Here is a 72,089-nt window from a genome sequence, read left to right as displayed (position 1 = left end):
CAGACACTTTCTGCTTATGGGCTGACTCTATATGGAGAGATTAACCACCTGACATCTGCTTGGGAAGATCTATAAAGAGATCTATGAAACCCATAGCAGGAGAATAACAAACAAAAGGATATATGGCAAAAATGCAATATGAATATCTGAATGTTTTATGATTATGCATGAATATGCGTGATTTATGTTTGATGAATGCTGACAAAACAGACATATCTAACACAACAGGTCCAGGAATCAAACGCCCGGTACTATACTTCCAGGGGAAAAACCAACTGGAAGCCAATCTGCTAGAGATCCACGTGCTGTAAAGCAAAGATCTGCGGACACTGCTGGGGAAGCAGAGGCAAGAGAATCAGCAAAACAACCCAGACAGGGTACAGAAAGTCACAACAGGCAAAACTGCCACCAAGACCAATCTGTAGGGGATCAGGAGAATCCTGAGGATATCTGCAGGGGATCTCAACATCAACTGAGAAACAAGAATTCATGGCTCAACCAAGAACTACTGAAAAAGCAACTCCAAACAACTTCGGGGAACAACCCACTGAAGGAGAATCATCCAAGTAGAATCTAACTGCACAAGCAACTCTACTGGGGAAAGCTGTTAGCTATCCTCTTGGGGAACAACCCACTGAAGGAGAAAGCACCGCACAAGTAGATTTTGCAACAAACCACTCTACTCGGGGAGAACATACATCCGACGGATCACCCAAGTAGATTCTGCAAATAGCCACTCTACTGAGGATCAAAAGTAGTCAGGAAATCAATCCAATCTTCGAGATGCTAGAGCCATCAACCGACCTTACTGGGGATTGAGGTAACTTTCAACAGGCAGAAACTGCCACAACAACCATTCTGCAGACTAAGCTGGGAAAATGGAAAGCAACCATACTGAGGAGAGACACAACAACTCCGCTGGCAACTGCACTGTCGGAGAGACTACTGCTGGAGAAGAATGCGAAGTCTTCAACAACTACCTCCGCTTGCGACTATACTGGGGAACAACCCCACTAACAGCTTTGCTTGCGACAATGCTGAGGAAAGCAGTAAAGTGCCGGGATATCAACCCATCAACCACTGAATCTACCATAGGGAGAACAAACCATGCTGGGGAGATTACTGCTGGAGAATAAACTGAGTCTTCAACAACATCTCTGCTTGGGGAACCCCAACAGCACAAAGCGGGAGAAAGAGGATACAACCAAATGCCAGGAATATGAACAACTGTCTTACCTGTTGGGAATCATACCACCCTCGGGAGAGCACTGAGACATCCCTCAGTATCCTTTCATCATTGTGAATATTCACTTTGTTTAAAACAATGATTTTGAAAAATTTATTTGTTTAAAACAATGACATTTTATCAATTAAAACATGCAAAACATTTGTTGAATTGAAAACAAATAAGAGTGCAAATAATTGGATAAAAGCTCAAATTGATTTGATGGAATGGTAGCCTGCAAATGGCAAGACTCCATAGATCTGTACAAATTTGAAACCAGTGATATATATTGGAAGAGGGCTACATTGAACATAATGATCCTTTCTCTACCAATTTGAATCTCGATGTATTCGAAGCTTCAGTTGACGACGAATCGAGAATCCTCTGACGAAAAGACAGCTGGTGACCAGAAAGTCTTGTCAGGATGCAGTTACTTGCCAAATCCCTAATTTTTGCCTAGATTGCCCCAGGGTGAGGTACTCAATCTAGCGGGATGCAAATATACTCATTTTTTCAAGTCTCTAACTTTTGCCTGGATTACCCTTGCGGGTTCTCCACCGAGACGCTCATTTTTGCCTAAGCCGCCCTTTCGGGTTTTCAACTTAGCGAGCTATTCTGTTTTTCATTTGCATATACCTTTTTTTTTCTAGGCAAAGTATTTCTTAACTGCATCTGAATTCACAGGGCGAGTGAAATCCTCCCCATCCATTGTTGTAAGCATCAAAGCACCGCCTGAAAAGGCTCTCTTAACAACATATGGACCCTCATAGTTTGGAGTCCACTTGCCCCTGGAATCGGGCACGAAAGACAAAACTTTCTTGAGCACAAGGTCTCCTTCTCGGAACACACGAGGCTTGACCTTCTTATCGAACGCTTTCTTCATTCTCTGCTGATACAACTGACCATGGCACATAGCAGTTAATCGCTTCTCTTCAATCAAATTCAGTTGGTCATAACGACTCTGAATCCATTCAGCATCAGTCAACTAGGGACTTGAGGGTATCATTCTTCTTTTCTCTCTAAAAAAAATTCCTGATTTTTCATTTTATTCTGATTTTTCACCCTCTCTTTTCTCTTTTTTTTTTTTTTTTTTTTTTTTTTTTTTTTTTTTTTACATTACATTTGTAATGCCCCAGTTTGACTGTTTTGCTGATTCTCATGATACAGCTGAATGAGCTCTTTTGGTGCTCAAGAAGGCGGGTAATCTCATCAGGAATCCCCTTCAACATCATCTTCCTCTGCTTCGAATACAAGGAATTCAAGATTGGGAGATGGCGTTGGATCATTATGTTCAATGGGTTTAGAAATCCCTGCATAATGATTCTGGATAATGAAAAAAGCTTTTGAATTTAAACAAGCAAATCATTTATGCAGATGAAAAAGCTGTTTTCTTGTTTTTCAGGGTTTTTTGTGATCACTGATTTCATGCAAAAGCAAAAAGTGAAAACAAATGGAAGACAAATGTTTAACAATGCATTAATTGAATGAAAAAGTCATTGTATTAAATGCCGCCAACAATGTCATCACTTCTCCTTTTGGCATGGGAGAAGGGTTTTAAACAAAGTGAACAAATCACGCTGACTTATGAATGACCGTAGGAACATCCACAGCGACCCAATTGTGGCAGACACCACCAGGAATGACGAAATTGTTCAGATCTTCTGCATCCTCTTCCAAGATAGCAGCAACTTCCCCCGGTTGATCAGTATGGATGAATCCTCCACTTGTGAACAGACCTTGCTCATTATATGCCCCAGAACAGTAGCCAATGCCAGCCCGGGATCGGTTAACCAGGAATAAATCCATCAACAGCACTCGGTCGGGAATATTCCTCCTTGAGTTCGCAATTTTCTTGCTCAAGATGACCCATCAATCTCGAAGAATCGGCTCTGGTATAGTACCGGCGAAGTGCGTCTTCAAAATAAATGAAGATCGCAGGGTCAGACCACAGGACAGAAGCTGAACAAAACCCGCTTATGCAAATGATGCATGAAGTGTTTATGCATATGATTGATTTTTATTTCAAAGGAACTCGACAGTTTTATTTGCAAACTTTGAAATATTTAAGCATTTTGATCATACATGAGAATATCTCATCAGATATATCAGGTGAAAAAATTTTCCCGGTTTTTTCCATGTTTGAAATTTTTTGCAAATAAACTCCTCTGAGTTCCTTGAAAATTTTCTTTTTTCTGATGATATGGATGCAGATGAATGCATGAATGTATGAATGCAACAATCACACTCAAGGATCAAGCAAAGCACACCAAGCAAAGGTCATGGGAAAGCTCAATGTATCCCTAATATCAATCATCCATTTTGGTGGATTCAGGTTTTCACCTTATCGACACCCAAGTTCCATTGATATTAACGGTACATGAACCGGCTCTAACATCCTTAATATCAATCATCCATTTTGGCGGATTATGGTTTACACCTTATCAACACCCAAGTTCCATTGATATTAACGGTGTCTGAACGACTCAACCACGAATCACGGGTTTGCTGAGAGTCACGAGCATGGAGTCCTGGTTAAGAACCACCCAAAGGGAGTGTACTAGGGTTTAACCTGCCAGACATGTTCTACCAGAGGTTCCCATAATCATCGTCCCATCTCTCGGATATTATCGGAGGAACGAATACTCGTATTCCAAAAATATTCTCAAGAGAGACTCTTATGAGTGTAGTATCGCGTAACAATCGCATCAGATCTTACATCTGAACGACCTCCGCACTACGTCCTAAAAATAGGCCAAGATGGGTTTGGTAAACTAAGGTCCTTGGCTTCTAAGGCACATGATTGAACGAATAATGCCTAACCACAAATGACTTGTGTGACATTATTAATCCAACATGACCTCCACCAAGTGAATGGACTCGCAAGTCAACTGGCTAAGGAATACTCCACACCAATCGACAAGACTACGCCATTCTCCTATCCTAGGGTGCACTCGAGTTCGGGTATAGAACTCATCTCACAGATCACCAAAGCAAACAGCAATTGTATATCAAGCAATTCAAACATTACAATCAATACAGTTATCCCAAATTGTACAAAAATATGTCAAATAACACATAAACAATATCATACAACAAGGGTGAAAAGTAGGCAATACCACCAGGGAAGGCCTTTGTTGATTATCCCCAACAGAGTCGCCACTTTTCTGTAGCGGTGTATTCGTCGCTATATGATCTATTGATTAAATCATAAGCAAAGTATACAATGAATTCGAGTCGCCACCGCACTTTTATTTATCCTAAGGACTGGTTAAAAAGCGAACAAAAACCTAAGAAGTTTTACACGTAGAAAACTAATGAAAAAGATCAGAGATCGGGGTAAGGGGTAAATTACGCAATGGGAAGGTGTTAGGCACCCATCACGTCCTAGGTACTCCTAGGGAGCCCTTTTCACACTTGTTGTATAAAAATGTTTATTTGTTTTTGACATATTGTGCAAACATGAGTGGGATGATGAGAAAAGAATGTACAAGTTAATTATTTTTGTGTTCGAACGGATGAACCCGTTGCCTACGTACCTTCCATCAAAGGTAAGGATCAAAACGCCGTAGTTCGGCTAAAAGTTTCCAAAAGTTAGTGGATTCAATTTTAAAACATAAGCACTAAGGTCTTACGTTACCCACGGGAGAAAACTCAACCTTAAGAAACAACAAGTCCACCATGTGAGAAAAGCTTCAACTTGCTAGAGAGGGGTTAACCCTATAATAAGCGAGGAAGACTTACAATTCAATCAACTAAGGACAAATAGGTGAGGTTAATGTTGAAATGTATATTTCGTGTCGGGTTTTTGTTATCGTATCCACAGAGATTGTAAGATATCACTGTCGTTCGATGGTTGTTTTAATCTTAACTTAATGTAACAATAGGGTTTTGATTTTAATCGAGTTATCTTGCATAAAAAGTAATTAATTGCGGTAAAAGTTATGTTTTGATTAATATGAGAAATATTGTCAAAGTTAGGTTTCAATGATCACTTTGCATGTATTTGCTCGGTCAACAATCTTATAAACTCCTTTAGATGATAAATCATTTCACAAAGTCCTCTCAAAATGTTTCTCTCGAACACATATTGTGAGTTTTGCCATTTTGATCCATTGTTTCTCTCGAACACAATCTATCAAAATGATAACTTTTTGGTTCAACCTTATGGTGAACAAAATCATTCGTTACTATCTCTAGCTAACAAACAAGTTTGGATGAAAACCTAGGTCAAGAGTCGGTAAACATCTCTCGATCATAAACCAACACAAAGAGTTTTAAATAGAAACAAAGTTTTCATCATATATTTACCGTTAAAGAGTTTACATATGAGGATCCTTACATTTACACACAAATCTAGTAATCACCTACATCTAACCTTGACAAATGGATGACTTAGCTACTCATTTTCATGGTAGCTTGGTCGGCAAGTAAGGAAAGAAGGTTGATCAACATCCAAGTCGGATAATCGAAGTTGGATGGGAATCCACCTTCTTTTTGTGGAAGATGGTTGCTAGATGAAGAGAAATGGAAATTAGGGCATAAAAGCTCCCAAAACAATGCTGCAAAAATATCTAGAAAAAGTACAGAAATGGAAAAGTTGGTAAAAATGAGGTATGGTGCTCAAAAGTGGCACCTGCTACTTATAGACCTCAACTGGTCTGTCATGTTCGCTAGGCGAGCAGAATAGCTCGCCTAGCGAGGGTCTAAAATGGGCACATAAGGCCCCTGCGCCCAGAGAAATCAGGGTCTTGGTGAACTGTGATGTTCGCCTAGCAAACGTACCTTCGCCTAGCGAAGGACACGCTTCAACCTTCGCCCCAGCGAGGTTGAGAGGTTTTGCTACTATAATGCTCGCTGGGGACTCGCTAGAGCTTCGCCTAGCGAGTGAGTGCTGGCTGCGTTTTTTCACCAAAACAGAATGAACTCGCTACCACATTCGCCTTGAGCTCGCCTAGCGAATTAATTTGCTAATTTACTGGAGCTTTTCGCCTGGAACTCGCCTAGCGAACCAAAGCTTCGCCACAGCCTCGCCTAGCGAGCAGGCAGATGAAATGCTTGTATTCTTTGGTTCCTTTGCCAATTTCTTTGTGTCTTCATTTTCAATTAGTTCATGTCTTTCCTGCACAATAACACACAAATCAAAGGCACCAAGCTTGTTTATCAATGTAATGCATTCCATGTAAAACAAATGTGGTTTTGACAATTTTAGCAAGGAAAAAGAGTGAAAAATGCCCACATATGATAGCTCAAATAAGCACTTTTGGGCATCTAACAGTTAACATCAACCAACTAGGATAAATCAAACCTACGGCTAATGCATGAAAACATACAAACATGGACAAAGCCACAAAATCATTTGAATGAGTGAAGTTAATTGATTTGGATTATTTACAAAGTATGGTCAAAGTATGATTAAAGTCAATTCGAAATGAAGTATTTACAAAAATGAAGTTTGGAAAATCATGGACTTAAGGTCCAAGTTTCTAATTTGAAAAGAAGTGAGGATGTTTGCACAACATGTATATACAAGTTTGAAAAGTCAACAGTGTGAAAAGGATTTGAAACAAAAATGGATGGATGGTGGAGTGTAAAACTTCCTAGAGGTTCACCTCCTGAAATCATATAGGAGATGATTCAAGTGTGTCCTTTGGAATGAGGGACAAAGCAAGTTAATAAAATAAAAGACAAGGTGATACCGGATGCCACTCAATGGTCTTACTCCAATCTCACAAAAGCGGATGTCGGATACCAATAACTGGATTTACACCAATCTCCTAAAATAAAGCAATGATATCGGATGCCAATAAATGGTCTTACTCCAATCTCACAAAGCAAAACAAAAACAAAACATGGAAGTCAACTGCCAATCTATCTGGACTTAGGTTAACCTCCACATATGATCATAGGAAAACAAATGCCAAATTACATGGACTTACAATGAATCCTCACATACAACAACAAGCTCAATCAAAGAGCAAAGAGGATATGAGTGACCAATGAAGTGGTCTTACACTCTATCCCTTCCATGTCATAGGAACAAAAGCCAATCAATATGGACTTACAATTGTCCTCAATGGGAAAACATCAATGTCACAAGGACAAAAGAAATGATCATGCACTAATGGCAAACAAAGATGATAAATGCACAATGGCAATCAATGATAGTAAATGCACAATGGCAAATCAAGTAATCATGTATAAATGAATCAAGTAATCAATCACATAAATTCAAGTAGCACACACTATAACCATTCAATGAGGCTCAAGCAAAAGGGTGAGGCATTAAAGCCAATTGTAATAGGGTTCAAGTTGCTCTTAACCTTGCCATTGAGTGACTAAGGTGAAGCAGATGAAAGGATATGAGGGGTGTGCCTCATCACTCTTATCTCTGGTCAGAGAGAGTATTGAATATCAGAAGGTGTGGGAGTTCAGAAAGATGGAACTCTCTCCACAAATTAGACTCGATAGATCTTGGGTTAGGATCTCAATGCTACAACCATGTAATGGGAGCAAGGAGAAGACTCACAGAATAGTGGGAGATAGGCTACATATCTCTTATATCCACCAATTGCCTCAAATGAGGACTTTTCCTGCTTAGGACAAACATAAACAATCACAATCATTGCCTCTTAAGGAGGACTTCAGACAGTTGCCTGGCTAAATAACAAGCCAGGTCTTCCAGACTACATGGAGACAAGAGAGTCTACCTCAATGCAAATTGCTATACAAGCAAAGCAATGCAAGTTCTTAAGAGAACTGAGCAACTAAGGGTACCTGAAATCAATCAAATATAATCAGCATCCCAGCATAAACAAAACAGACAAGGTAATAAACCAATAGTCAATCACAATCAAACATGTGCAAAGCACAAGGCTCAAAGCTCAAATGAGCTAAGCATCCTACAAAACAAACAATTAGTCAAATGAATTCAACTCAAATATGCATCAACCTCCTTAAGGCATTAGCTTTTTAACCTGAAAAGTCAAAGTCAAGCTCAAACATAAGTAACAAGACCACTAGGACAAGCCTAGGGTCCAAAGGAGGGAAAAAACTTAAAACAGCAAGTAAAACATGATCAAAGTCAAGATAATTCAAATAAGAAGAGATCCCAATTGGTCTCATATCCAAACTATGCACTAATTTCATTTTATGCACAATTTAATACAAAGTGAGCAAAGTTGAATCACATATGGACAACCAGAATGATTTCAATCTAAAAAATATCAAAACAGCACAGTAAATTCCACAAAAATTATATCCTAAACAGAGGACCTTCAATGAGCTACATATCAATTTTCATGCCATTTGGACAAAAGGAACTATGGGAATTAAATCAACATGTCAAGGCATGCAAAAACACAACCAAATTGGGTCACCAAATGAGTATCAATTTCAATCAATGGTAAAACAGTGATATCACATTATAAATGAGTGGGACCAAAGCCAAATCAAAGCTATACTTGTTAGGAAGCACTCCACCAAATTTCATATTCATGGGATAAGGGATGAGCATTTAACAATACATGTAAATTTGCTACTCAAGAAACCAACCAAAATTGCTAAACAACAATAAAAAATCCAAATCAATTAGAAAATGGATCAATTAAATCCACAAAAAAACATGGTGAAACCTAACATACCAAAGATATCTCATGCAAAAAATCAGAGCCATAGGCAAAGCATAAGCATGGAAAAATAATTCATGAAGTCAGCATAGCATAGTGTGACACATATTGTCACACTCAAAAAGAATAAATCATATCTAACAAACCAGAGGTCCAAAAATCACAAATGATATACCAAAATCTCCAGAAATGTATCAAGAATCATCATATAAAATTTCATTAATTTTGGATAATGTATGAGCATTTGGTGATTAAAATGGCAAAACATATGAATATTGCACACATGTCAAAAATCAATATACCATTCAAAAATTTTACCAGGCACAACTTACACTACTATGCCTAAAAAAAATTAGACAAAATTTGGAAACTAACAAAAAAAATCCCACCTAATTTGGATTTAAATTGAATTTTATATGAATTTTATAAGATTTGTTAATTTATGTAATAATTATTTAAGTGGTTTAATGAATTAATTTACAGCAATGGCAATTCCGTAAATATCCAAAAACGTGGTACATTGTTCATTAATGACGTGGCGGCTTCTGGTTGGTTGGATTAAGTGGGAAACATGTTTTCAAAAGTGCCAGGCGAAGGAAATGGATCTGCACGTGAAATTTCTCCAGAATTCATGTTCTTCCTCGCCGTTCTTCATGTTCATCGTGCCAGCTTCCGTCATGGCGATTTCTTCACCAAATCAAACAAACCGCATACCGTTCTCTCCGTCTCTCAGCGTAGGCTACGATTATGGCAACGCTTTTGTCCGAAGATTAACGCACGCAAAGAATCGATCGAAAGAAGTTTCGCACGCAAATATTCGGATCAACATATCTAGCTCAATACTTAACGGAATCGCACGATTCAAACATCAAATTAACCTACATGCTAAGATCTACAAGATCCATATAGAAGTTGCAAGAATCGAAGACGTTGAAATCTCACCTCTTGATGAACCAGCTGTGAAATCCGCGTGAATTTGACTCCAAATGATGAAAACAGATGAAGTATGTTGCTTAGGAAGGTGTATGGTGATGATCTTTCAGCTCAAGAACGCACGAATCAATCGATCTTGCCAACCGCCATTGAAGAAGAAGCTTTGCACAGTTGGAGTTTTGGATGGTTTTTGCTTCAATTTGCTACAAACAGAACTCTAAGATCACCTGCAAGTCAAGATTCAACCAAGAATTCGCAGAAACAATAGTGAATTATTGAAGAATTGATGAAAAAGTGTATGTGGAAATTGGAGAAAAAGTGAGAGAATTTGAGAGTTTTTTGGATGAATCTGAAAAAATGGTTATTCTCCTGTGATTCTGTTATAATTAGACTTATATATGATTGCCTAATCCACCCTTAATCATAATTAAGCAAAAAATGATAATTAGTGAAAAATGCACATGTAAGCAATTTGGCCAATTTGCCCTTGGAAAGTTCCATGCAATGTAACAGTGATTTATCACTTCAAACAAGTCATAATTTTCATTTAGAAGCTGTTGGAATTGGTCCCATGTCAAAATTCCTTGTACTTTGAGTTTTGGACCATTTTGTCCTTGCACTTTAATTAGTACACTTGAAAAATGACCTTTTTATGTGAAGGTTTTTGGCAAAATGTGATGATGGATTATGAAAGTACATATCAAATGTGGTTTGCTCAAAGAAGAACCATCCAATTTGGACATTCCATGTGCAAGTTATGCCACTTTGAATTCGGGCATTTTTGGAAAATGATCTGACCATATCTTGCCAACCATAAATGGGAATTGAGTGTTCTTGGACTTTTTGGAAAGGCAAGAACAAGATCTTCAACTTTCATGTTGGACAAATTTTGATTTGAAGCTTGTATCATGATGTAATTTTGAGGAGCAAAACTTTTCATTTTTGGCAGGTGAGAATTACAGGTCATTTCCATTTTGGGAAACTTTTTGTCTGACTTCAATCCTTCAACCTTGATCTTTGAAATGCCAAATGAGGCTCATATAGACATGAATGAGACTTTCCAAACCATCTCACACCTTTCAAATCCTGATTAAATGCACAGTTGACCACAGTTGACTTTTGTTGACTTTTCTAGGGTTTTGGTGGACTGGGCCATGTTCTGATGAATTTCAAGCCTTTTTCACATGAGATCTTGATTCCAAATGATATCACAAGTTATATGAACTCTTTATGAATGATCATGGTGCCCAAATTCTTCAAGAATGGCCACCATCTATTGCTCAATGCCTGATTTTGACTGTTTGACTTGTGATTGCTTCAACTGCAAGAAACATGGTTAGATGACAATATTTTTTTGTACTTTTGGTTAGTAAACATATGAAAAGCAATGATATACAAATGCAATACATGCTTGGTGATCAAGAACCACACTCACAAGGTGACCCACCCACTAGGAGGGAAGCTAGGGCATGCACTGATCCTTGAGGCTATGATATGATATGATATGAGCCATGAGGGATCTTAGGGCAAAAATTGGGGTCTTACTGTAACACCCCGAATTAAATAAAAAGAATTATTTAATTAAGTTAATAATATATTTAATAATTTAATTGAATAAATTGAATTATTGGATTATTATTATTATTATTATTATTATTTGGAATAATAATTATTTTGGAAAATATATAAGTTGGAATAAGAAAAGGGTTTCATTTTTGGGAAAAGGTTTTCACGTGAAACTCAGAGAAGCGGCTGAAAGAGGCAGAGCAAGAGAGCGAAAGTTGGAGAAGAGAGGAGCTGAAGCTTAGAGATTGCCGGATTATCTGAGGTAAGGGGTCTGAACCTTATTAAACAATAATATGCGAGCATTTTCATGATTTATGTAGGATTGTTGATGGACTTTGGGGATTTAGGGAGATTGGGAAAGTTGGGGTTTATCGTCGTTTAAGGTTATGATGAATAAGTTGAATTAAGCTGAAATTGAATCCGTAGTTGAGAGTATTGTGAAATTCTGAGCGTATAGCTTTTACGGATTTAGAATCGGAGGTCCGGAAGTCCTCCAACGGCGGAAAAATGCGGAAACTCTGCATTCTGCCTTGTGTTAGCGCAGGAACTGCTGTTTCGTCTGCGTTAACCGGTTAACCCATGGTGTTAACCGGTTAACACTGTTACAATTTGTGAATATGTTGAGTTTTGCCTGCGTTAACCGGTTAACCTATAGCGTTAACCGGTTAACACTGTTGCGTTTTGCCTGGGGAGGTATTGTTGTCCTGCGTTAACCGGTTAACGCATGGTGTTAACCGGTTAACACTGTTCCAGTATTGAAAAATGACTAATTTTTATGTTGAAATTGTGATTTGGCCTATTGTGGTTGATTGTGATGAATCCATGTGTTAAGATGTAATGTTGTTGTTGTTTTGTTGAGTTGTATGCCACCGTGCTGATAGCTGTACCAAGAAAGTGCTGAGATGTTTCCGATGCGGTCAGGCTGGTCATAGAGTTACGAATGTCAGGATGCTGGTCCGACATGTTTTAATTGTGGCGAGAAAGGCCATATCAGTTCGCAGTGCTCGAAACCGAAGAAAGCGGCTACTGCAGCTCATACTACTGGTAGGGTGTTTGCTCTGATTGGGACTGAAGCTCCTAAAGAAGATAATCTGATTAAAGGTACTTGCTTGATTAATAATGTTGAATTGCTTGCTATTGTTGACACTGGTGCTACTCATTCATTTATTTCGTATGAGTGTGCGACTAGGATTGGTGTGATTATGTCGTCCTTAGGCGGAAGTATGGTGATAGATACTCCTGCTAATGGTTCTGTGAAGACTTCTGTTGTCTGTCGAGGTTGTCGTTTGACGATCTTTGAGAGAGAGTTCGTGGTTGATTTGGTGTGCTTACCCTTGCACCAAATTGATATTATTCTGGGAATGAATTGGCTAGAATTCTATGGCGTGTTTATCAACTGCTATAGGAAAGACGGTGCGGTTTTCTGAAGTTGGTGAGAATGATGAGGCAAGATTTCTATCTGCTAGGCAAATGGGGGATTTTGTGAAAGATGAAGCTCAGATATTCGCTTTATTTGCGTCTCTGCAAGCGGATAAGAAAGTGGTGAGTGTAGATTTGCCTGTTGTCTGTGAATTTCAGGATGTGTTTCCGGAGGATGTAAGTGATTTACCTCCAGAACGTGAAGTCGAATTTGCCATTGACTTAGTACCAGGTACGAGTCCAGTGTCGATGTCTCCTTATAGAATGTCGGCAACTGAATTAGTTGAATTGAAGAAGCAACTTGAAGAATTGCTTGAGAAGAAGTTTGTGCGTCCAAGTGTTTCTCCTTGGGGTGCACCAGTATTGTTAGTGAAGAAGAAAGAAGGTACGATGAGGTGTTGTGTCGATTATCGGCAGTTGAATAAGGTGACTATCAAGAATCGGTATCCATTGCCGAGGATTGATGATTTGATGGACCAGTTGGTTGGAGCTCATGTTTTCAGTAAGATTGATTTGCGGTCGGGTTATCATCAGATCCGAGTGAAGTCAGATGATATTGCGAAGACTGCTTTCCGTACGAGGTATGGTCATTATGAATACACTGTGATGCCGTTCGGTGTGTCTAATGCTCCAGGTGTGTTTATGGAATATGAATCGTATATTTCATCCGTACCTTGATAATTTTGTTGTGGTGTTCATAGATGATATATTGATATATTCTAAGACGGAAGAAGAGCATGCAGGACATCTGAGAATTGTTTTGCAGGTGTTAAGAGAAAAGAAATTATATGCAAAGTTATCTAAATGTGAGTTCTGGTTGAAGGAAGTGAGTTTCCTTGGCCATGTGATTTCGAGTGGTGGAATTTCTGTTGATCCTGCTAAAGTGGATGCTGTATTACAGTGGGAGACTCCGAAGTCTGCTACTGAGATACGCAGTTTTCTGGGGTTAGCTGGTTATTATCGCAGATTTATTGAGGGCTTCTCTAAGTTGGCATTGCCGTTGACGCAGTTGACTAAGAAGGGTCAAGTGTATGTGTGGGATGCAGCTTGTGAAGCGAGTTTTGTTGAGTTGAAGAGGCGGTTGACCAGTGCTCCAGTGTTGATCTTGCCTAATCCTGGTGAGTCCTTCGTTGTTTATTGTGATGCTTCTTTGATGGGTCTTGGTGGTGTTTTGATGCAGAATGGTAAAGTTGTAGCTTATGCTTCTAGACAGTTGAGAGTTCATGAGAGGAATTATCCTACGCATGATCTAGAACTTGCAGCTGTTGTATTTGTGTTGAAAATGTGGAGGCATTATCTGTATGGTTCCAGATTCGAAGTGTTCAGTGATCACAAGAGTCTGAAGTATCTGTTTGATCAGAAAGAGTTAAATATGAGGCAGAGAAGGTGGTTAGAATTACTGAAGGATTTTGACTTTGAATTGAGTTAGCATCCCGGTAAGGCTAATGTAGTTGCAGATGCGCTGAGTAGAAAGTCTCTACATATGTCTATGATGATGGTTCGGGAACTTGAGTTAATTGAACAGTTCCGTGATATGAGTTTGGGTTGTGAAGTTTCCGCTGATAGTGTAAAGTTGGGTATGCTGAAGTTGACTAGTGGAATTCTGGAAGATATTCGGAATGGTCAGCAAGTTGATGTCGCTCTAGTTGATCATATTACTATGGTTAACCAGGGTAATGGTGGTAATTTTGAGATTGATGAGAATGGCATCCTGCGATTTAAAGGTAGAGTTTGTGTTCCTGAGGTGTCTGAATTGAAAAAGAGTATTCTTGAAGAGGGCCATAGGAGTGGATTGAGTATCCATCCAGGTGCAACTAAAATGTATCAAGATTTGAAGAAGTTGTTTTGGTGGGCTGGTATGAAAAGAGATGTTACTAAGTTTGTGTATGCCTGTTTGACTTGTCAGAAGTCAAAGATTGAACATCAGAAACCGGCAGGTATGATGCAACCTTTGAAGATTCCTGAATGGAAGTGGGATAGCATTTCCATGGATTTTGTGACGGGATTGCCGAGGACGGTGAAAGGTAATGATTCTATTTGGGTGATTGTGGATCGATTGACTAAGTCGGCGCATTTCTTGCCGATGAAGATTATCACTCTTTAGAGAAGTTGGCGGAGTTGTATATTGAAGAGATAGTGAGGCTGCACGGTATTCCATCCAGTATTGTGTCTGATAGAGATCCCAGGTTTACTTCTAGATTTTGGGAAAGTTTGCAGAAAGCATTGGGAACTAAGTTGAGGTTGAGTTCAGCTTATCATCCTCAGACCGATGGTCAGACCGAAAGAACTATCCAATCCTTAGAGGATTTGTTGAGAGCTTGTGTGTTGGAGCAGAGTGGTTCTTGGGATAGTTATTTGCCGTTGGTGGAGTTTACTTATAATAATAGTTTTCATGCTAGTATTGGTATGGCTCCATATGAAGCATTGTATGGTAGGAGGTGTAGAACTCCATTGTGTTGGTATGAATCAGGTGAGAGTGTTGTACTCGGACCTGAGATTGTGCAGCAGACGACTGAAAGGGTTAAGATGATTCAGGAGAAAATGAAGATTTCTCAGAGTCGCCAGAAGAGTTATCATGATAATAGGAGAAAGTCACTTGAGTTCCAAGAGGGAGATCATGTGTTCTTGAGAGTTACTCCAACGACAGGTGTGGGTAGAGCTTTAAAGTCTAAAAAGCTTACCCCAAGGTTTGTGGGTCCGTATCAGATTTTGAAGAGGGTTGGAGAAGTGGCGTATCGGATAGCTTTACCGCCGTCGCTTTCTAACCTGCATGATGTGTTTCATGTATCTCAGTTGAGGAAATATATTGCGGATCCTTCGCATGTTGTTCAGTTGGATGATATCCAGGTGAGGGATAATTTGACCGTTGAGGTGTTGCCAATTCGGATAGATGACCGAGAAGAGAAGATCCTGAGAGGTAAGAGGATTACTCTAGTGAAAGTTGTTTGGGGAGGTCCAGCTGGTGAGAGCTTGACTTGGGAGCGTGAAGATCAGATGAAGGAGTCGTATCCGGCTCTATTTGCTTGAGGTATGTTTTCGAGGACGAAAACTTCTAAAGTGGGGGAGAGTTGTAACACCCCGAATTAAATAAAAAGAATTATTTAATTAAGTTAATAATATATTTAATAATTTAATTGAATAAATTGAATTATTGGATTATTATTATTATTATTATTATTATTATTTGGAATAATAATTATTTTGGAAAATATATAAGTTGGAATAAGAAAGGGTTTCATTTTTGGGAAAAGGTTTTCACGTGAAACTCAGAGAAGCGGCTGAAAGAGGCAGAGCAAGAGAGCGAAAGTTGGAGAAGAGAGGAGCTGAAGCTTAGAGATTGCCGGATTATCTGAGGTAAGGGGTCTGAACCTTATTAAACAATAATATGCGAGCATTTTCATGATTTATGTAGGATTGTTGATGGACTTTGGGGATTTAGGGAGATTGGGAAAGTTGGGGTTTATCGTCGTTTAAGGTTATGATGAATAAGTTGAATTAAGCTGAAATTGAATCCGTAGTTGAGAGTATTGTGAAATTCTGAGCGTATAGCTTTTACGGATTTAGAATCGGAGGTCCGGAAGTCCTCCAACGGCGGAAAAATGCGGAAACTCTGCATTCTGCCTTGTGTTAGCGCAGGAACTGCTGTTTCGTCTGCGTTAACCGGTTAACCCATGGTGTTAACCGGTTAACACTGTTACAATTTGTGAATATGTTGAGTTTTGCCTGCGTTAACCGGTTAACCTATAGCGTTAACCGGTTAACACTGTTGCGTTTTGCCTGGGGAGGTATTGTTGTCCTGCGTTAACCGGTTAACGCATGGTGTTAACCGGTTAACACTGTTCCAGTATTGAAAAATGACTAATTTTTATGTTGAAATTGTGATTTGGCCTATTGTGGTTGATTGTGATGAATCCATGTGTTAAGATGTAATGTTGTTGTTGTTTTGTTGAGTTGTATGTCATGCTATTAATGATAAAGATAACATGATCATATGATGTTGTTGTTGCGATGTTGATTATGATGCATGTTTGGTGTGCATGCATTCATGAAAGGCCGATGCCTAGTGATGAACGGACTGAGTTCCAATGATGTTGTTGACTCCGGGCTTGTTGAGAGGCTTGGTTCCTTATGGGGAACCCGGATTCTATGGTGATGAATCTGGGAGTGGTGATCCTGTAGTGGTCACAAAATGGGTATACCGAGTCGTGTTGAGTCATGCATGGGTGTGTGCATTGCATTTGATATGTTGTTTTGTTGATGTTCATAAGTATGTTGATTATGATGATTATGATGAGCTGCGTTGGCATGTGTGAAATATATTATGTCTATATTTCTGTCGTTATATTATTATTTAATAATGTAATTCTCACCCCTTCTGCATGTGTTTATGTTCATCTATGATGAGCAATGTGCAGATAAAGAGGAGTAGCTTTTGTTGAGCTTTGAAGAATAAGTGTAGAGTTATTCTACGGAGTCGAGTCAAATGCTCTGGTCATGTGACACCGGGGTTATGGGATTCGATAGATAATTACATTTTATTTACGTTGTTTAGGAGGATTAAAATGTTGAGATGTTTTGTTGAGATGATGTTGATACATTTTTATGAATTATTATATGATGAAAAATAATAATTATGTTGTTGTCCGCTGCGAAGTTTTAATAAAATTAATAATATGTTTTATGTGGTGATGCGATAAGTGTATGTTGTAAGAAATGTAAACTCTTCTACATGTTGTACTCTGATGAATTAATTAAATACGTCGTTTGGGGTAGAAGGGTGTTACATTAGTGGTATCAGAGCATGGTCAGTCCAGTCGAGTCTTAATGGGATGTTTTCCCTGTTGGTCGATTAGTGTAAATGACACTGTCGATATTTAACGGTTGTGGTTGTGTTGTGCAGAGTATGGCTGGAGAAAATGACCGTGCGATTGCTGAGGCTTTGGCTGCTATGGCGCAGGCTATGCAGGCGCAGCAGAATCCGCCGGTCGACGAGTTTAGGAATTTGGGAAGGTTTCTGAAGAATAACCCTCCTACATTCAAAGGGCGCTATGATCCAGATGGTGCTCAGATTTGGCTGAGGGAAATTGAGAAGATTTTCCGAGTGATGACGTGTACTGAAGCACAGAAGGTGCAGTTTGGTACGCATATGTTATCTGAAGAGGCTGAAAACTGGTGGGATAACACTCGCCAAAGAATTGAAGTACCAGGTGCTGAGATGACTTGGGAAAGGTTCAAGACGGCCTTTTTGGAGAAATATTTTCCTGCTGATGTGCGATGTAAGAAGGAGATGGAATTTCTAGGACTGAAACAGGGTAACATGTCTGTTGCTGATTACGCTTCGAAGTTTGAGGAGCTGGTGCAGTATTGTCCTCATTATAATAATGCTGATGCTGAGGAATCCAAGTGTGTCAAGTTTGAGAACGGGTTGCGTCCCGAGATCAAACAAGGCATTGGTTACCAGGAGATTCGTAGGTTTCCTACACTGGTTAACAAGTGCAGGATATTTGATGAAGATAGCAAGGCTAGGACTGCTCATTACAAGAGTCTTAATGAGAAGAAGAATAAGGATCGTGGTAGTCCTTATGCATCTCCGAATGGTAAAGGTAAGCAGAAAGTGGTAGATGCGAAGAAGCCAAGTGGGGGAGGATCTCCCATAGCTGGTAAATGTTTCAAGTGTGGCGAGCCAGGCCACCGTGCTGATAGCTGTACCAAGAAAGTGCTGAGATGTTTCCGATGCGGTCAGGCTGGTCATAGAGTTACGGAATGTAAGGATGCTGGTCCGACATGTTTTAATTGTGGCGAGAAAGGCCATATCAGTTCGCAGTGCTCGAAACCGAAGAAAGCGGCTACTGCAGCTCATACTACTGGTAGGGTGTTTGCTCTGAGTGGGACTGAAGCTCCTAAAGAAGATAATCTGATTAAAGGTACTTGCTTGATTAATAATGTTGAATTGCTTGCTATTGTTGACACTGGTGCTACTCATTCATTTATTTCGTATGAGTGTGCGACTAGGATTGGTGTGATTATGTCGTCCTTAGGCGGAAGTATGGTGATAGATACTCCTGCTAATGGTTCTGTGAAGACTTCTGTTGTCTGTCGAGGTTGTCGTTTGACGATCTTTGAGAGAGAGTTCGTGGTTGATTTGGTGTGCTTACCCTTGCACCAAATTGATATTATTCTGGGAATGAATTGGCTAGAATTCTATGGCGTGTTTATCAACTGCTATAGGAAGACGGTGCGGTTTTCTGAAGTTGGTGAGAATGATGAGGCAAGATTTCTATCTGCTAGGCAAATGGGGGATTTTGTGAAAGATGAAGCTCAGATATTCGCTTTATTTGCGTCTCTGCAAGCGGATAAGAAAGTGGTGAGTGTAGATTTGCCTGTTGTCTGTGAATTTCAGGATGTGTTTCCGGAGGATGTAAGTGATTTACCTCCAGAACGTGAAGTCGAATTTGCCATTGACTTAGTACCAGGTACGAGTCCAGTGTCGATGTCTCCTTATAGAATGTCGGCAACTGAATTAGTTGAATTGAAGAAGCAACTTGAAGAATTGCTTGAGAAGAAGTTTGTGCGTCCAAGTGTTTCTCCTTGGGGTGCACCAGTATTGTTAGTGAAGAAGAAAGAAGGTACGATGAGGTTGTGTGTCGATTATCGGCAGTTGAATAAGGTGACTATCAAGAATCGGTATCCATTGCCGAGGATTGATGATTTGATGGACCAGTTGGTTGGAGCTCATGTTTTCAGTAAGATTGATTTGCGGTCGGGTTATCATCAGATCCGAGTGAAGTCAGATGATATTGCGAAGACTGCTTTCCGTACGAGGTATGGTCATTATGAATACACTGTGATGCCGTTCGGTGTGTCTAATGCTCCAGGTGTGTTTATGGAATATATGAATCGTATATTTCATCCGTACCTTGATAATTTTGTTGTGGTGTTCATAGATGATATATTGATATATTCTAAGACGGAAGAAGAGCATGCAGGACATCTGAGAATTGTTTTGCAGGTGTTAAGAGAAAAGAAATTATATGCAAAGTTATCTAAATGTGAGTTCTGGTTGAAGGAAGTGAGTTTCCTTGGCCATGTGATTTCGAGTGGTGGAATTTCTGTTGATCCTGCTAAAGTGGATGCTGTATTACAGTGGGAGACTCCGAAGTCTGCTACTGAGATACGCAGTTTTCTGGGGTTAGTTGGTTATTATCGCAGATTTATTGAGGGCTTCTCTAAGTTGGCATTGCCGTTGACGCAGTTGACTAAGAAGGGTCAAGTGTATGTGTGGGATGCAGCTTGTGAAGCGAGTTTTGTTGAGTTGAAGAGGCGGTTGACCAGTGCTCCAGTGTTGATCTTGCCTAATCCTGGTGAGTCCTTCGTTGTTTATTGTGATGCTTCTTTGATGGGTCTTGGTGGTGTTTTGATGCAGAATGGTAAAGTTGTAGCTTATGCTTCTAGACAGTTGAGAGTTCATGAGAGGAATTATCCTACGCATGATCTAGAACTTGCAGCTGTTGTATTTGTGTTGAAAATGTGGAGGCATTATCTGTATGGTTCCAGATTCGAAGTGTTCAGTGATCACAAGAGTCTGAAGTATCTGTTTGATCAGAAAGAGTTAAATATGAGGCAGAGAAGGTGGTTAGAATTACTGAAGGATTTTGACTTTGAATTGAGTTAGCATCCCGGTAAGGCTAATGTAGTTGCAGATGCGCTGAGTAGAAAGTCTCTACATATGTCTATGATGATGGTTCGGGAACTTGAGTTAATTGAACAGTTCCGTGATATGAGTTTGGGTTGTGAAGTTTCCGCTGATAGTGTAAAGTTGGGTATGCTGAAGTTGACTAGTGGAATTCTGGAAGATATTCGGAATGGTCAGCAAGTTGATGTCGCTCTAGTTGATCATATTACTATGGTTAACCAGGGTAATGGTGGTAATTTTGAGATTGATGAGAATGGCATCCTGCGATTTAAAGGTAGAGTTTGTGTTCCTGAGGTGTCTGAATTGAAAAAGAGTATTCTTGAAGAGGGCCATAGGAGTGGATTGAGTATCCATCCAGGTGCAACTAAAATGTATCAAGATTTGAAGAAGTTGTTTTGGTGGGCTGGTATGAAAAGAGATGTTACTAAGTTTGTGTATGCCTGTTTGACTTGTCAGAAGTCAAAGATTGAACATCAGAAACCGGCAGGTATGATGCAACCTTTGAAGATTCCTGAATGGAAGTGGGATAGCATTTCCATGGATTTTGTGACGGGATTGCCGAGGACGGTGAAAGGTAATGATTCTATTTGGGTGATTGTGGATCGATTGACTAAGTCGGCGCATTTCTTGCCGATGAAGATTAATCACTCTTTAGAGAAGTTGGCGGAGTTGTATATTGAAGAGATAGTGAGGCTGCACGGTATTCCATCCAGTATTGTGTCTGATAGAGATCCCAGGTTTACTTCTAGATTTTGGGAAAGTTTGCAGAAAGCATTGGGAACTAAGTTGAGGTTGAGTTCAGCTTATCATCCTCAGACCGATGGTCAGACCGAAAGAACTATCCAATCCTTAGAGGATTTGTTGAGAGCTTGTGTGTTGGAGCAGAGTGGTTCTTGGGATAGTTATTTGCCGTTGGTGGAGTTTACTTATAATAATAGTTTTCATGCTAGTATTGGTATGGCTCCATATGAAGCATTGTATGGTAGGAGGTGTAGAACTCCATTGTGTTGGTATGAATCAGGTGAGAGTGTTGTACTCGGACCTGAGATTGTGCAGCAGACGACTGAAAGGGTTAAGATGATTCAGGAGAAAATGAAGATTTCTCAGAGTCGCCAGAAGAGTTATCATGATAATAGGAGAAAGTCACTTGAGTTCCAAGAGGGAGATCATGTGTTCTTGAGAGTTACTCCAACGACAGGTGTGGGTAGAGCTTTAAAGTCTAAAAAGCTTACCCCAAGGTTTGTGGGTCCGTATCAGATTTTGAAGAGGGTTGGAGAAGTGGCGTATCGGATAGCTTTACCGCCGTCGCTTTCTAACCTGCATGATGTGTTTCATGTATCTCAGTTGAGGAAATATATTGCGGATCCTTCGCATGTTGTTCAGTTGGATGATATCCAGGTGAGGGATAATTTGACCGTTGAGGTGTTGCCAATTCGGATAGATGACCGAGAAGAGAAGATCCTGAGAGGTAAGAGGATTACTCTAGTGAAAGTTGTTTGGGGAGGTCCAGCTGGTGAGAGCTTGACTTGGGAGCGTGAAGATCAGATGAAGGAGTCGTATCCGGCTCTATTTGCTTGAGGTATGTTTTCGAGGACGAAAACTTCTAAAGTGGGGGAGAGTTGTAACACCCCGAATTAAATAAAAAGAATTATTTAATTAAGTTAATAATATATTTAATAATTTAATTGAATAAATTGAATTATTGGATTATTATTATTATTATTATTATTATTTGGAATAATAATTATTTTGGAAAATATATAAGTTGGAATAAGAAAAGGGTTTCATTTTTGGGAAAAGGTTTTCACGTGAAACTCAGAGAAGCGGCTGAAAGAGGCAGAGCAAGAGAGCGAAAGTTGGAGAAGAGAGGAGCTGAAGCTTAGAGATTGCCGGATTATCTGAGGTAAGGGGTCTGAACCTTATTAAACAATAATATGCGAGCATTTTCATGATTTATGTAGGATTGTTGATGGACTTTGGGGATTTAGGGAGATTGGGAAAGTTGGGGTTTATCGTCGTTTAAGGTTATGATGAATAAGTTGAATTAAGCTGAAATTGAATCCGTAGTTGAGAGTATTGTGAAATTCTGAGCGTATAGCTTTTACGGATTTAGAATCGGAGGTCCGGAAGTCCTCCAACGGCGGAAAAATGCGGAAACTCTGCATTCTGCCTTGTGTTAGCGCAGGAACTGCTGTTTCGTCTGCGTTAACCGGTTAACCCATGGTGTTAACCGGTTAACACTGTTACAATTTGTGAATATGTTGAGTTTTGCCTGCGTTAACCGGTTAACCTATAGCGTTAACCGGTTAACACTGTTGCGTTTTGCCTGGGGAGGTATTGTTGTCCTGCGTTAACCGGTTAACGCATGGTGTTAACCGGTTAACACTGTTCCAGTATTGAAAAATGACTAATTTTTATGTTGAAATTGTGATTTGGCCTATTGTGGTTGATTGTGATGAATCCATGTGTTAAGATGTAATGTTGTTGTTGTTTTGTTGAGTTGTATGTCATGCTATTAATGATAAAGATAACATGATCATATGATGTTGTTGTTGCGATGTTGATTATGATGCATGTTTGGTGTGCATGCATTCATGAAAGGCCGATGCCTAGTGATGAACGGACTGAGTTCCAATGATGTTGTTGACTCCGGGCTTGTTGAGAGGCTTGGTTCCTTATGGGGAACCCGGATTCTATGGTGATGAATCTGGGAGTGGTGATCCTGTAGTGGTCACAAAATGGGTATACCGAGTCGTGTTGAGTCATGCATGGGTGTGTGCATTGCATTTGATATGTTGTTTTGTTGATGTTCATAAGTATGTTGATTATGATGATTATGATGAGCTGCGTTGGCATGTGTGAAATATATTATGTCTATATTTCTGTCGTTATATTATTATTTAATAATGTAATTCTCACCCCTTCTGCATGTGTTTATGTTCATCTATGATGAGCAATGTGCAGATAAAGAGGAGTAGCTTTTGTTGAGCTTTGAAGAATAAGTGTAGAGTTATTCTACGGAGTCGAGTCAAATGCTCTGGTCATGTGACACCGGGGTTATGGGATTCGATAGATAATTACATTTTATTTACGTTGTTTAGGAGGATTAAAATGTTGAGATGTTTTGTTGAGATGATGTTGATACATTTTTATGAATTATTATATGATGAAAAATAATAATTATGTTGTTGTCCGCTGCGAAGTTTTAATAAAATTAATAATATGTTTTATGTGGTGATGCGATAAGTGTATGTTGTAAGAAATGTAAACTCTTCTACATGTTGTACTCTGATGAATTAATTAAATACGTCGTTTGGGGTAGAAGGGTGTTACATTAGTGGTATCAGAGCATGGTCAGTCCAGTCGAGTCTTAATGGGATGTTTTCCCTGTTGGTCGATTAGTGTAAATGACACTGTCGATATTTAACGGTTGTGGTTGTGTTGTGCAGAGTATGGCTGGAGAAAATGACCGTGCGATTGCTGAGGCTTTGGCTGCTATGGCGCAGGCTATGCAGGCGCAGCAGAATCCGCCGGTCGACGAGTTTAGGAATTTGGGAAGGTTTCTGAAGAATAACCCTCCTACATTCAAAGGGCGCTATGATCCAGATGGTGCTCAGATTTGGCTGAGGGAAATTGAGAAGATTTTCCGAGTGATGACGTGTACTGAAGCACAGAAGGTGCAGTTTGGTACGCATATGTTATCTGAAGAGGCTGAAAACTGGTGGGATAACACTCGCCAAAGAATTGAAGTACCAGGTGCTGAGATGACTTGGGAAAGGTTCAAGACGGCCTTTTTGGAGAAATATTTTCCTGCTGATGTGCGATGTAAGAAGGAGATGGAATTTCTAGGACTGAAACAGGGTAACATGTCTGTTGCTGATTACGCTTCGAAGTTTGAGGAGCTGGTGCAGTATTGTCCTCATTATAATAATGCTGATGCTGAGGAATCCAAGTGTGTCAAGTTTGAGAACGGGTTGCGTCCCGAGATCAAACAAGGCATTGGTTACCAGGAGATTCGTAGGTTTCCTACACTGGTTAACAAGTGCAGGATATTTGATGAAGATAGCAAGGCTAGGACTGCTCATTACAAGAGTCTTAATGAGAAGAAGAATAAGGATCGTGGTAGTCCTTATGCATCTCCGAATGGTAAAGGTAAGCAGAAAGTGGTAGATGCGAAGAAGCCAAGTGGGGGAGGATCTCCCATAGCTGGTAAATGTTTCAAGTGTGGCGAGCCAGGCCACCGTGCTGATAGCTGTACCAAGAAAGTGCTGAGATGTTTCCGATGCGGTCAGGCTGGTCATAGAGTTACGGAATGTAAGGATGCTGGTCCGACATGTTTTAATTGTGGCGAGAAAGGCCATATCAGTTCGCAGTGCTCGAAACCGAAGAAAGCGGCTACTGCAGCTCATACTACTGGTAGGGTGTTTGCTCTGAGTGGGACTGAAGCTCCTAAAGAAGATAATCTGATTAAAGGTACTTGCTTGATTAATAATGTTGAATTGCTTGCTATTGTTGACACTGGTGCTACTCATTCATTTATTTCGTATGAGTGTGCGACTAGGATTGGTGTGATTATGTCGTCCTTAGGCGGAAGTATGGTGATAGATACTCCTGCTAATGGTTCTGTGAAGACTTCTGTTGTCTGTCGAGGTTGTCGTTTGACGATCTTTGAGAGAGAGTTCGTGGTTGATTTGGTGTGCTTACCCTTGCACCAAATTGATATTATTCTGGGAATGAATTGGCTAGAATTCTATGGCGTGTTTATCAACTGCTATAGGAAGACGGTGCGGTTTTCTGAAGTTGGTGAGAATGATGAGGCAAGATTTCTATCTGCTAGGCAAATGGGGGATTTTGTGAAAGATGAAGCTCAGATATTCGCTTTATTTGCGTCTCTGCAAGCGGATAAGAAAGTGGTGAGTGTAGATTTGCCTGTTGTCTGTGAATTTCAGGATGTGTTTCCGGAGGATGTAAGTGATTTACCTCCAGAACGTGAAGTCGAATTTGCCATTGACTTAGTACCAGGTACGAGTCCAGTGTCGATGTCTCCTTATAGAATGTCGGCAACTGAATTAGTTGAATTGAAGAAGCAACTTGAAGAATTGCTTGAGAAGAAGTTTGTGCGTCCAAGTGTTTCTCCTTGGGGTGCACCAGTATTGTTAGTGAAGAAGAAAGAAGGTACGATGAGGTTGTGTGTCGATTATCGGCAGTTGAATAAGGTGACTATCAAGAATCGGTATCCATTGCCGAGGATTGATGATTTGATGGACCAGTTGGTTGGAGCTCATGTTTTCAGTAAGATTGATTTGCGGTCGGGTTATCATCAGATCCGAGTGAAGTCAGATGATATTGCGAAGACTGCTTTCCGTACGAGGTATGGTCATTATGAATACACTGTGATGCCGTTCGGTGTGTCTAATGCTCCAGGTGTGTTTATGGAATATATGAATCGTATATTTCATCCGTACCTTGATAATTTTGTTGTGGTGTTCATAGATGATATATTGATATATTCTAAGACGGAAGAAGAGCATGCAGGACATCTGAGAATTGTTTTGCAGGTGTTAAGAGAAAAGAAATTATATGCAAAGTTATCTAAATGTGAGTTCTGGTTGAAGGAAGTGAGTTTCCTTGGCCATGTGATTTCGAGTGGTGGAATTTCTGTTGATCCTGCTAAAGTGGATGCTGTATTACAGTGGGAGACTCCGAAGTCTGCTACTGAGATACGCAGTTTTCTGGGGTTAGCTGGTTATTATCGCAGATTTATTGAGGGCTTCTCTAAGTTGGCATTGCCGTTGACGCAGTTGACTAAGAAGGGTCAAGTGTATGTGTGGGATGCAGCTTGTGAAGCGAGTTTTGTTGAGTTGAAGAGGCGGTTGACCAGTGCTCCAGTGTTGATCTTGCCTAATCCTGGTGAGTCCTTCGTTGTTTATTGTGATGCTTCTTTGATGGGTCTTGGTGGTGTTTTGATGCAGAATGGTAAAGTTGTAGCTTATGCTTCTAGACAGTTGAGAGTTCATGAGAGGAATTATCCTACGCATGATCTAGAACTTGCAGCTGTTGTATTTGTGTTGAAAATGTGGAGGCATTATCTGTATGGTTCCAGATTCGAAGTGTTCAGTGATCACAAGAGTCTGAAGTATCTGTTTGATCAGAAAGAGTTAAATATGAGGCAGAGAAGGTGGTTAGAATTACTGAAGGATTTTGACTTTGAATTGAGTTAGCATCCCGGTAAGGCTAATGTAGTTGCAGATGCGCTGAGTAGAAAGTCTCTACATATGTCTATGATGATGGTTCGGGAACTTGAGTTAATTGAACAGTTCCGTGATATGAGTTTGGGTTGTGAAGTTTCCGCTGATAGTGTAAAGTTGGGTATGCTGAAGTTGACTAGTGGAATTCTGGAAGATATTCGGAATGGTCAGCAAGTTGATGTCGCTCTAGTTGATCATATTACTATGGTTAACCAGGGTAATGGTGGTAATTTTGAGATTGATGAGAATGGCATCCTGCGATTTAAAGGTAGAGTTTGTGTTCCTGAGGTGTCTGAATTGAAAAAGAGTATTCTTGAAGAGGGCCATAGGAGTGGATTGAGTATCCATCCAGGTGCAACTAAAATGTATCAAGATTTGAAGAAGTTGTTTTGGTGGGCTGGTATGAAAAGAGATGTTACTAAGTTTGTGTATGCCTGTTTGACTTGTCAGAAGTCAAAGATTGAACATCAGAAACCGGCAGGTATGATGCAACCTTTGAAGATTCCTGAATGGAAGTGGGATAGCATTTCCATGGATTTTGTGACGGGATTGCCGAGGACGGTGAAAGGTAATGATTCTATTTGGGTGATTGTGGATCGATTGACTAAGTCGGCGCATTTCTTGCCGATGAAGATTAATCACTCTTTAGAGAAGTTGGCGGAGTTGTATATTGAAGAGATAGTGAGGCTGCACGGTATTCCATCCAGTATTGTGTCTGATAGAGATCCCAGGTTTACTTCTAGATTTTGGGAAAGTTTGCAGAAAGCATTGGGAACTAAGTTGAGGTTGAGTTCAGCTTATCATCCTCAGACCGATGGTCAGACCGAAAGAACTATCCAATCCTTAGAGGATTTGTTGAGAGCTTGTGTGTTGGAGCAGAGTGGTTCTTGGGATAGTTATTTGCCGTTGGTGGAGTTTACTTATAATAATAGTTTTCATGCTAGTATTGGTATGGCTCCATATGAAGCATTGTATGGTAGGAGGTGTAGAACTCCATTGTGTTGGTATGAATCAGGTGAGAGTGTTGTACTCGGACCTGAGATTGTGCAGCAGACGACTGAAAGGGTTAAGATGATTCAGGAGAAAATGAAGATTTCTCAGAGTCGCCAGAAGAGTTATCATGATAATAGGAGAAAGTCACTTGAGTTCCAAGAGGGAGATCATGTGTTCTTGAGAGTTACTCCAACGACAGGTGTGGGTAGAGCTTTAAAGTCTAAAAAGCTTACCCCAAGGTTTGTGGGTCCGTATCAGATTTTGAAGAGGGTTGGAGAAGTGGCGTATCGGATAGCTTTACCGCCGTCGCTTTCTAACCTGCATGATGTGTTTCATGTATCTCAGTTGAGGAAATATATTGCGGATCCTTCGCATGTTGTTCAGTTGGATGATATCCAGGTGAGGGATAATTTGACCGTTGAGGTGTTGCCAATTCGGATAGATGACCGAGAAGAGAAGATCCTGAGAGGTAAGAGGATTACTCTAGTGAAAGTTGTTTGGGGAGGTCCAGCTGGTGAGAGCTTGACTTGGGAGCGTGAAGATCAGATGAAGGAGTCGTATCCGGCTCTATTTGCTTGAGGTATGTTTTCGAGGACGAAAACTTCTAAAGTGGGGGAGAGTTGTAACACCCCGAATTAAATAAAAAGAATTATTTAATTAAGTTAATAATATTTAATAATTTAATTGAATAAATTGAATTATTGGATTATTATTATTATTATTATTATTATTTGGAATAATAATTATTTTGGAAAATATATAAGTTGGAATAAGAAAAGGGTTTCATTTTTGGGAAAAGGTTTTCACGTGAAACTCAGAGAAGCGGCTGAAAGAGGCAGAGCAAGAGAGCGAAAGTTGGAGAAGAGAGGAGCTGAAGCTTAGAGATTGCCGGATTATCTGAGGTAAGGGGTCTGAACCTTATTAAACAATAATATGCGAGCATTTTCATGATTTATGTAGGATTGTTGATGGACTTTGGGGATTTAGGGAGATTGGGAAAGTTGGGGTTTATCGTCGTTTAAGGTTATGATGAATAAGTTGAATTAAGCTGAAATTGAATCCGTAGTTGAGAGTATTGTGAAATTCTGAGCGTATAGCTTTTACGGATTTAGAATCGGAGGTCCGGAAGTCCTCCAACGGCGGAAAAATGCGGAAACTCTGCATTCTGCCTTGTGTTAGCGCAGGAACTGCTGTTTCGTCTGCGTTAACCGGTTAACCCATGGTGTTAACCGGTTAACACTGTTACAATTTGTGAATATGTTGAGTTTTGCCTGCGTTAACCGGTTAACCTATAGCGTTAACCGGTTAACACTGTTGCGTTTTGCCTGGGGAGGTATTGTTGTCCTGCGTTAACCGGTTAACGCATGGTGTTAACCGGTTAACACTGTTCCAGTATTGAAAAATGACTAATTTTTATGTTGAAATTGTGATTTGGCCTATTGTGGTTGATTGTGATGAATCCATGTGTTAAGATGTAATGTTGTTGTTGTTTTGTTGAGTTGTATGTCATGCTATTAATGATAAAGATAACATGATCATATGATGTTGTTGTTGCGATGTTGATTATGATGCATGTTTGGTGTGCATGCATTCATGAAAGGCCGATGCCTAGTGATGAACGGACTGAGTTCCAATGATGTTGTTGACTCCGGGCTTGTTGAGAGGCTTGGTTCCTTATGGGGAACCCGGATTCTATGGTGATGAATCTGGGAGTGGTGATCCTGTAGTGGTCACAAAATGGGTATACCGAGTCGTGTTGAGTCATGCATGGGTGTGTGCATTGCATTTGATATGTTGTTTTGTTGATGTTCATAAGTATGTTGATTATGATGATTATGATGAGCTGCGTTGGCATGTGTGAAATATATTATGTCTATATTTCTGTCGTTATATTATTATTTAATAATGTAATTCTCACCCCTTCTGCATGTGTTTATGTTCATCTATGATGAGCAATGTGCAGATAAAGAGGAGTAGCTTTTGTTGAGCTTTGAAGAATAAGTGTAGAGTTATTCTACGGAGTCGAGTCAAATGCTCTGGTCATGTGACACCGGGGTTATGGGATTCGATAGATAATTACATTTTATTTACGTTGTTTAGGAGGATTAAAATGTTGAGATGTTTTGTTGAGATGATGTTGATACATTTTTATGAATTATTATATGATGAAAAATAATAATTATGTTGTTGTCCGCTGCGAAGTTTTAATAAAATTAATAATATGTTTTATGTGGTGATGCGATAAGTGTATGTTGTAAGAAATGTAAACTCTTCTACATGTTGTACTCTGATGAATTAATTAAATACGTCGTTTGGGGTAGAAGGGTGTTACACTTACAATATCCACGTTCATTCCACAAGAAAATGCACATTTTTACCCAAGTCGACTTTTGTTCAATTGTTGACTTTTTGATCAACCAGTTGACCAAAGTCAACCATCTAACCAAAATTCATTTCTTAATCATTTTCATTTTTTAAACCCAATTCTTAAAACCAATTCCTAAATCCATTACCCAATACAAAAATCCATATTTCAATCCGTAATCCATATCCATTTTGTATCAACCATAATCCATTAATCCAATTTTTCTTTCTACTACCCAATTTTATTCAATTATCCATTATCCAATAACATCCATATCCAATTCTAATTTAGCCATTATCCAAAACCATTTACTAGAAATCCATAATCCACATTTTAAAACCATATTCTTCCTTTTTATTATTTATCCATTCAAAATCATGCTACATGAACCAATTCCGTCCAAATTACACTGAGATGTGGTGGGGTGTCACGGTGAAACGGCAAATGGAATGATATATGTAATTTCATGGGATAGCTGGGTGTTGAATTACGTGGAACTAGAAAATCATTACAACCATTTATAACACTAATTCACTCATCTGTTTTTATATAACAGTCCTGTAAAAATTTCCATTGCATTTTTTCTATCATACTAATTAACCTCTCAATTAATTGAATTACATTACCAATTCATTCTAAGTTTCACTAACAAACCAAAATTTTACTAATTAAACTCCTACACAAAACTAACAATAATAACAGTAATTTTCATCTTCATTTCAACTGATTTCTCAACAACTTCATTTACCATCACAGTCTAACAAATTGCAGCAAGACACCAAAACCTGCCAAGCCAAACCAAAGTTGTTGCTATAACGTGAAGCCAAACGGAAACGGCAACGCCGACGACGAAATTCAACCAAAAGCAACAGAAGCAGCCACTGCACAAAGGGAACGACATGGAAATGACAAAGTGCAAGCCAAATAGCAGCAGGCCAAAACGACGGTGTTACCGTACAATACAACACCAAAATGCAGCAGCTTGAAAACCGAACAAAGCATCCGAAACCGCAGCTACCGTTAAAGCTGCAAGCTAAACATAAGCCAAAGCAAAACGCGCACGTCCAAATGCCTGAGTTACTATAGTATTTGCTCATTTCTAATGAATCTTAAATCCCCAATTGTAATTCATAACCTAAAAACCCCATAGAGAACACAGACAGAAATCTCACTCCATACTTGCATATTGCAAGCTGAAATGCTATAAAACAACCAACATTAAACACCTACCAATACGTTTTGTGCATTTACACTCACACCGCTTGAATAAATAAGTGGTTTAGTCGGTAGTAACGTGGCTTCCAATAACACCTAACTCATCAATATCACTAATTTGTTCAAAATTCCTCAAGAATCACAAACCACTAATTTATTTCTAGAGATCATACACGCAACAAATTGATTTGTTTCAATCTCAGTTACATATAAATATATAAAACAGTAAAAAACCAAAAGAATTCGCAGTGAATCTTGAAATATTGAACGAGAAATACACAAATTATTACTTACATTATGGTAACAGTAATGGTAAAGTGAAGAAAAATATCAAAAATCAGAACAGCGACCATTGCGTTCCCAATCGCCATACCTTGTGGGCTCAGGCCCTTTGGGTCCACCGACCTCGCCCGTTTCTTTGTTCAGATCAATTTCGTCGCCGTCATCTTCTTCTTCTTCTTCCTTTTCGCTTTGTTTAAGAGATTCTGGCGCCGGTGTCTGTGGTTGATCCCTAACGGTGTTGTTGTGGTGGTGCTGAGTCGAGGAGGAGAGGAGACGTGTCACTGAGTTGGAAACAGAACGAGTCAGGTGTTCGGATCCGGTGCGGAGGAGAGTAGGGTTGGATGCGGTGGAGAGCAAGCGAGGGAAAGAGGTTGTCATTTTGCGTTTGGGGATGGCGTTTAGGCAGATGTTTGGAGAGAGACCTGAAAATTCGGACTGCAAACCGGAAACCTTTTTATTTTTTATATTAAAGAAAAATCAAGTATTCACAAAAAAGAATAATAAAAAAATAGAAATAAAAAATGAGAAATATATTTAAAAATGGTACTATCTATTGATTAGAATCATATATGAATTATAATTTATAAATATTTAAAGTTTTATTAATTTAATAAATAAATTAAAATAGTTCAATAGTTTGTAACAAAATTGTATTAATCGTTTACTTCTAATATATAAATTAAAACAGTTCAATAGTTTAGATTGAGGTTAAACCCCAACAAATGCACTTTTGGGATAAGGTCTGGAAAATTGCTAGGATTCATTGTCAGCCAACGAGGCATTGGAGTTGATCCTGAAAAGGTCAAAGCCATACAAGTTATGCCCACGCCGGAAACTGAGAAAGAGGTATGTGGATTTCTAGGGAGATTGAATTAAATTTCTAGATTTATATCTCACCTCACAGCCACATGTGAGCCAATCTTCAAGCTGCTTCGCAAAGATCAGGCAATCGTGTGGAATGATAATTTCCAAAATACTTTTGAAAAGATCAAGGAATACTTGCAAGAACCTTCAATCTTGATGCCTCATGTTTTAGGCATACCTTTAATCATGTATCTGACAGTCCTCGAAGGGTCAATGGAATGTGTTCTCGGTCAACACGATGAGACTTGAAAGAAAGACCATGGAATATACTACTTAAGTAAGAAGTTTACCGATTGCGAGAGTAGGTATTCAATGCTTGAAAAGACATGATGCACACTTACTTGGGCTGCTAAACACTTGAGGCAGTACATGCTTATGCATACAATCCTCATAATATCCAAAATAGATCCTGTCAAGTACATCTTTGAAAAGCCTGCTCTCACCGATAGAGTTACTCGTTGGCAGATGGCCTTAACTGAGTATGACATTTAACATATCACCAAAAAATATGTCAAAGGAAGTGTCTTATATGACTATCTTGCCCATCAACCCTTGGAAGACTATCAGTTGATGCGCTTTGAATTCCCCGACGAGGATATCATGTTGATAAGGGATTGCAACATTCCCGGCCCCGAGGTAGGACCAAAACCTAGATCATGTTGGACACTCATATTCGACGGTGCTTCTAACTCTCAAGGCAATGTGAAATTCTAGTTATCAGACGTTGGATGTCACACTGGTTGTTATGACATCCAATTCTGCACAGACAGGGATTATGCAGAACTTAATAGTAAGTGCAGTAAATAACACAAGTAATTGTTCACCCAGTTCAGTCCAACATGACCTACATCTGGGGGCTACCAAGCCAGGGAGGAAATCCACTATTAGTAGTATCAATTCAAAGCTAAACTCACCCGTTTACAACTTATCACTTAATCCCTACCCAATGCAATTTCAATCTTAACCTAAGATCAGAGTTCCTACTCACTCCCCCTCAATCACCTCAGTGATATTAAAGACACTTTGAAGTCACACTTCAAAAACAACTCTTGATTATGCTTCACAGCTTAAATCAAGATACACAGCACTCACGCTTAAAAGCTTTGAGTGACACAACACTTACAACTCAATGAACACCCTATGCCAAAGCAATCATCTACTTGATAATGGCTTGGCTTACAAGATACGTCTAATACAAGACACACAAAATACAGCAGTGAAGTATGATGGACACACTGACTCTTCACGCTTCAAAATCCCCGAGACTGAATGAAGGAATGCCTTCCTTTTTATATTGCAGCACCTGGGCTTTTGCACCTGTATTTTCCTGAATTTTAGGTCACACAAGTTCCCTCAAATTCAACATTTAGGTTGCTAACAAATAGGCTATTTGTTAGGTTCATTGAATGTAGCTTGGTTGTTGATTTCCTGGATTTTCTCTCAGTTGTTGAATCCCTAAAGAATAGCCTGAGAAAAAGCTGAAACAGAAAACTGAACAACCTACAAATTAGCATATGCTGTCAGGCACGAATGTCACGACATTCAGCTTGACATCAAGGTCCATATGCTGAGTCTGTTTTTCCAGAAAACAGACTGTACAAAATTTGCTGACCTGTACATGATCAAAATGACCATACTGCAGTAACAGCTTACATTAATAAATGTCAAAGTGTCCAACTTAACATTTACACAATTGGCCTTAAGTTAGTTCTGTTATTCTCTTGAAGAACAAACTAAGTAATATGCTGAAGTATAGCAGAACACCACTCTGCCTAATCTTCAGTAGCTGCTGTCAATGATGAATGTCACAACATCCAGTTTGACATTCAGTCAGTAGGCCTTATGCCAGGTCTGGTTCTTCCTTGATAACCAGACTGCAAATGAATACTAAGTTCTAACAGAACTTCTGTTCCTTAGTATCTCTTGACAGGAATGAATGTCACAGCATTCAATAATCCTGTGTTAGCTAGTCCTGCAGTAACTACAATGTAGTCACACTTACATGTCATGACATCAGTCAAGACATTAGTGTTTTACCATATAATGCAGCCAATTAAACACCTACAAACTCCCCCTTTGGCAAATTTTTGGCTAAAACACTTTGATCCCCATAACAGAGTTCATGGCAGCGGAATACTACTAGCTAATACACTCAGAGTGGCAACACACTCACACACATGGAAGTTAAATAAAAACTTCGCATAGCATCACACACATATTAGAAGTTGCACCTAAACTTCAACATCAGCTGCAGGGGGGGGAGGAAGTTAAATAAAAACTTCACACACATATCAGCATACAACAGCATACACACAGAAGCTAAATACACACTTCATCACACAGCAGCTGTAGTAGGGGAAAACTTCAATCTGTCATGAATGGGAACCTGTTTTAATAAAGTTTAACAATGTAAACTTCTGTTGTCCTGGGGTATCACTTGTCACTCCCCCTTTTTGTCAAAAATGTTGCCAAAGCAACACTTTAATTTACAGATCCACAAATAGTAATTTGAATTACACACATGACAGAAAAAAAACACAAAAGAAGTGATTAATCCTCAGCCTCATCATCAACCTCCTCATCATCCTGTTCTTCAGAGCTGGCCTCTTCCTCCTCCTCAGCCATTTGCCCTTCAGCTCCATCCGTGTCCTCAGCAGTAGACTCCAGCTGCAAGATGAGCTGTTCCAGTGCATGCTTTCTAGCTCCCAGCTCTTTGCAGGTCTCTTTGAGAACTGTAATAACATCAGCTTTGTCTGGTTGGTTGCCAGCTTTGGAAGTCTCTCCCGATGTCAAGACAATGTCAGGGACATGCTTGCCCAGGAACAGTTTGTAGCTGAAGGCCAATGGACTCTCTCTTCTTTTCACGAAGTCATTATCTGTCAGGATGTGTGGAAATTGATTCAGCACAATTCCACATATGAGAGATGGAAAGGCAATGGGTCCCTTCACACTAAAGCTCCCAGCATGCTTCATGGTCTGATCAAATATGTAAGCACCATAGTTCACCCTTGCCTTGGTTCCCACTGCATAGATGAACTTCCCTAATGCCACAGACACAGTTGACTTGTGGTTAGTGGGGACCCAGTTGGCTGCTCCAACTTTGTGTAGCATTGCATACTTGACACTTAGTTGGCTGGCTACTAGCTTCCCTTTGAGAGGCCACATTCGGACTTGCTTGGCTGTGATGACTTGACAGACTGTATTGTCAGTCACTTCAAGCTCAGGTTGCTCTTCATCCGCTCTTCCCAGATACTGATTTATCACAGAGGGGGAAAAGGTCACACATTTTCCACGCACATAGACCTTTCGAAATTCCTTGGATCTCCCATCAGCACACTCCTCTGACAGATTTACAATAAACTCCTTCACTAAGGTCTCATAGCACTTAGGAAGTTGTGACACAGTTCTTATCAAACCTGCCTCCTTGATGAGATCCACAATCTCTTTACAGTCCAATGCATTCTGTGCCAGTTCTCTTTCCAATGCCAGCCTCTTGTGGTATACATACTTCCACCTGTTAACACTGGAGGCAAAGTGGAAGGACACATTGTCAATGGGAACTTCTGGGACACTGGTTGCCAACCTACTGGAAGAGGGTTTCTTCCTGGACATGGATGCTGTGACATCACATGGGGCATCAGATTCAGACTCAACCACCACAGCTTTGGTCTTCAACTTCTTAGGCACCTCTTTGCTCCAAGCTTTTGTAGGACCATAGCTTTTCCTCTTGTGTGTACTCTCTGACTCTGGTTGCTTTTGAGGATTTGTTACACCAACCTCCTTGGAGGGGGACTTCAGCTCCACAACCTTTTTCTCCCTTCTGGTCCTGACTCTCTTGGCTATCCTAGGGACAACTGTAGCCAGAAGTTCATTGTCTGAGAGCTCTTCCACGTTAATCGTCTCAGCCCTAGGATTGTCCTCAACACTTTGAGTAACATTGGCCTTCTCACTTCTCACCTTGCCTGAGGGTTTTTCAACCTTTGATCCCTCATGAGCATCTGGTTGCTCAACATTGTCAGTGACATTTTTCCTCAACACAACAGCTTTATCTTGACATGCAGCAATGTCAGGAATGATTGTGTTCAAGGGAACAGAAACCCCAGGAACATCTCGATTGCCAGATAGTATCTGAGTGACGATAGTTGCAATGGAGTTATGTACATACCTTGACCCTTCCCTTGTGTGTTCATCAAGAGCGATTTCTGATGAAAACCCGGTGACCGTTTCCTTAGGTCTTCTTGCATGGGACGAAGTTGCTGCGTCCACAACTGGATCCTCCCGGGTAGGGTGGTGAGACTCGGTGCTGTGAGAATCAGACATGGTGGTGTACGAGGAGGTGTCGGATTGACGAGCCATGCTGAATATTTGAGAGGGAAGATGAATCGTTTCTTTGGACGAGGGTTTGCACGAGTGGAGAATGAAACGACTGAATGTGAACCACTTTGTGCAAGAGTAAGGTCTATTAGATTTTGACCACTCAGCGCTCACCATTTGTTTAATAATTTGACTTATTAAGCAGTAGCTAACTAACTTCATTAGTTGCTATAACTTTTCAGACGCACGCATTCCCTTTTTGTCCTTACTGTACAATGTGATGACATTCTGGGTGACATTGTACTCTGTCTGCATCAGGTTCCTCCAAACTAGAGGTGACCACCTGCCTCCACAAGCAAGGTACTGAGTTTCTGCAGACGTCAATAACACACACCTCTGTCTATCCCTTGCTGTCATATCAGTTGTATGATGGCCAAAGGGAACCAAGTGCTCATTACTTTTGAGCAGACAATTTCCATAGTCTGTCCTTTTATCTAAAGACAGATATGAGACTCTTCTCATAGTTCCCTTGGAAATGCTCTTCTTCACTCCTTTTACCTGAGGGGCATCAAGTTTTCCTTGTCCCACCTTCCCTTCCTGATCTCCCTTGGCCAACAGACACTTGGGAGGGTTGATAGAATCTCTAGATTTCCATAGATAGCAATTATCTTTGGATCTATCTCCTCTCATCACTTCTTGATTGCTCCCATTCAACACCACACATCCTCCCTTGGTAAATTCCACCTTATATCCTTGGTCACACAGCTGGCTTATGCTTATGAGGTTAACAGTTAGTCCTTTTACTAACAATACATCACTCAATTTTGGAGCTTCTGGACAGTCCAGCTTCCCAACACCCATGACTTCTCTTTTAGTTCCATCACTTAATGTCACAGACTTGGTGTTAGAGGGATGTAGATTCACCACTAGGTAGTTCATCCCAGTCATATGCCTTGAGCAGCCACTATCAAGGTACCAATCTTGTCTGATATGTCCCCTTGAAGAGGTGTGAGCAAGGTTAGCAACACACTTTTGATTCTCAGGTGAGAAGTGCATCTTAGATGCCAGCTGCTTAGGATTGACCTGAGGTGTCTGCTTAGCCGCCCATGTTGGTCTCTTAATGGGGGCATTATGAGTAGACACCTTTTTCTTGGGCCTACCTTGAGAGGTCTGGTTTGGGTAACCATGCAGCCGGTAGCAGAATGGTTTTATGTGACCGAATCTACCACAGTAATGACATTTCCATCTCTTGAATTTCTTCTTCTGATGATTGTTCATTCTGGTTCCTCGATGTTGTGACTTTGGATGAGACTTCCCTTTGGATTTCTGAACTTTAGCCTTTGGGCGTTTGCGTTCAGTTGAGGATCTTTTCCCAAAGCCTAAACCAGATGTGTTTCCAGACTTCTGTCCTGTCTTCAGGATTTCTTCCAAGGTGTCAGATCCCTTATTCAACATCTTGATGGATTTGGTCATTTGGTCTAGCTTAGAGATCAGCAACGAAATCTCACCCTTCAGACCCTCTATGACTTTCAGCTGCTCTAGTTTTTCAGCTTCTAGTTCTTTGATGAGTTTCTTATGCTTTTCTCCTTGGATGCAAACTTCTGCACTTTTAACACATAATTCTTTATATGAGGCAGCAAGCTCATCCAATGTGAGTTCATCTCCACTTGAGTTATCCTCTGAGGCACAAACACTGGTTAGAGCAGTGACTTGTTTGGCCGATTCTCCTTCAGATTCACTCTCAGTGTCTTCTTCTGACCAGTTGACAGATAGCCCTTTCCTTTGCCTCATGAGAAGGATAGGGCAGTCAGCCTTACTATGACCATATCCTTCACATCCATGGCACTGGATTCCCTTGCCTTGGTTGGCCTTTTCTTCATGAGTTGATCTTTTCTTTATGTCCGACGGGATGTTCTTGACATTAGATCTACCCTGTTGATCAACTTTATTTATGAGCTTGTTGAACTGTCTCCCAAGCATGGCTAAGGCTTCTGATATACTTTCATCACCTCCAGTATATCCTTCTCCTATAAAGGCTATGCTTTTCTTCTTCTCAGCATACTCACCTAAGCCCATTTCAAAGGTTTGGAGAGAACCAATGAGCTCATCTACCTTCATATTGCTGATGTCCTGAGCCTCCTCTATGGCAGTGACCTTCATAGTAAACCTCTTAGGCAAGGACCTGAGAATCTTTCTTACAAGTTTCTCTTCAGTCATTTTCTCACCTAGTCCACCAGAGGTGTTTGCAATTTCAAGAATATTCATGTGAAAGTCATGAATAGTCTCCTCCTCTTTCATCCTCAGATTTTCAAACTTGGTTGTCAACATCTGAAGTTTGGACATCTTCACCTTGGAAGTACCTTCATGAGTTACCTTGAGGGTATCCCAAACTTCCTTAGCTAGTTCACAATGGTGCACCAGCCTGAAGATGTTCTTAGTGATTCCATTGAACAGTGCATTCAAGGCTTTGGAGTTTCCAAGAGCTAATGCCTCTTGTTCCTTGTCCCAATCTTCTTCGGGAATCTGCACACTGACTCCATCTTCACCAGTCCTCGTTGGATGTTCCCATCCCTTGTTGACGGCTCTCCAGACTTTGCTGTCTAGAGACCTTAAGAAGGCTATCATGCGAGGCTTCCAGTCATCATAATTAGATCCATCCAACATGGGTGGTCTGTTTGAGTGTCCTAAATCCTTGTCCATGGTACTAGAAAGTAACTTCCCTAGATCTCACCCAGAACTTCACAGGCAGGGTGCCTGCTCTGATGCCAATTGAAATTCTAGTTATCAGACGTTGGATGTCACACTGGTTGTTATGACATCCAATTCTGCACAGACAGGGATTATGCAGAACTTAATAGTAAGTGCAGTAAATAACACAAGTAATTGTTCACCCAGTTCAGTCCAACATGACCTACATCTGGGGGCTACCAAGCCAGGGAGGAAATCCACTATTAGTAGTATCAATTCAAAGCTAAACTCACCCGTTTACAACTTATCACTTAATCCCTACCCAATGCAATTTCAATCTTAACCTAAGATCAGAGTTCCTACTCACTCCCCCTCAATCACCTCAGTGATATTAAAGACACTTTGAAGTCACACTTCAAAAACAACTCTTGATTATGCTTCACAGCTTAAATCAAGATACACAGCACTCACGCTTAAAAGCTTTGAGTGACACAACACTTACAACTCAATGAACACCCTATGCCAAAGCAATCATCTACTTGATAATGGCTTGGCTTACAAGATACGTCTAATACAAGACACACAAAATACAGCAGTGAAGTATGATGGACACACTGACTCTTCACGCTTCAAAATCCCCGAGACTGAATGAAGGAATGCCTTCCTTTTTATATTGCAGCACCTGGGCTTTTGCACCTGTATTTTCCTGAATTTTAGGTCACACAAGTTCCCTCAAATTCAACATTTAGGTTGCTAACAAATAGGCTATTTGTTAGGTTCATTGAATGTAGCTTGGTTGTTGATTTCCTGGATTTTCTCTCAGTTGTTGAATCCCTAAAGAATAGCCTGAGAAAAAGCTGAAACAGAAAACTGAACAACCTACAAATTAGCATATGCTGTCAGGCACGAATGTCACGACATTCAGCTTGACATCAAGGTCCATATGCTGAGTCTGTTTTTCCAGAAAACAGACTGTACAAAATTTGCTGACCTGTACATGATCAAAATGACCATACTGCAGTAACAGCTTACATTAATAAATGTCAAAGTGTCCAACTTAACATTTACACAATTGGCCTTAAGTTAGTTCTGTTATTCTCTTGAAGAACAAACTAAGTAATATGCTGAAGTATAGCAGAACACCACTCTGCCTAATCTTCAGTAGCTGCTGTCAATGATGAATGTCACAACATCCAGTTTGACATTCAGTCAGTAGGCCTTATGCCAGGTCTGGTTCTTCCTTGATAACCAGACTGCAAATGAATACTAAGTTCTAACAGAACTTCTGTTCCTTAGTATCTGTTGACAGGAATGAATGTCACAGCATTCAATAATCCTGTGTTAGCTAGTCCTGCAGTAACTACAATATAGTCACACTTACATGTCATGACATCAGTCAAGACATTAGTGTTTTACCATATAATGCAGCCAATTAAACACCTACACAATGGAATTGGGGCAGACATCACATCCCCAACTGGTTTTCATCTACCCTTCACTCTGAGGTTGTGCTTTGGTTGTACCAACAATATGGAGAAGTACGAGGTTTGAATCTTTGGCATTGAAGCAACTATTGATCTAAGGATCAAAATACTCGAAGTTTATGGAGATTCAGCCTTGGTCATCATCCAAGTAAAAGGAGTTTGGGAAGCTCCTAATCACAAACTAATCTAGTACAAGGAGCATGTCCTAAAGCTAATCCCATATTTCAACAAGATTGCATCCCATCACATCCCTCAAGAGGAGAATTAGTTGGCCGATGCCTTAGCTACTCTCTTATCCATGTTTAAGGTCAAGTGGAAAAATGAAGCACCATCTATCCGTATTGACTACTTTGATGAGCCAACATACTTTTGGCAGCGGAAGATGAGTCTGACGGCCATCCCTGGTGTTATGATATCATGAAGTACTTAAAGAGTCAGGAATATCTAGAAAATGCATCCATCACGGATAAAAAGTATCTCCGAAAACTCTCAGCCAAGTTATTTTTGAGTGGATGAGTGCTATACAAGAGAAATTATGATTCGGTCTTGCTCAGATGTGTAGAAAAACAAGAAGCAAATCGAATTATAATGGAAATTCATTAAGGCTCCTTTGATAAGCATGTTGGTGGGCACACAATGGTCAATGAAATCATGAGGCTGTCTATTATTGGATGACTATGGAGGTTGAATGCTACCGCCACGTCCAAACATGCGATAAATGCCATATTTATGCTGACAAGATACATGATACCCCCATGCCATACATGCCATATAAATGCGTCCATACATGCCATAAATGCCAAAAGTTAGGGATTCATAAAAGCGATAGGTTACGGTCTTCAAAGAATATTTTGAATGTGTTCATCACAATTCCGAGTGGAGAACCGATCCAATCACCTTCTTCAACAGAATGATCCGAAGACCTTCGAAGACATGGGGACTATAGCAGAAATAAGAACTCAGTGGAAATACGAGTTTTTCTCATTGCCATTATTGTTTTTCAATTTCTTTTCGCAATCACCTCTTTTAGGAATTGTCTCCTTATGTAAATTACCCACTTAAGGGTTTACCTTCTACCGATAAAATATTTTTCATCATATGTGCTCAATATTTTTACCTTTCTCTTCTTTGTTTGTGAAATATGAATTTCTTTAATAAATATTGCATGCGAAAATTTTGGGTTTAAATAAAATAAAACAACTTTCAAAGGAAAACATCGAAGTTACTCTCCTTTCATAAGTAGCATTTAAATCTTACTTAAAAGTAATTTCTTATAAACATCCTTAGGAGTCAGGTATTCCAGCCGTTGCTAGGAAATCGTTACTGAACCTAAATTTTCCCAGCCATTGCTAGGGATCATTATCTTTAAAAGTCAGGTATTCCATCTGTCGCTAGGAATCGTCACTGAATCTAAATTCCCCTAGCTGACGTTAGGGTTAATACCTTAGAAGTCAGGTATTCTAGCTGTTGCTAGGAATCGTCACTGAACCTAAATTTCCCCAGCCGTTACTAGGGCCAATACCCTTAAGAGTCAGGTATTCCAGTCGTTGTTAGGAATCTTCACTAAATCTAAATCTTTCCTTAAGGAGTCAGGTATTCCAGCCATTGCTAGGAATCGTCACTGAGCCTAAATCTCCCTAACAGAAGTCAGGTATTCCAATTGTTGCTAGGAATCGTCACTAAACTAAAACCTTCACCAGCCGTTGCTAGGACCATCAACATTAGAGTCAGGTATTTCCAGTTGTTGATAGGAATCGTCACTGAACCTAAATCTTTTCAGCAGAATTAAGGTATTTCACCTGTTGCTAAGAATCGTCATTGAACTTAAGTTTTCCTCAAGCAGTTGCTAGGGATTATCATTTTTAGAAGTAAGGAATTCCAGTCGTTGCTAGGAATCATCACTTAATCTAAATATCCCCAACAAAAGTTAGGTATTCCAGTTGTTGTTAGGAATTGTCACTGAACTTTAAACTCCCCAGCTGTTGCTAACGGCTGTCACCAAAAATTTTAACATTCCCAACCGTTGCTAGGGACTATCACCACCCGTTGCATAAGAGACTTATCCCCATCGAAGACATTTCCCCTTCTCTTTGACCTTTTATCATAGAGCTTATTTTCTCTTTTTATTGCCATTAAAAAAAATACTTATAGCATGTATTGCATATCATACATATCATGACGTAACCATCATATAACTAACCATGTTCTCCCCACAAAACACCATGTTCAATCCCTAGAAGATAATTACATATCTAAGTTATTTTCCATCCCATTAACACTTCCTCACACATACCCGTCTCATACCACCCTCATCCTCAGTAGGGAAATTTTTTGGATATTTTTTGTATTTAATCCTCTCCTATCTCGAACGTGTGAAAGTTGTTGCTATCCGTACATTCAGACCCGAGAAGATTAAATAGGGGCAGCTGTCATACACCCCCAAATTCACCCTACATTCATATCATCTTCATAACCCTAATTTATTAACATACTTTCATCATATCATCATCTCATTTGCATTTATACCCATAACAAAAGGAAACATAAACTCAGGGCATGATGTTCATATCTGAGGACCACCAAGATCTTTTGATTATGATGGGGTGTGACCAAGCCACCCTAAACCCTAATTTCTTCTCAAGACCTTATTGACCTTGTGAGACTATGCAAGTCACTCCACTCACCTAAAAACCCTAATTTGGTTGGTGAGCCTTGATTAAAAGCCTTGCTTGTTCATTTGGTCATCCATGGACCTCAACCACAATCCCTTGATCCTTTGTGCCTTGTACAAGTCATCATTTGAATTTATTCTTTGACCTTGCCCTTGAGGAACCCTAATATCCAAACATTTATTATAACCAACCTTGTGAAACTACTCCAAGACACCTCATCCATCCCAAACCCTAGCTTGTTTGACCTTGGCCTTTGAGGAACCTTTTTTATCCAAGAAACCCTAGTTGTGCCTCCTTTTCTTCTATGTTTGGCCTTTTCACTTGATCACCTCATCCTACATTGGTCATTTCGTCATTAATTAGTCCATCTACATCTAATTCAATTTCATTTCATCCACTTCATTCATCCATAATACAAGTGAATGTTTTTTGGTTTGAACCTTTAAATTATCAACTTAAAATCATTGGTTTCAACCATAATCATGGCCCATAATCATTCCACAAAGTATCAAGGCTTGGTTTCTATCAAGGTTTATTCATGTGAACTTCAAACAATCACCATGGTACCTTGAAATTCAAGAAAACTCCAAAATTGCATTTTAGGGCATGTTGGTTGGTCAAGTTTTTGCAAGTTTGGCCTACCATTTGGTTCAAACCCCATACTTTTTTCATCTTTTAACCTTTTAAGGATCTACTTGGATCCAAATGTCCTAAATGAATCCCTCTTCAACTTTGTTTCAAGACACTAGACCTAATTCAATGATTAAGGACATCAAAATATGGATTGGCCAAGCTGGCCAAGTTGCCTAGCCAAGCCTAAAATCATGTTCAGGGTATGGGACTTCAGTTTGTTTGATCTATAAATCTATCATATCCAACTAGCCTTATTGACTCAGTTCTTTCTCTAGTCGATCTCATAGCATTCTGCTCAGGTGGTTCTTCACTTAGTTGGTTGGGACTTCAGTTTGTTGGTCTTCTTCAAACACAGTTGTAACTGTATCTGACTCCTGTCGAATTGACCCATGACTCTAATCCCACCCTTTGCTTTCATCCACTAGAATATCTCAACTGATCATTTGGTGAATACAACTTATATGCATCAGTCAAATGATAACCTATGAGCACCATAGTCTGACTTCGATCATCTAATTTCTTCCTCGGTCGTTCAGATACATGCCTGAAGCACATTGATCCAAATATTCTAAGATAACTAACATTCGGCTTCACACCTGTCCAAGCTTCATAAGGAGTCTTCTCGGCCATGTTCTAGGTTGGACATTTGTTTAGAATGCATACTGCTATCCTGAGGTGTATAGAGTGTAGCGACTTCATTCTTTATATCTTCCTCATTTCAAAATCTAGCAAATTCTCGAGAGGTGTATTCACCACCACCATCAGTTCTCAGTTTCTTCAACCTGCATCCACTTTTCTTTTTGAACTTCTTGAAGTATGTGAATACCTCACTCTTCCTTTCAATAAGGTAAATCTACATATATCTAGTGAGTTCATCTATGAATGTTAGGAAATAATAGTTACCTCCATTCGACCTTACTTCAAATGGTTCACATACATCAAAGTGAATTAGCTCCAGATTTTCCTTCGACCTCATGGGCAAGTCATGTTTGAAGGTTTTCCTAGTCTGATTTGCTTTGCAACATTCCTCATACACCTGACTTGGTTCCTTCACATGAGGTAACCCATACACCATCTTTTTCTAGTTGAGCATATCTAAACTTCAGAAGTTTAGATGTACATAAATGTGATGCCATTAGCCAGTTCTTGTCTTCTTCTACAGTCGAAGCAAGGAACTTGTGATCAACTGTGTTGATCTTTACCTTGAAGGTCCTATTGTCTCCTATTGGTGTATTCAGAATCAACCTTCCATCATGATGATACACCTTCATCTGATTCTTTTCTAGCTTCATGTTGTACCCCTTTTCAAATAATTGACCTACACTTATCGAGTTGCTTATCATCGAAGGTATATACAACACATCAATGATTCTGGCTTTTCGACCATCCTTTCTGATAACAAAAATATCTCTTTTTCAACCTAATATGGTATGCCTACCATATGACAAGTTTATCACTATCTCAACTGATTCATCCAGCTTGGTGAACCATTTTTTATTACCAATCATGTGTTCGCTGCATCCTGAATCCAGGTACCACATGTTGATTTGCTCAGTGTTCGATTGAGTGTTGGTCATGAGTAGCACATCGTCAGAACCACTATCTTTAGCATGGGAATACATCACTTCATTACTATCTTTCAGTCGTGCATCCTTCTTTCTTTAACAGTCTCGATCATAGTGGCTAAATCCTTGACAATTATAACATTGCATCTCCTTCATGTCAACTTTCTTCCCATAATACTTGTTGCCCATGCCTTTCTTGATCGAATCAGGGTGATTCCTTGAGTTCTTGCTTGGCTTCTCATCATTAGCAAGATTCTTTCCCTACTTCGCCTTTTCTTTCCCAGATTTCTTGATGAATCTTGTTTGTAATGCATGTTCAACCACCTTCCCCCTTTCTAAGTTCCTCTGCTTCATCCTCATTTCAGGAGCCTCTAATGAAACTTTAAGTTCTTCCAACTTCATCTCAGATAAGTTCTTGAACTCTTCAATTGACACTACAATGTAATCAAAATTCACAGTCATCTGGTTCGTTAACAAAACCACACATGAAAGATATTCCAAGACTGGTTCATCTTCCTTCATCTGAGTCATCTTGAATTGCTTTCTCAACGTCTGCAGCTTCACCCTTTTCAATTTTTCATCTCCTCCGTACAAGTTCTTTAACTTGTCCCACGCTCCTTTGGTCGTTTCTTCTTCAATCATCTTCTCGAACAAATTAGAATCCACACATTGGTGAATCAAGAACAAACATTTTCCATCTTTCTTTCTTCGCTCCTTGTGCGCAGCTTGCTGAACATCATCTGCATTCGCTTCCAATGTCGGTACTCCATCATTCGGGATTTCAGACACATCTTGAAATCTAAAGATCACATTCATCTACACAACCCACCGTTCATAGTTCTCACCTTTGAAAATCGGTAAATTTGCTGGAAATTGCATTGATGTTGTGTTTCTGTTTGCCATTACATATTCTCTCTGAATCGCAACCGAAGCTCCTTAATACTAATTTGTTGGAACAAATGGGTTTTCAAGAAAGATAACAGAAGAATAAGAATAGAGAAAAGAGATTAAAATTACACTGAATTGTAAAAAGAGAGATATTATTGAGTGAAGTTGGTCTACCTTTACATCATACAATGCCTTTATATAGGCAATTAAAACCCAGGCCCAAAACTATACAAATCATCCAAGCCAAAAACATACAAAGTACAAAATACAAAACTACAAATTATATTTGGACATATCAATTATATGTTGTATTTGAGTCAGTTGAACATAACTGACTCCTACACCTTCAATTAACTGTTTCGACCTAGTCGAATGCTAGCTTTTGACAAACTATCAAATTACAACTTCTAACCTGTGTTACCATGTGACTATTTGCGCATCCTTTGTGAGGGTGGATTACAAGATGAAAATACTTGTGTTACCATGTGAATATTTGCACATCCTTTGTGAGGATGGATTACAAGATGAAAACACTTGAAGAGGGGACCTCAGAATGAGTGATAGAGATATCGTTATCATGGGAGATAAATATTTTTACTACGTTGTTAATAAGTTAGTCGACGTATGGTTCAAGTGACCTTTGAGTCAATTGACGTATGGTTTAGTCGACATATGGTTGTTCACTATTGAATTATTAAAAGAACTCGGTGATTGTTTATGTTTATTTCACATGTATAATTAAATAATGTTTTTTGTGCGAGTTATTTTAAAATGGAACAAATTTTTTGGTGTATTTTGCTTTAAAAAATTGAACAAAATTTTCTTTATTTTCTATTATATTGCGTTTTAAACACTTTTGGAGTAGGATGTAACACTTTATACACAGAATAAAAACTCATGTCTTATTATGCCTTGCTCTAATCTATGTTACCAAATGGGAAATTTGTATCAAACATTATCCATGTGTGAACCTGGTCTCAGGCTTATAGATTGTATTGGTTTTTCATACATGTAAATCACATCTCTTCTATTGTAAATAAACTCATTTTGATCTATATCAATATACTTCCACAATAAAAAGAGATAGAAAAATGAACATACATTAGCAAGAAAAGAAAAGGACATTACACATGTCATTCTTTCGGTAGCATCTATTGCACAAAATGTAACCTCAAGTGAAAAATCAAGTGGTCAAATTGGCAAATTGTAAGAGAACCAAACCAATCTATATAATATATGTTACTAATCTTGAACCCACCACACATTGCCCTTCAAGTTCAAACAAGCCGAGAGTCTAAAAAAATCACTAGAAAACCAAACAATGTATCTAAGTACAAGAAAGAATGATGCATAACATGACAACATATTTAGCAAGAATGGCTTAGAGGGCTCTCGCTTTCACAATGTCCAAGCTCATCTCACTTGGATCAGTTGCTTGCAGTTCAACTTGAATGCCATCCAATTCTCTCTTGAATCTATCCTTGGAACTTGCATACACCATCTTCATCCTCACCCTTGAGGTATCCGGAGACCTATACAACCAAGACATAATCATGCATCCAACCGTCCGTAGAAATCACATCAGACAATTTCATCAATTTTCTTCAAATATCTTTTATCGAAATTCAAAATTTAAGAATAAAAAACTTAGAGCCTGTTTGAAATGCATCTTAAAAATTCTTTTTTGGTTTTTGAAAATTTAAAATTTAAAAACTTGTTTGAATATAATGTTTTGCAAAAGTGTTTTTAAAAACTCATTTCTATTTTTCAAGTTTTTAAAAGCAAAAAAGTGGAACAGTTTAGTTGTGTTTTGCTTCTTACTTTTTAGTATAATAAAACTTGAAGAAAAAACATAAAAATTTATAATTTTCATTAGTAACATTAATGTAATTTTAATCATTTTTATATTTTAAAAATAAAATAGAAAAGCGTATTTGAAAGAGTATGTTATTTCTTTTATTTATACTTTTTTTTTATGTATAAGTAACATTTTCAAATATGTTTATTTATTTTACTTAATCTTTTTTTGTGTTTCTTAATTATTTTCACTATATAATTTTTTTTTCTATTTAAACGTGGAATTCCATTTTTTTCTTATTATTATTACAAACAAGTGTTATGTGATTTGTAAAATTAAAAATTGATTTAACCCAATTATTTGTATTCGACCAAATATTAATTAATTTTCTTAAGTTTGTAATATTTTATACAATAAAATAGATTTTAAAAGTAAATGATAAAATATGCATTTTTATTTCTTCTTAAAATACTATTAAAAGATTAGATTATCAAAACAAGTTTTTTCATTTTCATATTTTTAAATAGTTTTTAAAAATTAATTTATCAAATAATTTTTTTTGTTAATTTTCTTCTTAAAAATAATTTTTTAAAATAGATTTGAAAAACAAATTTTAAAAACTAAAATTAAAAAGTGTTTCAAACATATCCTTAATTTACTCTCTATTCCTATTTATATATAAAGAAAAATTTTCCCAAATTTTTTTAAAGTGTTTTATTACCGGTATATGTCAAACACATCCTAATTAAACCTCAACAGCCTAGCACACAATGACCGCAATCGCAACATCGACCGACAACCGCATCTTACAATTTATAATCATGATTCAAACCCATCCAATAATTTCGTCTTTTTGGGGTTTAGTTAGTTGAACGGAAACTATTGAGTTCTTTAGAAAGAACTAATTGTTATCAATTCTCGTATAATAGTATTAGTAATGCAACTAAAACAAAGAAGTGGATAAAAAAGTTACCATGCAACAAAGAAGATCTTGCTTTTCTGGCAGTTCTCATCGGTTGTGAAATCAAAATCATAGACAGCGTATCGGCACTCATCTGCCGGAAAACTAGCCATAAAATCATCATAACTGTCTGTCGGCTCGCCTAATTTATCGACGACGACTTGCTGCTCTTCGATTTTGAACACGATGAACCGGTAGCTCCTCTTTGATTTTAGCTCCTGAAACCTCAGTTTGCAATCATCATGCACAGCCATTCCAGACGCCGCGTTCGCCTGTCATTGAAAATTCAGTTTCAATCATCATGCAAAATTATTTGGCTGGAAAAATATTGAAAGAAAGAACAAGAGAAACCATACCATTTTGTCAGCAATGAGAAAGAAACGCAATGAGAAATGTAAATTTGAGAATGTAAATTTGGAGTAATGGAATAGACTCAATGAAAACAATCAAGAGAAAATAACTAATGAAGATCCATGATTTATGGATTGCGAAAGGTAGAAATTTGACGTAACTAAGAATAGAATTTTTGGGAGAAATTGATGGATGTATCTGTTTCACGCTTCCACGTTATTTTATTTTTAACAAACATGCTTTGACGTTGTAAAAAAAATAAATGATTGAAATAGTACTTTTTTTTATAAAATTTGGAAAATCTTTTATTTCATATCATTATGAGTTTTTAACTCAACAATAAATTTACTGAATCAGATTAAAAAAAAAACTTCTGAAATTACTACATAAAACAAACATGTGTTATAACACCTTTAAAAGCGATCTTCATTAACCATGAAGAAAACAACATTGTAAACACTTTTAAATTTAAAAGCTCAAGTGTGTTATGAATATAATCAAAGTTACTTATTTAGTCTGCTTCAAGCCTATGAACAGGTATATAAATAGATATAACTTGTCATTCAATTGTGTACTATCTACTCATTCAATAATAATAATAATCTTATTTTATCTATTCTTCTCTCTCTCTTTTGACACAAATTCTTCTCTCACGCAACTGCCTCATGCACTAACAAATTGGTATCTAGAGTTCCGATTTTCTTGATCGTCTTTTCAAGAATCACACGTTGGTGATCGTGTTTCCGGGATTGTGGGTTGTTAATTGATCGCTGCAAAGATGAACGACAATAATGGTGGTATTCCAAACTCTCTTCCGGTTCTTGACGGTAAGAATTGGATTCGGTGGAATAAACAAATGCAATCGTTGTTTGACTTTCGTAAAACCCTTGAAGTGGTTACTAATGTCGTTCCTGTACTTGCTGCAAATGCACTGATGCTCAGAGAGTCAACCACAAGGATGCCAAGAAGAAAGATTTCAAGGCACTGTTCTGCATTCAATCGGCGATAAACTCGATGAATTTTGATCGAATTTCTCATGCTGAATCAACAAAAGAGGCAAGGGATGTTCTGGTGAAGTATTACGAAGGTGGTGAGAAGGTTAAAGGCGTCAAGCTGTAGGCGCTTCGACGGCAGTACAAATAACTGCAATGGGAGAAGACAAAAAGATTGCATGTTATGTTGCTAAGGTGCAGAATCTTGTTTATCTCATGAAAGGTTGTGATGAAACCATAACTGATAAGATGATAGCCAAGAAGGTAATGCATGCGTTAACCTCTCACTTTGATCACATTACCGTTGCTATTCAAGAATCCATCAATCTTGAAACACTGAAGTTGGAAGATTTGAATGGTTCGTTGGATGCACATGAGTTGAGAATTGTTGAAAGAAAGGGCGTTCAAGATTCGATACAGGAACTACATGCTCAAACATGGAAGAAGCATGATGGTTCTAACAAGTTCAGAGGCAAGACTCAGAGTAAGAAGTCTTGGTCGAACTCTCAAAAGCATAAGGTCGATTATGAATCCTCCAAAAGAGGAGAAGGAACTTTTAATAATAAAGAAGAAAAGAAAGGTGTGTAGTGTTACAACTGTGAAAATGGATTCACTTGGCCAAACATTGTTGGTCTAGAAAAGACAAGGGAGCGACAAAAGGCAATGACGAATGAGAAAATCTTGCACGTCAAGATTCAACTGAATCTGAAGATTTGGTGTTTATGGTTGCAGTTGCAGATGAGCATGTTGACTCCAAGATTTGGTTTCTCAACACAGGTTGTTCGAACCACATGATTGGTTGAAGAGAGTGGTTAGTAGACTTCGACGAATTGAAGAAGTGCAAGATAAAACTTACAGATAATAGCTTGTTGCAAGAAGAAGGTACATGCGACACATTTATTCAGAGGGACAATGGTGGAAAATCTAAGATCAAAATATACTCTACGTACCTAGAATGAAGTGCAATTTGCTTAGTGTTGGACAACTGGTCAAAAAAGGTTTCTCAGTCGTGATGAAAAATGGAGCCTTAGAAATGTTCGATATAAAGAATAATATGGTCTTAAAGTCTCTATTGTCGAAGAACAGAACATTTAAGATCAAGATATGCTCGATAGAGATACAATGCTTGAAGACCATTGTCGACAACAATGATAGTTGGTTATGGTATTTGAGGTTTGGCTATTTGAATTTTAGATCACTCAATCAACTGATTACTCAAGATATGGTAAATCGCATACCGAGTTTTCTAATGGCCGACAAGCTCTGTGAAGGTTGCTTAGTAGGGAAGCAATCCATAAACTCTTTTGCTTCGACTATACTAATGAGATCCTCTTGCATACTACAAGTAGTAAATTCAGATGTATGTGGCCCGTTCGAGGATCATACCATTGGTAGGAACATGTATTTTGTTTCATTTGTTGATGAGTATAGTCGAAAGTTGTGGGTCTATATGATCAAGCGAAAGAAAGAAGTATTTGAAATCTTTAAGAGATTCAAGAAGCTTGTCGAAAATCAGAGTGAAAAGAAGATCAAGGTTTTGCCTACAGATGGAGGTGGTGAATACACATCCAAGACGTTTGAAGAGTTATGTGCAGAACATGGTATTGATAATGAGGTAACTTCTCCTTACACGCCTCAACATAATGGAATAGCAGAAAGAAGATATATGACAATATTGGATATGGCAAGATGCATACTGAAGCAGAAGAATTTGCCAAAATCCTTATGGGGTAAAGCAGTTGTCATACCCCAAAATTTGCCCATTAATATTTCAAGACATTTCAGGGCACTCCGACTCATTTTTATGACACTTAAAGGAACTAAGGCCCAGCTCGCGAATGACCCAAATTGGCCTACTCGCTACACGCTCACGTAGTGATAATATGAAAGTGGTTTATTTGGAAGCGGAGGAAAAGGGGTGCAAAAAGGAAAGAAAACGATCCAAACAGCAAAGCCCAACCCAAAGTACAAGAACACGGGTGTGGCATCTGTGACGAGCGTCACAGAGGCTGTGACGAGCGTCACGCCTCGCACACCCCTGTGACGGGCGTCACGCATGGTGTGACGAACGTCACACCATTCCCCTACTTTTTGGGCGCAGATAATGCTTCGGAGACTTGAAGATCCGTTGGGCCCTAGATCCACGCGCGCGTTGAAGACTTTTTGGGCAGCATGCATGACCTAATGACACCAATATAAATAGCCACCTTGAAAACCTAAAAGGGGGCTTTTTCCGAGATTCTTTTTCCTTTGCCGTTTTCGCCTTTGCATTTTTTTCTTCTTTTCCAGCAGCTTAGGCATTGTGTTTTACAAGTGCTACACTATTTCTTTTGCAATTCCGGATTCCCTTTTGGTATTTAGTTAATTCTTTTCGCACAATAGTTTCTACAACGGAAACTATTGTGTGCCTTTTACCGAATCTAATCTTACGGCGGCAGCAAGGTCACCTCCGCTCAATTCTATCCGATCGGCCAATTCAAGGTTGCGACTCAATTGCAAACAGGTTTGCGTTACTATTATCGCTTTATGTTCCTAATTCACATGTGATATCATAATTGAGATTCATAAATATATTTGAGGCTTTGCATGTAACTTAAGTATGCCTGGATACTTTGAATTGTTGTAATGGATGTCGCTGTTCTTCGTCCTATTGTTGTAACCATGCTTTGTTTACCTATTACTTTGGTGCAACTCTCGATTGCACCCTGATTTGGTATTCTAACCCGTTTGCTGAATTTTGCAAAGGTTCATATGTCCCGGGAAAAGATTGCTGTTTAGGTCTCCCACTTTATTTGTGGGATACCCTTGTGGAGACTCACCCTAAGTGGCCTAATTAATTTTAATGTGTTCATTTTAATGTCTTAATTTTAATGTATTAATTTTAATGTATTAATTTTAATGCATTGATTTTAGTATGGACTTAATTACTTAATTGACTTTAAAATATGACCTTTAAATAAGTGATCTTGGACCTCTCTTTGCTGCCTTACGGTATCACGGTATAACGGTCATGTCCCGCGAATATGGGGATATCCTTAGCAAAGACCCTTCGGTAAAATCATCATAGTCCCTCGGATGTTGCCTTCGGAAATACGATTTCGTCCCTCGATGACCCTTCGGTATAGCCTACGGTTAAATGATGATCGTCCCTTCGAATGCTAAGGTATCCTCACAACTGTTGCCTTCAATGACCTATCAATGACCCTACGATGACCCTTCTACATCCCAAGGATAAAACTACTTACTTCTCAATAGTAAGGACAGTTTTACCCTCATAAGGATAGGAAATGCCCGGAAAGACCTCGGACAGGTATAACCTAAATTGCTCATTCATAACCAAAAAAATATACTTTTCACCTCACACCTTTCAAACATCTTTTTGGAAAATCACCACTTAGCATACATCCGCACTAGGATCATTGTCGAGTTATATTTTTCTAAACTATTTTCTAAATTAAAACGAGATAACCACTTTGTATACATTCATGCAAGAATCATTACAAAGTTAAATTCTCATTTTGCAAAACATTTTTCACACCTTTCTCAACCACCTTTTTCAAACTAGAAAACATAAATGATTGAGCAATTAAGAGCCCATGGATAACCATGGATACAAAGGGTGCTAATACCTTCCCTTTGTATAAAGTACCTCCCGAACCTAAGAATTTAAAATTAAGGTCTTTCCTGTTCTTTTCCACCTTTCCTTATTGGATAAAAGAAAAGTCGGTGGCGACTCTTGCTAACCGCGACATTGCGATTACAAATCCAATAAAGTCAGTTCACCGTATGACAGAACTGGCGACTCTGCTGGGGACTACAAAGAGAGGTCCATCTTAAAAAACAAAAAAAATCATTTATGTTTTATTATTCCTTCTTTTAAGGGGGGCTTTGAGTGAAAGATCCTACACCCGGATCTAGTGTACCTTAGGTAAGTAGCAATAGATCATCGCGACTATCCGGCGTATACTGGAATGGTTAAAATGATAGTTACGGTTAATGTGACACTTTGGTTGTCCTGATGTTCCTCATGTTACTTGAGGAAAAATTTGGCTTCCGCGTGGTGTCATCAAAGCATTAACCAGACCTTTAGAACCCTAATTGACTTATCCTAGCCATTAGAAAGTAGTGAGATAACTGACTTCGGTTCCGATTGAGGTTGGTTGATACTCGATACTACACTCTTTGAGATTGGACTTTAGGGAAGCTTCGGTCAACCACTTGGTGTTGCACTGAAGTGGACCTAAAGAAAGGTCGATGATCTGAGATCCTTCTAGAACCCGGTTACTATTCTAGGACAGGTTGAACCAACCAAACTTCAGTGGGGAGGGTACTTACCTATGGAACTCATGCAAGCCTTAAAACCTAGGAATAATTGTTGTGTGACATGCTTGTGCTTGCATAACATCATAACATCATAACATCATCATACTAACCATTTCAAGGACTTAGGAATTTAGCTTTGCTCTTTGAACAGGTTATGGCTTCCAGGAAGACTATCCGGATCAATCTTGTAGCAATCTCTCCTCAACTCAAGGATTTGGTGTCAGAACTCCCCGATCATGCTCAGTTCAACAAGAAACATGGTCATCTCCTCAATCTGGTTACCACGGGTTTCAAAGAAGATATGATGAGAGTCCTATTCCAGTTCTTCGATCCTAAGCATCATTGCTTCACTTTCCCAGATTATCAGTTGGTACCCACGTTAGAAGAATTCTCCCAGCTGCTTGGGATACCTATCCTGGATCAAATACCCTTCAGCGGTTTAGAAAAGATGCCAAAGTCTGAAGAAGTTGCCGCAGCTTTACACATGACGAAATCTGACATTGAGACCAATTGGGTAACAAGAAGTGGAATTAAAGGTTTACTCGCCAAATTTCTGATAAGTAAGGCCCGAGAATTCCTAAAAGTTATGAATGTTCATGCTTTTGAAGATGTTCTAGCATTGTTAATCTATGGTTTGGTGTTATTCCCTAATCCAGACCAATTCATAGACATGAATGCTATTAAGATATTCCTCACTCATAACCCTGTGCCTACCTTGCTTGGAGATGTCTTGCATTCCTTTCACACTCGTACTATGAAGAAGCAAGGGACTCTCATGTGCTGCGTACCATTGTTGTCTAGGTGGTTTATTTCGCACCTCCCTCAATCAGTCTTGAAGAATGATCAAAATCTGAAATGGTCTCAAAGGATAATGACACTCTCCCATTCAGACATCCGGTGGTGTTCTAACCTCAGAGAAAATGTTATCATCATCGACCGTTGTGGAGAATTCCCTAATGTACCCCTCATGGGGATAAGAGGAGGTATTACTTATAATCCTGCCTTAGCCCTACGTCAGTTTGGGTATGCCCGAAGAGATGGTCCACATGAAATGATTATTCAAGGTACAGTGTTCGACTATGACAATGACCCTCAAAATCTCCGTCAAAAGTTTGTACGAGCTTGGGGCATGGTGAAAAGAAGCAATTTAGGCAAGAAAATTCTATTCCTATGGAGCCTTATCTCAGATGGGTCCGCGCCAGAGCTCGTGAACTTGTCATGCCATATCTTGCAGTCGGACCATTGATTGTTGAATCGGAGGTCGAAGGAGGTACTTCCCAGATCATTTCTTACCCAGATATGCCTACTGATGCTGAGGAATTGAAAAGATCCTGGACCCAGTTGAGAGAGGAGAGAGATACTTTCGAAGCTCAGTTCAATGCAGAAAGGAAGAAAGTATTAGAGCTCACCAGTCAGCTTAATGAGGAACGAAGACTCAATGCATATCTTCGCCCAAAAAGAAGTCGCCCCTGGGAGATTTGAGATGTCATTGTATTTTACTATTATTCCTTTTGTAATGAACATTGATTAAAAAAGTAGCAATAAACATTTCTCTCTTGTTGGTGATTTATGCAAAGTTAAATTCCAAAAGTCCTTGAAAACATTTCATGCATTGCATCACATAACATAACATTGCATAACAGGTATTCTAAAGGACCATATTCTCACGGTCTGCCTCTTAAACAGAAAAATGGATCTCGAGCAAACTGTCAAAGATCTCCAGACTCAGAATGCTCAGTTCAAGGAGATGATGCTAAGCTTATCCAAGGGGCAGGAGGAACTGAAGGCTCTTTTGGCCGAAAAGAAGAAGGACAAGAAAGCTGTGAGCTTCATTAACCCGGGCAGAAGGCGTAAAGGACAGGCTACGGGAATCAAATTTGGAATCCCGAATGGTCCAGAAGAGGGGGCGGAAATTGATTCAGAGGAGGAGAATCCTGATTTCTCTAACCCTGAGGATGAAGATGAAGAGTATGAAAATGAACAGTACTCTCCAAGAGATGATAAGTACAAACTGCTGGAAGAACGCATGCTAGCCATGGAGGGTCAGAAGACACCTGGTCTGGATTTCGAAAGTCTGGGTCTGGTCTCCGATGTGACCATTCCCCGCAAATTCAAAATCCCCACTTTCACTAAGTATGATGGTGCGTCTTGTCCTCAGATGCATCTAAGGGCCTATGTGAGAAAGATTCAGCCGCATACCACTGATAAGAAACTGTGGATCCACTTCTTCCAAGAAAGTCTGTCTGGCACTCAGTTGGAATGGTATTATCAGCTCGAGAGCTCTGACATCCGCACCTGGACTGATTTAGCAACGGCTTTCTATAAGCAGTACCAGTACAATTCTGAATTAGCACCTACTCGGCTACAGTTGCAGAACATGGCCATGGGATCTAAAGAAAGCTTCAAAGAGTATGCTCAGAAATGGAGAGATTTGGCTGGCAGAGTCAAGCCCCCTATGACTGACCGAGAATTAGTAGACCTGTTCATGGGTACCCTGACTGGCCCATTCTACAGCCACCTACTGGGGAGTTCTTCATCAGGTTTCACTGAACTTATACTGACAGGCGAACGGGTGGAGAGCGGCATTCGGAGTGGGAAGTTACAGGCAGCTACTTCTACAAGCAGCAAAAAGTCCTACCATGGGAAGAATGAATCGAATGCGGTGTATGGTCAGAAGAATCATAATAAGAAAAATGGTGACCACGCCGTTGGAGCAGTGACGATCGCAGCACCGCCATCTCAGAACTTCCAACAAAGACAAGACAGACCAAGAAGGCAGTTCACCAGGATCAATATGACCTTGGCACAGGCACTGCAGGGAATGCTAAAGGCAAATTTGATCACCCTCAGAGATCCTCCTACAAATCCCAACACTTCCTCTTCTCGTTATAATCCCAATGCCAGGTGTGCGTATCACTCCGATAGCCCCGGGCACGATACAAACGATTGCTGGCCATTGAAGAATAAGATTCAGGATATGATCGAAGCTGGAGAAATTGAGTTCGAGCCTCCGGAGACTCCTAATGTCATCACTGCTCCTATGCCTAATCATGACAAAGCTGTTAATGCTCTCGATGACGGTTCTCTCATCACTACTGTAGCGGACTTAACATCTCCTCTCCCGATCATAAAGAGGAATTTATTGCAAGCTGGTTTATTTCCAGGTTGTACTGAAGATTGCAATCTCTGCATACTCCGGCCGAAGGACTGTCTGAAGTTGAAGAATGGTATCCAACGACTGATGGACGATCGTACAATCCTCTTTGAAAGGGTTTCTAAGGCAGAAAACCCTATTGAAGAAGTATCTGTGATTGCGAGGTCCAAAATTCCAGTGAAGATTACTGCTCCCAGAATACCTGTAAAGATTATTGCTGAGCCCAGAGTAGCTCCCCTGATCATTACTGCACCTGGCCCGATCCCGTATTCCTCAAGCAAAGCTATTCCGTGGAATTATGGAGGTGATGTTTACATCCATGGTGTAAAGCAAGTTGGCAATTCTGCTAATCCTAATGACATTGTTGGGACTAGTAAAGTTACTCGAAGCGGAAGGATCTTCTCTCCAGAGATCTCACCTCCGGTTCCCGAAAACCGAGGAAAAGAACCAGTCAACCCTTCTCAGTCAGAGACACCGATCGAAGCTACTACTGAAGATGTTGCCAAACGAGAAATGGAAGAAATGCTGAAAATCATCCGCAAGAGTGATTTCGATGTGGTAGAACAGTTGGGGCATACTCCTTCCAAAATCTCGATGTTGTCCTTGTTGTTATCCTCTGAATCTCATGCCCATGCTTTGATGAAATTCCTGAAGACTGCCCATGTACCTCAAGAGACCTCCGCCGATCAGTTCGAAAACTATGTTGCTAACCTGACTGTTGACGACGGCCTAGGTTTTTCCAATGCTGACCTGACACCAGCAGGAAAAGACCACAACAAGGCCCTGCATATTTCTATTGAGTGTAAGGGAATCACTTTGGCTCATGTGTTGATTGATAATGGCTCTTCCTTGAATGTGCTACCGCAAGTCGTGCTCGATAAACTTGACTGTAAAGGCATTGAATTGAAGCCTAGTGATATTGTGGTACGTGCTTACGATGGTGCGAAGAGTGTTGTCCATGGCGAAGTAGTCCTCCCTATCAAGATAGGACCTCAAGTCTTCAATACTACCTTCCATGTAATGAACATTCGTCCTGCCTATTCCTGCTTACTGGGACGCCCTTGGATTCATGGGGCAGGTGCTGTAGCTTCGTCTCTCCATCAAAAGTTGAGATATCCGATAGAGGGTAAGATTGTCACTGTGTGTGGGGAAGAAGAATACATTGTCAGTAGTGTGCATACCTTCAGATACGTTGAGATGGATGGTGAATTCTTCGAGACTCCAACTCAGTCATTTGAAGTGGTTTCTCCGCCCGATCCTGTCCTTAAGCCAACTCCCTGTGTGCCCAAGGTTATTCGTGCTCCTCCTGCTATGATTTCTCTGAAAGATGCTCAAGCTGTGGTCGAAGATGGTGGTTGTACTGGCTGGGGTCAACTGATCAACGTACCGTACAAGTCTGACAAAGCTGGTCTGGGATTCAACTCTGAAAAGATGGTCAAAGATCAAATCAATGCTGTAGAAGATGCTGACAGTGATGGCGACCTGGATAATTGGATCTACCCAACAATTGGCGACGGACTCAATAATTGGAAGGCTGAAGACACTATCCCGATTTCCTTTAGTCAGGAGTAATTGTTATTGTCCATTTAGTATTGCAAATCTTTATTTTTCAATTGAACCTCTTAAAGCATTGTGTCTACGCCCGGGGCACAATAGCTAATTTGTTAAGGGTTTTGTCATTTCATAAGCATATTCATATTCAATAAATCAATGGACTTTTTCGCATTCAAATATTGCGCTCTTTATTTTTTCCTGCCGTCTTTCGAACAAGCTATGCTTTCTTACACACACTCACGTAACAAATTGCAGATCCGTATCCACTCTGGATCCTATTGATAATAATTCCGCTACTGTTCATTATGACTTTGAAAATCCGATCTACCAAGCCGAAGATGGAAGTGAGGAAGATTGTGAAGTCCCTGGAGAGCTTGCCAGATTGTTACTGCAAGAGGAAAGGACTATACAGCCGCATGAAGAGTCCCTCGAAATCGTAAACCTGGGTACTGAGGTAGACAGAAAAGAAGTCAAAATAGGAGCAGATTTGGAAAGTAGTGTGAAAGTAAGGTTGATCCAGATGTTGCACGACTATGTGGAGGTTTTTGCTTGGTCTTATGAAGACATGCCCGGGTTGGATACTAATATAGTGGTGCATCGGCTGCCTACGAAGGAAGACTGCCGTCCTGTCAAGCAAAAGGTTCGCCGCATGCGTCCCGAAATGTCTGAGAAAATCAAAGCCGAGGTTATGAAACAATTCAATGCCGGTTTCCTAGCCGTTACTTCTTATCCTCAATGGGTTGCTAATGTGGTGCCTGTGCCAAAGAAGGATGGTAAGGTGCGAATGTTCGTAGATTACCGAGACCTGAATAAAGCAAGTCCCAAAGACGACTTTCCGCTCCCGCACATTGATGTTCTGGTAGATAACACCGCTCAACACAAAGTATTCTCATTCATGGATGGATTCTCGGGTTACAACCAGATTAAGATGGCGCCTGAGGACATGGAGAAGACTACGTTTGTGACGCAATGGGGCACGTTCTGTTATAAAGTAATGCCATTTGGTCTAAAGAACGCCGGGGCAACGTACCAGCGTGCTATGGTGGTTTTGTTCCATGATATGATTCATCATGAGATAGAAGTATATGTGGATGACATGATAGCTAGATCTCATACTGAAGAAGAACATCTCGATCACTTATACAAACTGTTCGAGAGGTTGAAGAAGTACAAGTTGAGATTGAATCCAAACAAATGCACTTTTGGAGTGAGATCCGGTAAACTCTTGGGCTTTATTGTCAGCGGTAAAGGAATCGAGGTTGACCCGGCTAAAGTGAAGGCTATTCAAGAAATGCCAGTTCCCCGTACGGAGAAAGAAGTCAGAGGTTTCTTGGGACGCTTGAACTACATTGCTCGATTTATCTCCCACTTGACCGCTACTTGCAAGCCCATCTTCAAGCTACTGAGGAAAAATCAAAAGATGATATGGAATGAGGAATGTCAAGAAGCTTTTGACAAAATCAAGAAATATCTCCAGGAACCTCCGATTCTGATACCACCAGTTGAAGGAAGACCTCTAATCATGTATTTGACCGTGTTAGAAAATTCAATGGGGTGCGTATTGGGGCAACATGACGAGTCTGGTCGAAAAGAGCATGCCATATACTACCTGAGCAAAAAGTTTACCGACTGTGAAACAAGATACTCACTGCTCGAGAGAACTTGCTGTGCTTTGGCCTGGGCTGCTCGCCGACTAAGACAGTATATGTTGAATCAGACCACTTTGTTGATTTCTAGGATGGATCCCATCAAATACATGTTCGAGAAGCCTGCCCTCTCCGGAAGAATAGCGAGATGGCAGATGATCTTAACAGAGTACGATATCCAGTACACTACCCAGAAAGCAATCAAAGGAAGCGTGCTAGCTGATCATTTGGCTCATCAAGCGGTGGACGATTACCAATCTATGAATTTTGAGTTCCCAGATGAGGATGTCATGCTTGTTACTGATAATGGAAAACCTAAACCAGATGAAGGACCCGAATGGGGATCCCGATGGACTATGGTCTTTGATGGATCTTCTAATGCATTGGGCCATGGTGTTGGGGTTGTACTCATTTCTCCCGGAGGTTACCATACACCTCTCACGGCTAGACTATGTTTCCATTGTACCAATAATATGGCTGAGTATGAAGCATGTATTTTTGGACTCAAAGCTGCTATAGATTGGCGAATCAAGTTTTTGAGTGTGTACGGAGATTCGGCCTTGGTAATCAGTCAGATCAACGGGGAATGGGATACTAAACATCCAAATCTCATCCCTTATCGAGAGCAGGTGATGACATTAATCCCATACTTTGAAGAGGTAACATTTGAACATATTCCACGAGAGGAAAACCAGTTGGCAGACGCATTAGCTACCATGTCATCTATGTTCAGAGTCAGATGGGGCAGCGAAGCTCCCATGATTACCATCGGACGGTCAGATGAACCAGCTTACTGTTATGGACTTAACACTGAGAAGGTACAGGAGAAACCTTGGTTCCACGACGTAAGAAGATATTTAGAAGCTCAGGAATACCCTGAAGGGGCATCCATCAAGGACAGAAAATTCCTGAGGAAGTTCTCCGCTAAATTCTTTCTGAGTAACGGAGTGTTATACAAACGTAATCATGATTCGACTCTGCTTCGCTGTGTGGATAAAAAGGAAGCAGAAAGGATTATGGAAGACATGCATGACGGTATTTTTGGGACTCATTCTAATGGACATACAATGGCCAAGAAGATTCTGAGATCAGGGTATTATTGGTCTACCATGGAAGCGGATTGCCACCGTCACTTCAGAACCTGTCACAAGTGTCAGATCTATGCGGACAAAGTACATGTGCCTCCTGCTCCATTGAACGTGTTGACAGCTCCTTGGCCATTTGCAATGTGGGGCATCGATATGATCGGAGAGATTAAACCTACGGCTTCCAATGGACATCGCTTCATTCTCGTCGCTATTGATTACTTCACAAAGTGGGTAGAGGCGGCCTCATTCGCTTCTGTCACCAAGAATGTGGTGGCACGGTTCATCAAGAATAGTCTTATTTGTCGATATGGCATCCCTGAAAGAATTATCACTGATAATGGTACTAATTTGAACAACAAGATGATTACTGAACTCTGCACGCAGTTCAAAATTAAGCATCACAACTCTTCTCCGTACCGGCCAAAGATGAATGGCGCCGTAGAAGCTGCTAATGAGAATATCAAGAAGATCATACAAAAGATGACGGTAACATACAAAGACTGGCATGAGATGTTACCGTTTTCCCTTCACGGTTATCGCACTTCAGTACGCACTTCGACAGGGGCAACTCCTTTCTCTTTAGTCTATGGAATGGAAGCCGTTTTACCAGTGGAAGTTCAGATTCCCTCCCTAAGGATCATGAAAGAGGCGGGCTTAGATGAAGATGAATGGATTCAGACACGACTCGATCAGATAAACTTGATCGATGAGAAGAGACTTGCGGCTGTTTGTCATGGACAGATATATCAGAAGCGCATGACCCAGGCATTTAACAAAAGAGTCAAGAGACAGGTGTATCAAATTGGCGACTTGGTGATCAAGCGTATCATTCTACCCCAAGGTGATCCCAGAGGCAAATGGACTCCCACATACGAAGGGCCATTTGTAGTTAAGAAGGTATTCTCTGGTGGAGCCATGATACTTGCTACAATGGATGGTGAAGACTTCCCACATCCCGTGAACGCGGACATAGTTAAAAAATACTACGCATAAAAAAGACCCGCTAGATCGACGTATCTAGGCAAAAGTAAGGGCATCCCGGCGAACCAAAAGGGTTCGGAAAAAATTAGGGATATATATATAAAAGATGTACACCCGGCAAGTCGAAAACCTGAAAAGGCGGCTTGGGCAAAAAAGGGTATCCTGTTGGACTGAAAACCTGAAAAGGCGGTCCAGGCAAAAGTTAGGGATTAAAGCGTATGACTATGTCCCGTTTTCAGTCAACTTTCATCCAAGTTCAAGGGACTGACCAAGCCAATCACTTCTATCCGACAGCAGAGGATGAGATGCTCGAAGACATAATGGCCGTAGTAGACTTAAAATCAATAGGACTTTTTCTGCATAGTTTTCTCTTTGTTTCGACAATTTCCTCTTACCAGGATTTCTGTCTCCTTGTACACAAATTGCCTGTTTATAGGCCTCCTTTCAAAATCAATACAACCTTCTTGCAAAAAAGATATTTTTGTTTTTTACTTTTTCCGTCTTGTTTGCGTAAACGTCCATTGATTTAATTTGAATTAATATGTGCATTTGAATATGATCAATGTTTATCAAAAATACGTACATAGAATAGCAATAGCAGTTACTACAAGACTTTGGGATCGAGGATAAGGTCTAATCATGCTCCTGATGAGTCCACTACCAATTCTCTTCCCCAGCAAGCCTGTTCTTCCCCAGAAGAAGTGGGCAGTATTCCCCGGCACAGCCAGCTATCCCCCAACAGAGGTTGGCACCATCAGACAGATTGATCCTCTCTTCCATCCCCAGCCAGGCTCTGTTGAATATTTCCGCCATCAGACCAAATCAACAACCCCCTGCCGCGAAAGGGTCATCATTACAAGTATCTCCAATCAGTAGATGGGGATTTATTTTCCCCAGTAGAGTCTCCAAGCAGAACTTCTCATACGCATAACTCATTCCTTACATCATTTCACATCATACGCATGCATACAACATTCGCATTTATTTTCGAAAGCATAAAACATCTCATGCATCATGACATGGCATAAAGCTAACCTTTCTTTGCAGGTTAATTATCCTCCTGATATAGTCAAAGTAAAAGGCTCATCCAGGCAGACGCCTTTATCAATCACAGACAAGATTCAGATACATATTCCAGATGCAATTCACGGGAACATTCATTCAGACAGACACCTCTATCAATTATGTACAAGATCCAGATATGTATCTCAGATACAATTCCCGGGACATTCATTCTGACTACAGTTCAGTATCTTCCTAACGATGGCATCTTTAAGCCCATCCCAGACATTTATTGCAAGTACAACATGTACAGATATTATCAGATACAGCCTAACATACGGTTCATTCTGATTCAGCCCAACATATGATTCCTTCAACTATTTCAAGACGGTCTAATGTACGACCCAATTAAGACCTTTGTCTCCTCAGATGCTACCTAGTGTACGGTACATTTCTGAAGTGTAGTCTAGTGTACGACTACCCCTTTTTATCATCAGATTCGGCCTAATGGAAGGCTCATTCTGCTCTGATACGGTCTAATGTACGACCCAATTAAGACCTTTGTCTCCTCAGATGCTACCTAGTGTACGGTACATTTCTGAAGTGTAGTCTAGTGTACGACTACCCCCTTTTTATCATCAGATTCGGCCTAATGGACGGCTCATTCTGCTCTGATACGGTCTAATGTACGACCCCATTAAGACCTTTGTCTCCTCAGATGCTACCTAGTGTACGGTATATTTCTGAAGTGTAGTCTAGTGTACGACTACCCCCTTTTTATCATCAGATTCGGCCTAATGGACGGCTCATTCTGCTCTGATGCGGTCTAATGTACGACCCAATTAAGACCTTTGTCTCCTCAGATGCTACCTAGTGTACGGTACATTTCTGAAGTGTAGTCTAGTGTACGACTACCCCCTTTTATCATCAGATTCAGCCTAATGGACGGCTCATCCTGCAACTCCAATACAGTCTATCATAAGACCCATTTGGATCTTCAACTCAGATACAATCTAGCGTACGATCCGTTCTGATTTTTCATCCTCAGCAAAGTCATCTGCCTAATGGATAGCCCACTCTGGTCTTCAGACACGGTCTAATGTATGATCCATTCTGATCCCTTATCCCCAGCAGTATAGCATACTCTGACTCCCCGACGAAGTCAACAGCATAATGGAGGGTTCACTATACGGTCTGATGTATGACCCGGTGTGACACCCATGTCTCTAGATATCGTCTAATGTACGACACAATCTGGAAATCTCCTCAGCAAGTTTCTTGGATGGTATCTTTAAGCCCATCTCCACCAAGACTAATTGGCAAGTGCAAAATTTTGGGGCATTCTAGTGTTCAATAATCTTTCACCTCTAGACCACGAGCGGCACATACCATTCTACTCTCTCGGCTCAAGAATATTGAACAGGGGCAGCTGTCATACCCCAAAATTTGCCCATTAATATTTCAAGACATTTCAGGGCACTCCGACTCATTTTTATGACACTTAAAGGAACTAAGGCCCAGCTCGCGAATGACCCAAATTGGCCTACTCGCTACACGCTCACGTAGTGATAATATGAAAGTGGTTTATTTGGAAGCGGAGGAAAAGGGGTGCAAAAAGGAAAGAAAACGATCCAAACAGCAAAGCCCAACCCAAAGTACAAGAACACGGGTGTGGCATCTGTGACGAGCGTCACAGAGGCTGTGACGAGCGTCACGCCTCGCACACCCCTGTGACGGGCGTCACGCATGGTGTGACGAACGTCACACCATTCCCCTACTTTTTGGGCGCAGATAATGCTTCGGAGACTTGAAGATCCGTTGGGCCCTAGATCCACGCGCGCGTTGAAGACTTTTTGGGCAGCATGCATGACCTAATGACACCAATATAAATAGCCACCTTGAAAACCTAAAAGGGGGCTTTTTCCGAGATTCTTTTTCCTTTGCCGTTTTCGCCTTTGCATTTTTTCTTCTTTTCCAGCAGCTTAGGCATTGTGTTTTACAAGTGCTACACTATTTCTTTTGCAATTCCGGATTCCCTTTTGGTATTTAGTTAATTCTTTTCGCACAATAGTTTCTACAACGGAAACTATTGTGTGCCTTTTTACCGAATCTAATCTTACGGCGGCAGCAAGGTCACCTCCGCTCAATTCTATCCGATCGGCCAATTCAAGGTTGCGACTCAATTGCAAACAGGTTTGCGTTACTATTATCGCTTTATGTTCCTAATTCACATGTGATATCATAATTGAGATTCATAAATATATTTGAGGCTTTGCATGTAACTTAAGTATGCCTGGATACTTTGAATTGTTGTAATGGATGTCGCTGTTCTTCGTCCTATTGTTGTAACCATGCTTTGTTTACCTATTACTTTGGTGCAACTCTCGATTGCACCCTGATTTGGTATTCTAACCCGTTTGCTGAATTTTGCAAAGGTTCATATGTCCCGGGAAAAGATTGCTGTTTAGGTCTCCCACTTTATTTGTGGGATACCCTTGTGGAGACTCACCCTAAGTGGCCTAATTAATTTTAATGTGTTCATTTTAATGTCTTAATTTTAATGTATTAATTTTAATGTATTAATTTTAATGCATTGATTTTAGTATGGACTTAATTACTTAATTGACTTTAAAATATGACCTTTAAATAAGTGATCTTGGACCTCTCTTTGCTGCCTTACGGTATCACGGTATAACGGTCATGTCCCGCGAATATGGGGATATCCTTAGCAAAGACCCTTCGGTAAAATCATCATAGTCCCTCGGATGTTGCCTTCGGAAATACGATTTCGTCCCTCGATGACCCTTCGGTATAGCCTACGGTTAAATGATGATCGTCCCTTCGAATGCTAAGGTATCCTCACAACTGTTGCCTTCAATGACCTATCAATGACCCTACGATGACCCTTCTACATCCCAAGGATAAAACTACTTACTTCTCAATAGTAAGGACAGTTTTACCCTCATAAGGATAGGAAATGCCCGGAAAGACCTCGGACAGGTATAACCTAAATTGCTCATTCATAACCAAAAAAATATACTTTTCACCTCACACCTTTCAAACATCTTTTTGGAAAATCACCACTTAGCATACATCCGCACTAGGATCATTGTCGAGTTATATTTTTCTAAACTATTTTCTAAATTAAAACGAGATAACCACTTTGTATACATTCATGCAAGAATCATTACAAAGTTAAATTCTCATTTTGCAAAACATTTTTCACACCTTTCTCAACCACCTTTTTCAAACTAGAAAACATAAATGATTGAGCAATTAAGAGCCCATGGATAACCATGGATACAAAGGGTGCTAATACCTTCCCTTTGTATAAAGTACCTCCCGAACCTAAGAATTTAAAATTAAGGTCTTTCCTGTTCTTTTCCACCTTTCCTTATTGGATAAAAGAAAAGTCGGTGGCGACTCTTGCTAACCGCGACATTGCGATTACAAATCCAATAAAGTCAGTTCACCGTATGACAGCAGTCACCACTGCTGTTTACATTCTGAACAGGTGCCCTACCAAGAAGTCAAAGAACAAGGTTCCTGAAGAAGTATGGAGTGGAAAACAGCTGCCAGTGAGTCATCTAAAGGTGCTTGGCTCTATTTTCTACAAGCATGTTCCTGATGCAAAAAGAATGAAGCTTGGTGACAAGAGTGAACCTATGATACTGATAGGATATCATAAAACGGGTGTGTACAAGTTGTTCAATCCAATAAATGAGAAGATCGTAATGAGTTAAGATATTTTGATTGTTGAAAATTATACCTGGGATTGAAGTTTCGGTGAAGCAACTAACAATCCACTGATGGGTTATGGCGTCGATGAAGAAACTAATGAGGTTGAAGTCGAAGGAGTTGTTGAGATTCTAGATATACTTGACATCGAAGCAAACAGTCAAGAGGGTGTGGTTGGTACATGCCAAAGACCACAAAGAACTAGAGTTTTTCCAGCAAGGCTTCAAGACTAAGAAGTTGCTAGGGATGATAAAGTCATAACAGATGACAAATTAGTTCATTTTGCTTTACTTGAAGGTGTTGAACCAATCAACTATAACGAAGCCTTAAAGAGTAAACTATGGAAGTCAATTATGGTCGAAGAGTTGCAAGCAATTGAAAGGAATAACACACGGGAGTTATTCGAATTGCTAACACATACACAATCTATTAAAGTGAATTGGGTGTTCAAGTTGAAGCACAATGCTGATGAGTTGATAGCAAGACATAAAGCAAGATTGGTAGCTCGAAGATTTATTCAGAGAGAAGGACTCGAATATTCTGAAGTATATTCCCTAGTAGCAAGATTGGAAACTGTCAGATTGGTGGTAGCCTTGGCATGCAAGCAAGGTTGGTCGAAATTTCACTTAGACGTGAAATCAGAATTTTTGAATGGTCCCTTAGACAAAGTTGTATATGTCACACAACCTCCTGGGTTTGCGATTCAGGAGGAAGAAAGGAAAACATATAGGCTGCACAAAGTGCTATATGATCTTAAATAGGCACCTAAGTCAAGGAACAAGAAGATCGACTCTTACTTAGACGAATTGGGATTTGTTAAATATAGGTCAGAGTATGGTGTCTACGTACAGGTCGAGGCACAAAATATAAGCATCATTTGTTTGTATGTCGATGACTTGCTGGTAACAACAAATAGCATAGAGAACTTGTCGAAGTTCAAAGAGCTGATGAAAAGGGAATTTGAAATGTTGGATTTGGGAGATTTGTCATATTTCCTAGGCATGGAATTTCAAAATACCAAGCAAGGGATGGTGATGCATCAAATAAAGTATGTCAAAGAAATACTCAAGAGATTCTGGATGAATGAGTCGAATTCTGCATTCTCGCTTGTCGAAACAAACCTGAAACTAGAAAAACATGGAAAAGAAGACAGAGTCGACACAACTTTGTTAAAACAAATAGTCGGATCTCTAAGGTATGTATGAAAAAGTCGACCTGATATAGGTTTCTCGGTCGGATCAGTGAGTAGATACATGAGTGAACCAACAGTATCACACATGATAGTTGCAAGAAGAGTCCTCATATACCTAAAATGATCAATAAATTGTGGAATTCTGTTTCCACGAGATTCTGAAAGCAAAGAAGTTATTGTTAATTGTTATTCAGATGTTGATTGATATGGAGATAAGGAAGATCGAAAAAGCATGACTGGATATTTCTTTCAAGTGTTGGTGAACCTATATCATGGTGCTCGAGAAAGCAACCTGTGGTGGCATTGTCATCATGTGAGGCTGAATATATAACTGCATCCTACGCAACTTATCAAGCAATTTGGATAAGATATGTGTTAGAAGAAATGGAGGTCGAAGTGAAGAAACCCCTGGTGCTATAGAGCGACAACAAGTCAGTAATAAATCTTGCAAAGTATCTAGTTCCACATGGGAGAAGTGTTGTACCCCTAAATTTTCCATCCCATTTCTCACCTATGCATCCAATCACTGGATCAGGAAATGAATTGCATACATTCATAATCCATCCACATGCATCATCCATCATGGTTTCAGAAGAAACTTGGGCTCATAAAGCTAGGGTTTACACAAATATCCAAGTCCAAAGGCATGGTTTGATCACATCATCATCATAGGGGATGTGAAACCCTAATGATGGTGGTGAAGGTGATTTCAACAATGGTGTAGCCAGTCAGTCTAGGGCCTTCAAAGCTCTAATTCCTCAAGGTATGACTTCATGGAGCTTCCCCAGGCCTTATCTTGGTCTCCAAAACCCTAATCAAGGAGATGATGAATCTGATGGATTTGGTGGCATGACTTTTCATCTAGTGGAATCCATAACCCTAAATGTCCCTCACTTTTCACCTATTGTCAATGCACTTGGTCTTGAATATATCTTGGTCTCAATGTCCCATTGTTTGGTCCATCTGAGTGTTGGTGTACCTTTGGCCTTGGTCATCCAAACAACCAAACCTATGGTGTTACAATCAAGGTGTAGGTCATGCCTATTGGCTCATGGTGGTTAATTAAGTCAAACCTTAATATTATTCCATCAATCCATAGCCTTTCTTATGAACCATGTTAATGTCTGTCACTAGTCAAGCCATATCCTTTTCATTTCAAAATCAAGCATTCATGTACATAAAACAAAACAACTTGGAAATCAAGTTCAAACAATTTGTAATCCATTTCAATCCATTTCAAACCATTCTAAACCATCACATTAATTTTACATGAAAAAGTACAAGTCTTGGCATTTTTGACCAATTGTTGACTTTGGTCAACAGTTGAGTTTTTGGTCAACTTTGACCAAACTCAACCCAAATTCCCAAAACCCTAAATTTCACCCTAACCATTTATTCATTGTCCATTTACAAATAAAATACAAAGAAAATGCAATTTTGACCATTTGTTGACTTTGGTCAACAATTGACTTTTTGGTCAACTTTGACCAAAGTCAACTTTCACTTGCTCTTGCCCATCCAAACTTGGCCTGACCCTTTGCTTCAATGTGTCATCCAATTCTCGTGCTTATTGATGTTTTGTTCTTGGTAGCTTCCATTACAAGTAACACATGTGGTGTACCATGTCATTTTGGGTTTTTTTGAACCATTGGCCTTCGCCCTTAGCCTGCCCCTGATCAGGACCAAAGAGTCCTCTAGCAGTCCAATCATGTCCTTGGCTCATCACCCTTGGCCCGGATCTAAAACCACACAACAAAAACCTTGGAAACACTTGTTGAATGGAGGTTGCAGCTTGGAAACCTGTGTCCTGCAGCAACAAACGAACACAATCACATCCAATCATGACACATGAGCCTAATGCCAGTTGCTACACCATATTGCCTTGCCTACCATAACTCTACACTGCTAAACTGATCCTGCATTCACCATAACCAAGTATCCTAATCATATGGTCAAGCATTGCACGCATGAGAATAATTGGACAAAGACAATGCACAAAGGTTTGGTCTTGAACTCACCATGACTAACCTTGCACTAGTATCCTGTCAGCATGATCCTGCAGCAGCTAGAACCAAGCCTACAAAGCCAATTGGCACGCGTTCATGGACCTCAAACAGAAACAGGACAATGATGCACCATAATACTCCACCATTCAAGAACATGGGCTAATGGTTAAATGGAGAGGGTCTAGTTACTACCTGCCTAAGTCAGAGTGAGATTCCCTTACAACACGACATAACCACTTGCCATGAAATTAAAGCCACAACTGGACTTCATCGTGTCAGTATACCACAAACCTATTTCAGATTCAAGCCGAACAAGGCAGTCCTGCAACATGACCATTATATGGATCAGCAGAAGACAAAATTATGTGCATACTGTGTGATTCTGCAGCAACATACCGCTGACTTGCAATGTCATCATACCTGATGTAATTCCAGTACACACCCTGTAACACACAACCTTGCCACACTCTGTCTACTCTTGTCATTACCACTAAACACCGTGGCTAAAACAACCTGCAAGTGTGTTGCACCAGTCTGCATCAAACCATCCAATTTGATGCTGAACAATGAAGCTAGACCAAATAATGTACCAGCTGCAACATGCCAAGCCAACAACAGAAGCATACGCAGT

At 39.8% G+C, this 72,089-nt stretch overlaps 2 protein-coding genes across 2 annotated transcripts; both read right to left on the bottom strand.

Moving 5' to 3' along the window:
- Positions 1-30,611: 30,611 nt before the first annotated feature.
- LOC127106557 (uncharacterized) lies at positions 30,612-32,022 on the bottom strand. Its single transcript, XM_051043838.1, has 2 exons — positions 31,656-32,022; positions 30,612-30,948 (listed from the first exon to the last, which is right to left on the bottom strand). The coding sequence occupies exons 1-2, from the start codon at positions 31,940-31,942 to the stop codon at positions 30,825-30,827; spliced, it is 411 nt and encodes a 136-aa protein (XP_050899795.1). The 5' UTR covers positions 31,943-32,022; the 3' UTR covers positions 30,612-30,824.
- A 15,783-nt stretch (positions 32,023-47,805) lies between these two features.
- On the bottom strand, positions 47,806-49,925 carry LOC127103425 (actin-depolymerizing factor 7). The gene is made up of 3 exons (XM_051040687.1): positions 49,788-49,925; positions 49,444-49,703; positions 47,806-48,204 (listed from the first exon to the last, which is right to left on the bottom strand). The coding sequence occupies exons 1-3, from the start codon at positions 49,788-49,790 to the stop codon at positions 48,054-48,056; spliced, it is 414 nt and encodes a 137-aa protein (XP_050896644.1). The 5' UTR covers positions 49,791-49,925; the 3' UTR covers positions 47,806-48,053.
- Positions 49,926-72,089: the final 22,164 nt, after the last annotated feature.

The sequence above is a fragment of the Lathyrus oleraceus genome, chromosome 7 (genome assembly GCF_024323335.1).
Source record: "Lathyrus oleraceus cultivar Zhongwan6 chromosome 7, CAAS_Psat_ZW6_1.0, whole genome shotgun sequence".
Lineage (NCBI taxonomy): Eukaryota > Viridiplantae > Streptophyta > Magnoliopsida > Fabales > Fabaceae > Lathyrus > Lathyrus oleraceus.
This window is presented reverse-complemented; position numbering and strand designations above follow the sequence as displayed.

Coding starts and splice junctions, on each gene's coding strand:
- LOC127106557 (XM_051043838.1), bottom strand. CDS start 31,942: ATGACAACCTCTTTCCCTCGCTTGCTCTCCACCGCATCCAACCCTACT. Junction 30,949..31,655: donor AAAGGGCCTGAGCCCACAAG/GTATGGCGATTG, acceptor CCCTTTGTGCAG/TGGCTGCTTCTGTTGCTTTT.
- LOC127103425 (XM_051040687.1), bottom strand. Junction 48,205..49,443: donor AAGATCTTCTTTGTTGCATG/GTAACTTTTTTA, acceptor TTGGTTGTATAG/GTCTCCGGATACCTCAAGGG.